Source organism: Rhea pennata, unplaced genomic scaffold (assembly GCF_028389875.1).
Source record: "Rhea pennata isolate bPtePen1 unplaced genomic scaffold, bPtePen1.pri scaffold_44, whole genome shotgun sequence".
Taxonomy (NCBI): Eukaryota; Metazoa; Chordata; class Aves; order Rheiformes; family Rheidae; genus Rhea; species Rhea pennata.
Genome location: NW_026907683.1, coordinates 1,477,699 through 1,548,569, shown reverse-complemented (window position 1 = coordinate 1,548,569; position 70,871 = coordinate 1,477,699). Strand labels below are relative to the sequence as shown.

Below are 70,871 nucleotides of genomic sequence, written 5' to 3'. Positions count from 1 at the left end.
GACATGTTCGTAGCAGACCAGGCAGCTCGTAAGGGGACTGGCTGGCCAAAAGTTAACAACTCGCTAACGAGAGAGACCGCTGCAGGTGCTCCAAGGGGACAGGAAAGGTTCTAGGGGACGTGTAGGGCCAAAGGCCTCAGGATGCCATTTGATCAACTAAATAGGTCTTAAGCAACTTTGAGGGCCAGAACACAGCTCTGCGGCATGAAAAAGGTCTTTCGAAGGGTTTCCGGGGCAGTAGCATGGTGCTGGGGCAGGGGGGTCTAGCTAGACAACACGGGTCTGTGGGTAGAAAACAAAAGGCTGAAAGATGTGGCCAAAGCAGAGCAGCGGGCCGCTGAAGGGACCGGAGCACCAACCGGGGGCCCGAAGGCAAGAAGATGACCTCGAGTGGGAAACTGACGGGACTAGAAAGGTGCTTCAGGGTGAAGAAGGCTAGAAGAGAGCTCTGGGGCAGAAGAAAGGCGGGAAGAGTAGTCCAGAGTGCACGAGGGAGATCGTGAGGCATCCAGAGGGCCAAGAAAGGACTCTTGGGAGCAAGGTAGGAATCTGGAGGAGTTGTAAAAGGGTGTTAAAGGGGCTAGAGGACCGGAAGGTAGGTCTCGGGAACAAAGAATGCTGAAAGAGTAGTCCAGAGCACACTAGAGGAGTGCTAAGGGGTCTAGATGGCCAAAAAAAAAAAAAAAAAAAAAAGAGAGAGACTCTGAGGAACAAGATATCTGGAGGGCTTCTTTGGAGTCCGGAGGGCTCTTAAGGGAGCTGAAGTGGCAGAAGAGAACTCTGTGAAGCAAGAAAGGCTGTAAGAGTCATCCAGCGTGCTCTAGAGCGGTGCTAATGTGTCTAGAGGGCCAACAGAGGTCTGCAGGTGAAAGATAAAATGTCAAAAGAAGAGGCCAAAGCAGAAGAGAGGGCTGCTAAAGGAGCTCCAGGGCAGGAAGGGTAGCTCTAGAGGGGTTCTGTGGTGACTACAGCTGTCCTAATTGGGCTGGAAGACCTGAAGGCAGATCTGGGGCGCAAAGAAGCCTAAAACAGTAGTCAAGAGTGCACTAGAGGGGTGCAACAGTGCCTATGTGGTACAAAAACCTCTAGGGAACAATCTGTGGGAATTCCGATGAGACTGCATGATTCCTAATAGTGCTGGTGGATCACAGGACAGCTCTGGAGCACGACAACCACCCAGGAGGTGTTCTGAGCAGACCAGAAGGCTCCTAAGGGAGCCTGGTTGCAGATAAAGTAAAATAAAAAAACAACTGGGGCATTAACTCACCTTCCATAATCTTCTTCCTTGGACCCTGCCTCTTCCTTCTGAGAAGCCGGCCTTCGCTTTCATTCTGCAGGCAGCCGTCAACTCTTGCGCAGTCTTGGCAGACAAGTTGAGGATCGCTGCCCAGGTAGTTGTGACCTGCAACACCACGTGTAGAGAACAGCTCTCAGGGAATCATGCAGATCGAGAACCTGAAGGGTAAGAAACAAGTATCTCTTGAGGATAGTTTTTATTTCATCATAGGAGCATTTTTCCCTCTTTTCTCCACTGTCCTGCTTCTAACAACACACCTTCATCATCACCATTTTCTGCTGCTACTTCCACTGCTCTCAGTTGCCCCTGCATCTTAGTCCTCTAAAGCAGCTATTTTTCATCTGCCCATACTTTCATGTCTGCGCACTCCCAGTTCCCCCTCTTGTTTGTCCTATAGCAGGCAGCCAAGACACCCTGGCCTAGTTCTTAGCTGCACCCTCCCTTTGGTCTGGCCAGCAACTCTGATAGAGCAGAGGGTAACAAGAGCAGACCTGAACATAGTACACCTGGGTACCGAGCAACACAGAAGCCGCAGCAAGGCATCTGAGAGATCGCATCTTTGTAAAGAAAATATATATAGCTCTAAGTAACTGGGGATTCCTTGTATCTGTGCTCCTGCAGGCTCTTTCTATGCAGTTAAAAGTACCTGAATGTGGCTGTTCCAGGGTCTCTCAGGCTGTTGTAGGGTCCTTGGACAGAAACAGCGCTGGTCACGTTTCCTTGAGGACTTTCCCTTGTGCTGAATAATAGGACAGCTCTGCACTGAGCCTTCCCAGCACCACTGCTGCCTAACAGGCCCCGATTCTGAGCAAAGCTATGACTACCAGGAGTCTGCACTGCCCCTCGCACTCCTGCTCGCCCCCCCCATTGCCAAGAGGGACAGCCCCAGCCCCTGGGACAAGCCTGCCTGGTCCTACAAGAGATGGAAAGCACTTCCTGCCCCACAGCAAGGAAAAACAGGAAAATTCCACTGTCCCCAGTGACCTACAGGGACTCTTGTATGAGTAGCACATGTCCAGTAAGGAGCAGACATAGCAGGCCAGTGCTAAAGGGCTGAGAAGGCAGAGGCACCTGGAGCTACAGCTCCTGGTTGCCACCAAGCACAATGTGGACAGCTGGTGGGAGCACTACCTACAAAGAACTGCACCTCCCAGCTCCTCAAGAGGTGCAAGATGATCTCCTGGAAGCCCAGTATGGGAATGTTGTCCCCAGAGTGGGTTCCGTTACTCGGTGTGCAAGCAACCAATAGACACAGAGGGTTGAGGTGTTTGTTTGCTTCATTTCTGTGCAGAGATGGGTGCTAAGCGGTAGATTCACAAAGCTAGCGCATCTCCTCCTTTTCTCATTCTTTATTTATGGGGAGAGAGAGTACTTTATACAATTTTTTCTATTGGTTACAATTTCATCACATCATGTATTCACTCCATGGTTCCACTTTTAACATTCCTGCTAATTAGCATAAGAAGTGGAGAAGAAGGCGGTAACATCATTATCATATCATCTCATTAGCATCACATTATTGATTTAGGGGAGTATAATTTAACATGTTAATAAGTCTTAATGAACTTATAGGTTACTCTGGGTTATTCTGCTGTTTTTTGTTTTGCTGACTCCTCACATTCTTAAGTGTTGTTGTTTCCTTGAGGTTATTTGGCTGAAACTAGTTTTTCGCATTACTTCTTTACGATATCCTCTCTCCCTTGTCTTTAAGTCTCGTTAGTTATTTGCAGGGTTTCCACAGCAGAGTTCCAACAAGAAGACTACAACTCGCAGCATGCGTGGCGGACTAAAATGGCCTCCCGGAAGCCCGGGGCCAGAAGACTACTGCTCCCGGCATGCCGCGCAGGACAACATGGCCTCCCGGACGCCCGGTGCTGGAAGACTACTGCTCCCGGCATGCCGCGCAAACCAACACGGCCTCCCGGATGCCCGGTGCCGGAAGACTACTGCTCCCGGCATGCCGCGCGAACCAACATGGCCTCCTGGAAGCCCGGTGACGGAAGACTGCTGCTCCCGGCATGCCGCGCAGGAGAACATGGCCTCCCGGACGCCTGGTGCCGGAAGACTACTGCTCCCGGCATGCCGGGGAGTGGCGGAGCTCGGTGAGGTTTGACCCTGCGGCGCATCCGTCCTGTTGTTCCCCCCCCGCCCCAGCCCCGGATCCAGAAGCGGCCGCACAGCCAGGACCGCGGCCCCGCCGTCCCCCGCAGCGGCGTGGCGCGGCTCCGACGCTGCCCCTGCCCTGCCTGTCCCTCCCTATAAATAAATAAATACAGACCTAGCTGGCCTGTAGTTATTGGCAAGGAAATTACAAATTTTAGAAAGATTATTCCATTTAGATGAAAAATGATGGTTCTGTAGCAGGCTTAAGTGCCTTTTTTAATAAGAAGTGTTGATCTGTGAGTGCTCTGCAAAGCATTCTCTACAGAGCTGGGCAGAAGTGGGACAAGGCAGCATATTTTTATAAGAAGGGGAGGTGTGTCTTTCACAATGTGTATGTGGGGGAAATATTAGGAGACGACAAGTGTTCACAGAAGGAAGAAGAGCCGTGGCCGTGAACCCTAACCCTAAGCCCAACCCTAGCTCTCTAATTAAATTAAATAAATTAGTGCCACACTGCCCAGCCGATGGGCAGGCGGGGCGGAGGGGTGGCGAGGAAGCGGCCCCGTGCGAGCCCCTCCCCGGCGGCCCGAGGAGCCCAGGGCAGCGGTATGAAGTGCCCGGGCCGAGCCCTGCCGCGGTGGCTGTGGAGGCTCCGCCGATGCGCCTGGGCGAGCCACTGCTGGCCGCGGCGGGGGCCCTACCAGGCGCCCCCTCATACCCGCATGGACCTCGACAAGGCACCCAAGTTGTTCCTGGCCGCACTGGGCGAGGCGGAGGCGGGTGAGCCGCCCTCCGGCGCCCCAAAGGCCGACGGCTGCAAGGCCCTTCCCCCCCCCCCCCCCCCCCCGCGGCAAGGAGGAGCTGCCACCCGCCACGCTGTGAGCAGCCTTAGCCCTGAGCGCTGCTCCCTGCAGTCTCCCGGGTGCCGGGTGCCGACCTGGGGGGCAGCTGCTCCCTCTTCCCCTCCCCACCGCGGCACAGCATGGCGCCATGCACCAGCCGCCCACCGTGGTGTGCTGCCCCTACGGCTCGGCGCTGCCGCCGGGGGCTTCGCTGGCGCCGTCTGCCCGACCGGCGCCCGGGCGCAGTTTGGCAGCAGCACCAGTACGGGCAGGCGGCGGCCCCCTCTGCGGCCCCTACCCGGCGGCACCCGCAAAGGCAGCCGCATCCTCCCCCATCTTCCTTCGATCACTGCATTTGCCTCCAGCACCTGCCAAACCACAGCACAAGCGGTCACCTCATGCCAGTCAGCTCCTACCTCATCCACAACAACACCCTCTTCCAAAGCACCACAGATGCTCTGCTCACCTGCACTACAGCACTTCCGAACTCCAACACTGGGGCTGGACGGGCCACCCACAGCACCTGGCAGAAACAGAAAAACAAAATTACTTTCCAACCAGACAGGGGTTGCCGACCCCGCGATGCCGGACGCCGAGTCGCTACCCCGCGATCCGCAGGCACGCCTTGGACAGGCCCCCACAGAACCTGCAAAAAAGCAGAGCAAGAGACATCACCGAGGGACAGCCCAACACCGCCCACCACACAATAACGTTCTGACAACAAAAAGCTACCCCCTCGCCCGCTCCGGCTCTTACCAGCACTCAACTTCTCTCCGCAGCTTCCTGCGAAACCTGCAAGCACAGAGCAATCATGCACTGAGGTGACAGGTGCAAGACCACAGCCCACCTGCACCAAGCATTTGCTCCCACACTTTTACCTGCTCCACTGCCATTTTTACCCTGCTGGCTGCCAGGCTACAGTCACAGCGCCGAGGCCCACCTGTAAAACCGGAACAGCGGCGTGCAACGGGGATGGCGCCAACAAGACGACGGCCCTATATAGGCTCCGCTTCATCTCTCAGACCAACATTCACCTTGCCGTGCTCTGCCTGGGCGCAAGTAGTCTGCTCTCTGCATCGCTCCTCATCTACAAGCACAAAGCAGGAATTGATCCAGGAACCACAACACACCACCACCCCGTTTCCAACAACAAAACTCCCAGTTCACCTTCTAAGACCATGTCCCTTTCTTCCTCCGCCTCCCTGCAGCGCACTGGGAATGCTGCTCTGCACCTGACCCTAAGAGTGGATATGCCTCTCGCTTGCTTCATCTCCCTCGGGCACGTGGGCTGCTGCAGCACGTCTGCAAAACAGCACGAAGGGGAGCGCACAGGCTGGCGGATCAATGTTCTGAGCCATCCCTGCCCCACTCTACATCCTACCATTCCTAACAGCCACAGGCGAGGCAGCTCCAGCCCCAAACGGACAGACAGACACAAACACAAAGCAGAGTCCTACACAAAAAGAAACACACACACACACATGACTTTGCTAGCCAGAAAGTCCTACAATGCCACAGCTGTGCAGCTCCGATGCTCTGGACAAGTCCACAAGAGTCAAATACCACCGTCCGTGATGCGAAGGTGCCAACAAAGGCAGGAGAGCTGATGCCAAAGCAGCCGGCCACGGAAGACCCCAAGCTGTGGCTGTACAGGGAAGGGAACCCTGAAAGGGCGCCAGTGAGATGTAAAACAAGAGCGGTCCCAGAAGACGAGGGCCGACGAGGCCTCGATGACGACCGCGGAAACGATCGGCCGCAAACGACCGGAACGCAAAGTCGGAAGACGAGCGGCCGGCGAGGCTGCGACAACGGCCTCCGAGACGATCGGCCGTGACGCGGAGCCGGAGCGACAGACCGCCCCTGTTAGTAAGGTGCACGGAATGAGACGCGATCCCTTGGCAGGATGCTGATGAGTCGCGCCAGGCAAAGGACAACGGATGCCGATCGCTCTACTGCTGCACAGCGTGGGCCGTGCTCCCTGAGCGCAAAGAACAAGATCGACATCAAGACCTGAGAAAAGAGTATCACAGCTACACACAGACTACACAGACACAAGCTGCAGCTGCCCTGCCTAGCGCACCCTCGCTTTCTCCCGTGCACCCTCTGCTGCACTTGCCTCACACAGGAATCGCCAGAAGAACCCTCCGCACTACACTGAATGTCAGTGTGCACGTATACACCCCACACGCACTCTTTGCCCCTCAACTTAGCTTTTGGAGTGCAGCGAGTCGCCATCTGTCCTCAGGAGTCAGCCTCGATAACGGCCGCATCCTCTCCGATCTTCCTTCAGTCGCCACGTTCGCCTTCGTCGCTCGCCGAACCGGAGCGCCAGCGGTCACCCCCGTGCCGGTCGGCTCCGGTCTCTTCTGCGACGGCACCCTCCCTGAAACCGTTATAATTGCTCTGCTCACCTGCACCGCACCGATTCCATGCTCCGTCGTGGCTGTGAGAACACCCACGGCACCTGGAAAAACCGAGACAACAAAAGTACTCTTCTGCTAGGCGGCATCGACTTAGCTGTAGAACTGTCACACCGTTATACTCACCCATTCTACCTCCCCTCAAACACTCAAACGTTCCTGGGAAAAGCCCACACAGTATCTCAAAAAGAAGAGAAAAAAAGAAATTACTGACCAGCAGCCTGGCATTACCCGACCGGACAGGGGAACTCCAGCCTGACAAGTGCCCCCTCTCACCTGCTCAGCCTTCTTGTTGCCGCTCACGTTCTCCTCTCCACAACTTCCTGCAAAACCTGCAAAACCAGAGAAAAGACTAGACCTGGAGGTGATGCCAAAAACCACACCCCATCCACAACCATACCTCACTATAACACTTACCTGCTCCACTCGCCCATCCTGACCGCCAGGCTACGGGTTGCCGTGCTGAGGCATGCCACACACCTGTAAAATCGGAACGGTGGCGGGCAACGGGGACGGCGCCGACAAGACGACGGCTCTATACTACGCGCCGCTTCCTCTCTCGGACTGATGCTCGCCTCGTCACGCTCCTCCTGGGTGAGAGGGACCCTCGCTGCACATTGTTCCGCACCTACATGCGGAACAAAGCAAAAGTTAACAAGGGAACCGTTGACCACACCGCTCTCCTTCCAAAAACAACTCTAGCTCATCTTCTTATAGCACAACCCTTTCTTCCTCCATCTCTCTCCAGCCCGCTGGGAAAGCCACTCCACATCTGCCAAAAAACAAAGCAGAGCGCAAGGAGGCCGATCGATCGCCGCTCTGGTCCATCACCGGCACGCTCTGCACCCTACCGTTGCTAATGCCCACAGGCAAGGCAGCTCCAGCCCCAAACAGCCAGATAAAGAAACACTAGACACAACCACAGAAAAGCCCTACACAAAAAGAACTACTCCGACACATAAGATGCTGTGGGTTAGAAAGCTCTACAACATCACGACCGCACAGCTCTGATGCTCTGCACAAGAGCGGAAAAGAACCAAGTGCCACCACTTCTGATGGCGAGAGCTCCGGCAAAGCCAGAAAGATCGACGCGAGAAAGGTCGGCGAGGAAGATCCAAGGCGGCGGCGACGCAGGGAAGAAAACCCTGAAAGGACGCCACAGAGATGCAAAACGAGAGCATCCAACGACGCCTTGATGACGGCAAAGACGATCGGCCGCAAACGGCCGCGACGCAAAGCCGGAGCGACGGACCGCCCCTTTCGGCCGGCCGCGCGGAGCGAGAGGCAATCCGTCGCCAGGATGCCGACGAGCGACGCCACGCAAAAGATGGCGGATGCCTACAGCGCTACCGCTGCGCGGTCCGGGCCGTGCTCCTCGAGCGCAAAGGAGCGAAGCGACGTCAAGACCTAAGCAAAAGGCAGCAGAGCTAAAACACATGACACAGACGACACAGGAACACAGACACAGGCTGGAGCTGCCCCGCCTAGCTCACTCTCGTGTCCTCCCATCCACCCTCTGCCGCACCTGCCTCACACACCGCGCTCACCAAGAGCCCTCCGCACCGCACCGAACACCAGCGGGCACGTGCACGCACCTGGCCAAGACACCCTAAGTGGCTCTTCGCCCCCCGACTTAGCTTTTGGAGTTCTCGGGGTCACCATCTGTACTGAGGAGACACCCGCCACGGCAGCCGCACGCTCTCCGATCTCCCTTCGGTCACCACAGTCGTCTTCACTGCCTGCCGAATCGGACCGCGAGCGGTCGCCCCCGCGCCGGCTGGCTGCGGCCTCGTCCGCGAGAGCCTCCTCCACCCAAGCGCTGTGCGCGGGCCGCTCGCGCCAATTCCGAGCTGCCGCAAGCTGTGAGCGTCCCGCGAGCGTCGTCTGCGGTGACGTCCACGGCACCTGGAAAACCAACGCAACAAACTTACCGTGCTGCCAGGCAGCGCCGACCGGCCCCAGAACCGCTGAAGCACCGGTACCATCGCCCGTTCTGCCTCGCCGGAAACCCTGAGACGCTTCTCCGAAAGGGCCGCACAGCGCCCGAGAAAACAGAGCGGGTGGCCCCTAAAGCCGGGGTAAGGGTCAGAAGCAGAGCCGCGAAACGGTACGCGGCAGCGCGTTCGGGGGCGCAAATGTAAGAAAGGCGCTGGAAGGCAACGCTGCAAATCGCTTCCCGCTCGCCCGGGAAAGTCCGGCGGTTTCTTCCTGCTCGGCCCTAATGCTCGGGCAGGAAGAGAAGGGAGTTGGTTAGTTATATGTAGGTTGATTTTTGAGCTCTTGAAGCACATGTGCTTACTTATGTGGGGGTTGTGTTTCCAATGAGATGACTACATCTGTCATCATACCGCAGTGGTAGGGAGGGAGGTAGGGAGCTTCCTTCTCTCTTCATATAAAGTCTACACTCCTCTACAAGTCTGCACACCACAAAAACTTCAAACAGATCTCCCTGACAGGGCTGACAATATTTCTGAGGAGCAGCAAAACATCCAGCAAGTAAGCTGTCAGACTAGCTGATGAGAGCAACAGCTCACACGCATCTGAATTACTGGAGATGCTACACACCACACCACCACCTAGGCTGTCAAAGAAGGAGAAAATGCTTTTTGAGAACCTCTGCTGTCTCCTTTCGTTCACAGTCCGAAAGAGGAGCAAATAATTTCTCAGGTCTCATTATCTGGGAAGAACCCAGTGATGAAGTTGGGACCCTTCCACAATAAACACAGAAACGCCAGAACCCAATAATGACACTTAACAGAAGATATACCTGGACACCTGGAAGTCCTTTTCCACCGCTGAACACCCCCATACCGAAACACCGACCGGAGAGAAAAAACGCGGGGTACGAGTGGTTTTCTGTCGTACTTGCGTCTCTGCGTTCGGCTGTCCCGTTGCTCTTATGTTAAGGCATGACCCTTGCTATTCTAAATGCAGCAATAAATTTTGCAGGCAGTCTTATTTCCTCAAAAGCTGCTCTTTACAGCATTTATTATTTTAAGGCAATTCCAGAGCATTACTCTCATGAGAGCACAAAGCCAGAATGATCTCCCCGGGCTGAGGGCCTGCCTTTATGTAACTCTAGTCCTGCCCACTGCCCTACCCACAAGCACTTGGAAGGGGAGGAGCAAAGCAGTGGAAGCTATAAATACATAGGGCTGGGCAGGAGCATGGCTTTCTCTTTTGTTCAGACTGCAAACTACGAAAAGGATCAACAGATCTTTTTGGTGAGTAGCATTATCTACTCTGCTACTGAGACTTCGTCTACTATTTCCACGATACCAGGAGGTATGTTGTTAAACTTCTTTTTACTCTTTACTAGCACGAGCCTTTGCATTCAAAACTACAAACCAGTTCTGCTTATGCTTCGGAAGAAAACAACAGCATTCCACATCATACCCTTTAAAGGGAATATTATACCGCAGTTGATTGGTTCAGACCTGCATACAATTCAGCTCTTCAGGCAGGACACCATTTCCTGTAGGGCAAACTGAGATACCCAAATAAACTCTTGGAACAAGCCTGCTTCTGTAAGGTGACTACTTCCCAAGAGGGGTGTTTCCTGTGTAGTACCTAGAGTAATTAAGAAAATGCAGTTGCTAGGTGGAATAGGTAGGTCTCCAGGGGAATACTAGCTCTGTATCTCAAAGTGGGTGACTCACAGAAGACAAGAAGGGTGCAAAGAGGGCTGCAGAACCAACACAGCACTCTGGAGCACAACAAAGGCTTCAAAAGGGGGGTCTGAAGGGACTGGGGGAGCCCTACAAGGGCTAAAAGGCCAAAACATAGCTTGGGCACAAAAAGAAGGCTGAAATAATAGTCCAGACTAAAATAAAGGGGTTCCTAAGGGCTCTGCAGGGCCAACAGAGGTGCATGTGGCACAGTAAAGCTCTGAAGAGGAGTCCAGAGCGCATTAGACATCTCTTATAGATACTAGAGAACAACTAAAAAAAAAACACCAAAAAAGACCAACCAAGGCCACCTAAAGGGTTCAGACGAAAAAAGGGGCTCAGGCAGCTGAATAGAAAAAAAAAAATAGGGCATAAGAAAAAGCTCAGAAACAGTTTGGAGAACACTGCAGAAATCCTAAAGAAGCTAGAGTGCCAAAAGACAGCTCTAGGGAGGGTGGAAGGCCAAAAGACTCCACAGTGCGCTAGAGAGCTCCTAACAGACCTGCATGGCTAAAAAATGACTCTGGTGCACAGGGAAGATAGCTGGAGGGCTACTGAGGAGACTAGACAGTTCCTAAGGAGGCTGGAGGGCCAGAGAGAATCTCTGGAGCACAATAAGCATCCCAGCACATGTTCACAGCAGACCAGACAGCTTGTAAGGGGACTAGCTAGCCAAAAATTAACAACTAGCTAATGAGAGTTCTCTAGAGGTGCTCCAAGGGGACAGGAAACGTTATGGGATCTGTAGGGCTAAAGACCTCAGGAGGCCATTTTGGGCAACTAGACTGTGCTTAAGCAATTTTGAGGGCCAGAACACAGCTGTGGAGCATGAAAAAGGCCTTTCAAAGGGTTTCCAGGGCAGCAGCATGGTGCTGGTGCAGGGGGGTCTAGGCAGACAACACAGGTCTGTGGGTGGAAAACAAAAGGCCAAAAGAGGAGGCCAAAGCAAAGCAGTGGGCTGCTAAAGGGACTGGACTGCAAAGAAGGCTCCAGGGCAGTACGAGCACTCCAGAGGGATTCTGAAGGGCCTACAGGATCCTAAGGAAGGGGAGGAGGGCCAGACAGCTCTGGCAAATGACAAAGGGAAACAACTAGTCTAAAGTGTACAACAAAAGTTCAAAAGGAGCCTACGTTGGCAAACAAATGACTCTGGGAAATAAAGAAGAAACCTGCAGGGGGTGTCAGAAAATTGAATGCATTACAAGGGGATTCCAGAGGGCCAGAGGACACATAAAGAAGAAGGAAAATGGAGTCATCCAGAGCAAGTTACAGCTGCTAAACAGTCTACATGGCAAAAAGAATGACTCCGGGGAACAAGGAAAACAGCTACAGGACTTCCTAGGAGACTAGAGAGTTCCTAGGTGTCCAGGTGGGGTTGGGGGGGAGAATTCTGGGGCACACAAAAGGCTGAAAGGGTAGTGCAGAGTGCACTAGAGCAGTGCTAAGGGGTCTGGAGGGCCAACAGAGGTCTGAGTGTAGAAAATAAATGGCCAAAAGAGGTTGCTAAAGGGCAGCAGTGGGCTGCTGAAGGGACTGGAGCACCAACCAGGGGGCCCCAAGGCCAGAAGATGACCTCCAGCAAGATTCTGAGCAGAATAGAAGACTAGAAGACAGCTGTGGGGCACAAGGAAGGCTGCAAGGGTAGTGCAGAGTGCACGAGAGGGGTGCTAAGGGGTCTAGAGGGACAACAGAGGTCTTGTTGGATCAATGCTGTGAGAAAAACCTTGCAAATAGTTAACAAGACTCAAGGACAAGGGAGAGAGAAAAACAGTACTGCAAAGGATAACCAGCTCCGGCTAAGTAACCTTGATGAAACCACAGCGCTTTGAAGATTGCGAGGGGTAGGTAAGACAAAAACAGCAGAATAACCCAGAAGTGACCCTAGGTTCATTAAGGCTTATTAGCATATTAAATTTCACACCCCTAAATGAATAATGAGATGGAAATGGCATGATAATGATGTAACCACCTCTTCTTCGCTTCCTATGCTAATTAACAAGAATGTGAAAGCGCAAGCGCAGAGCGATTACCTGATGTAATGAAACTGTAACCATTAGAAAGATTTGTATAAAGTACTTCCTGAAAAGTGTGTATAAATCAAGGATGAGAGGGGGAGAAGGTGTGCTAGCTTTGTGGATTTACCACCTAGCACCCATCTCCGTGCAGAAATGAAATAAACATCTCGACCCTGTGTGTCTATTGGTTGCCTGCACACTGGGTAACAGAACCCACATTTTGGCACAACACCTCTGTGTTAAGCAGAATACAAATAAGTAACTAACAAGGTCCTGGAAATCTGTGAGAAAGAACAGCGGTTGGTTACATAGAGATTCGGAGGCTTCCAGCCAGAGAATAACCATGAGAAACAGTCAGCAAGAAGGTCTGAAGTTGAAGAGTAATGAAATAGCGAACCCCAGATTCAATGTGGCCCCCAAAATAAATTTGTACATGTGCGCAGCGTCATAGCCCAGTTATGCAACTGGGGCGGAGTTGGGCTAAACTCCCTGTGGTGCAGAGCAACCCTTCAAGCCCTGCAAGCCCCACAATAGACCCTGCAGGCAGCAGGGTACCTGTGCTTCCTGACAGCACAGCTGCACGACAAAGCTCTCAGGCCACAGCCACGACTCACACGACACACACAGCAGAGCCAGCAGAGGTTACAAGCATTGCACTTTTATTACATGCAGAGAGAGCTGACAAGCGGCAGCTGCTTCCTAATGCAGCATCAAGCCCGGAGCCTTTGCAAACGTACATTGTTTTGCACAAGGCAGAACAGCCCAAGCATATGTAATGCATGGAAGTGCCTGAGCTTGCCCCAGGGCAGAGAGCAAGAGAGCTGCAGGGCACAGCTGGTGTCTTGGTGCTGCAAGAGCAGGCAATCAGTGGCCTGCAAGGGCTCCGAGGAGCCCTGGGAGTGGGCCGTGCTCAGTGCTGCAGAGGAAGGCGAAAAACCCCCAGGCACTGCTGCCAATCTGTGCTGGGGGAAAATTCCTTCCTGACCCCAAAGGTGGCGATCGGCTGTTCCCTGCGCATGGGAGCAAGGCCTGCCTCCCGGCCAGCCCTGGGATGCTTCTCACGCTCACTGGGGCACACCAGCGCTGCCCAGTTCATTTCCTCTGGAAAAGGTGCTGGAAGAGGTCAAGGACTTGTACCTACTGAATCCTATGAAGAAAAGGAAAATTAATAAGCAAAAAATAAGCATAAAATATACACCCAAATGGATCAGGCCTGATGACATTTTGATCAAATTACCCAAAGCCATTTCAATAGCAACACACATTTTTCTTGCTATCAGCAAAACGTACTCTGTGGCATTTTGAAAGGGATTGGGTTTTCAAAGAGCTAAGATCTTAAGTTTTCTGTGGTTCCAGAAATAAGTTTTAAAAATCTTAAGTTTTACGTGTTGGGAAAAAAACTGAGCAATGAGGTTCACAGGAATTGTCACTGTAGAGATAGAAAAAGTCCAACTGTGAAGCCTCAAAAAAAAAAAAAAAAAAAAAAAAAAAAATTGCCAGACCACTCTTAGAAGCTATCACATCAAGAGTATTACAAAGTTGAAAGAGCTGTTATTTGTAAACCTACAGGTCTTTGAACTAAAGGCATAGCCTATTAGTATGTATTATTAACATAACTGAAAAAAGAAAAACAAAATCACAACAATGATTTTGGACAGTTTCAGAGGCCATTTTTAAACCAGAGTTAATGATTTCTGCTCTCCTGTTAAACAGGGCTCAATAAAACTATAAAGATTTGACAGGTTAAGAGAATAAACATTGCAATGAAGTGAGCTATCCCCAGCTTAGCTATAAACATTCAATATTTCCTCTGAGAAAGGATAATGTAAATTAAAAATAATACAAAACAAACAGGAATGGAGAATTTTTAAGATTTTTGATAATTTTGATCTTTTAACTTATGTTTTCCAGAGATACTATGTAACTCGATGTACTCATTCTCCAAGTCCTCAAGAATTTGAATTTGTCATAATCACTAATAGAAAACTGAGTTGTTTTCACAAACCAAGGTATACACTGACTCTTTCATGCTATTCATCTTTCTACTCCTGTGGTCAAGTACCTTGCAGTGATTATCGCTTATTTGTTCAAGCGGTGAGGAAATATTAACTATCGCAAGTTCTCAGCAGAGACTGGACAATAATTATCAACAGATGGCTGGCAGTACAGTTTGGGGAGAGAGAAAGAAAGTGCCCTTCCTTCCAAAACATCCCCCACTGAGAAGTCCTCAGCAACTCAATGGTCACAGTTTTGGTTAAAATCAGATTTATGTTAACGACCTGTTTTCTCCCCACATTTTTCTTTATTTTAATATTTGCTTATTTAACTATGATGAGGAAGCACAAACCCTGTACATCCCATCTATCTTATAATGATGACATTCATATCTGGAAAAAAAACCAACTTCTGGTAATTTACACTCTTATTAAAATAATACTAGTATTGGGTAATTAGAAAAGGATCCAGTTCAAGAAGTTCATCGGAATACAAACAAGGAAATTCAAAAAAACAGTGTGCTCCTCCTAGTTTATTTACAAGAGCCTTAGCAACGGCCAACACAGAAGAGGCTTGCTTTAGTAGCGGGGGCTGTGCCCAAGGGGCCGCTGACAGAGCACAGCCTGGGCAAAAGGCAGCCGTGCTTCCTACGTGCTCCCAACACCGCCCGAGCACCACGGAAGGACAACGCAATCCGGGCTGCTCAAGCTGGCAGTGCCGGCTCGCAGCTGGCTGGGGCCCAGAAAGAAACTTCCCAGGAGCCTCCCAATTTTCACATTGCATATGCTTAAAACCCCAAACGTATGGTTCGTACAGCCGTGCAGAAAGCGCTTCCTGTGGACTACCTCCACAGCGCAGTTTTCCGATGTCTGAGAGATTTTTTTTAGGGTCCCTGCAGAGCACCTGCCCCTCTTTTCTTCTCTCAGGCAGTGACTCCACAGACTGACCGCAGTGCTGCTTGCTGTTTCACTGCAAGCCAGCCAGCTTCAGCGGCCAGCTCCCTCCCGCGCCCTGAACGGCCGGGCGGCACCTCAGCGAGACGGGGCGGGCCAGGCTCGCCGAGCCCATGCCAGGTCTGCTCTGCGCAGCCCGCCAGGGCTTCAGCCCGCCCCGCCAAAGCGCAGCAAGGACGGAGCTCGCACGCTGCGCCTCGGCCCCCGACGGCTCCCCGCAGCCCGTCCGGCCTCCAGGCAGGAAGACTCGCACGGCCCAAGGAGCCCGGCACGCGCCTCAAGGCCGGCCAGGGCTCCTCGGGGGCGCAGCCGGCTCCCAGCTCCCTCGCAGCCGGAGGGCTACCTGAAGAGGCGGCCAAGATGGCGGCGCCGGTCTGCAACTGCCCCCGCGACGGCGCCGCTTCGGGAGCAGCAACCGCTTCCCGTGCAGCGCTGCCGCCCCACAACGGGCCGCGCCGGGCCAGACTGGGCCGGGCCGGGCCGGGCACCGCCGCGCAGGCGGATGCGCGGCACCGGCAGCCAGGGCGGGGGCACAGCCTGCCCGTGGAGGTGCCGCGAGGGGCGTGGCCAGCGCAGCCGCGGTGCTGCGGGGCAAAAGGCAGGGAAGAGAGCGACCATTGGCTGCGGTGCCGCTCTCTGATTGGTGCTCTCCCTGGGGAGGCGGGGCTGGCAGGCTTCCCGCTCGCGGGAGGTGGGGGCAGCGCGCGGGGCTGCTCCGGCCGCGGCGGGATGGTGCTGCGGGGCGTCGGCGTCGGCGGCGGGCGGTGAGCACCGGGGCCGGGCGGCAGCGGGAGGTGTGTGTTTGTGTGTGTGTGGGGGGGGGTGGGTCACGGCTCGCGGCGGGGACTGGGCGCCTGCAGGGACGATGGCTCCTCGCTGTCCGCCCTCAAGTGCCTGGAGCGCTCGCAGCGCATGGAGCGGCTGGATGCGCTGTTCGGCTTTGAGCGGCCCATGGAGCCTGGCGAGCGCATGGGCTGGCTCATCAACATGCACCCAATAAGACAGGGCTGGGGGGGGATGTCACCGGTGGGGGTGTCACCGACAGGCACCCAGTAGGACTAGGGGGGACAACGATGGAGGGGGTCACCGACATGCACCTTGTAGGACGGGGGGCGAATGTCACCAACAAGAGGGGGAGGTGTCACCGACAGGCACCCGGTAGGACTGGGGTGGGAGGGGGCGGGGGGGTCGTGTGTCATAACAGTAAACTAGTGGCCGAGGTCCCAGAGACAAGGACAGGTTTGACTTGAAGGGTCCCCCAGTAAGCTGAGAGGCCTTGTGACCGGCCATCTTGGGTTGGTAGGAGAAAAATCCAGCTACAGTGCTTCTGTTGGTGGTTTTGTCAGAGCTGTTAGAGAAGACCTGAGATGGGAAGCAGCTGTATCAGTATGGTGGCTCCACTAAGGTTTCTTAGAGGGAGGTTGGTTTGTTATGTGATGAATTATCCCTTCAAGAACCTGTCATATTTTTCCTGTTCTTTTTTTGTCCTAAAATTGATCTCTGGAGCCTATTTCACTTCTTCTAAGCCCAAACAGGGGTAAATTTCCCCTCTCATCTCGTCTTGATCCTCCTTGGGCTGCAAAACTGGGTTTGTTCTGACAGTGCTGTGAATTGACGATCAAAGAGAGCCCCAGTGTGAAGGAACAGATTTCCAGATGGCCAGGATTTCAGGAGAACCTCGTGTCCTCCCCTCACAATTGAGGATGCTAGTGCCAGAACCTCTTGCGAGCTTGTCTTCTCCTCTGGAAAAGTGTCTGGCTTTGTTGCTCGTTCTCCAGTTTCTTTGCAGGGCTGTGAACGAGAAGTGTCATCCTTCCTCTCCAAGAAGTTTCAAGGGAACATTTCAAAGCTGGGAACTGTCCCCAAAGAAGATTTGGATCTGGTCAGTATTCCTCTGCCTGCTGTACTATTGAATAACCCTAATCTTTCTTTCCTTCTTTCTTTCTTTCTTTCTTTCTTTCTTTCTTTCGAGCTCAAGTGGAGTAGAAAGGGGCTAAGCAGTAAAGGGAAGCAGTATGCTTACCTTTAATCTTCAAGCACTGTTTGCATTGCATATCATGAATAGGCTAATTATTGCTTATTGATAGTAATTGCTTATTATAGTAATAGTAAATAAAATATATGTTCTGCTCCGGCACATAGTCTTTTTTCACAGGATGCTCAAGAAACTTCCTGAGCTAGAAATGGTTGGAGATTAAGAGTGTTGTGGCAGAGGGAAGTACTATACATTTACTCTTTCTTGGGTGTGTACTGGTGATTGCGCTTGGAAACAGACAACAAGACAAGATGGCCCTTGGTGTGAACTGGCATAGCTCATACGTTCTTCGCTGGCTTACGTGCTTGCTAGCATCTCTTCTCGCTCCTAGTCTTTCCATCCAATTACTACCTCTTCTTTGGCCAGTTCTTCCATGTGTGTCAGTACAATTTGCCTTCCCAACGCTTTGTTACTGTTAGCAGTCTTCTCCTTTCCCTCATTACTCTTCCACCCTTAGCTGGCATTGTCTTGTTGCTTTGTAGCCAAATCACTTGGTGGGTCTTAAGCGGAACTACATTAAGTTATCCTTCCACGTGGTGGAGGACTTGGTGAAGGTGCGGAAAGAGATCTCTCCGGCTGTGAGGAAAAACAGAGAGCGAGACCAGGCGAGCGATGTCTATACGTCTATGCTGTCAAGGAAAGAGGTCTCCTTAGGACGGTTGTCCCATGGGCTTATTAGGATTCCCCTAGTCACACAGACTAAAAAGTACAAATGAGAATTCCAATCTTCTCTTTGGTTTCCTACACCTGATGTCTGATTTCAGTTGAACCATTTCAAAGGCAGAGGAATCTAGTGAAGTGAGCACTCCCTGCCCAGCTGAGAGGTGTACATTTTTTGTTCCAGGTGATTCCTGGGGTGCCCAACTATTCTTAAACTCGTTGTTATGCTTTATAAATCCAATGCCGTAAGAAACCTTTATTATAAAGGCATAGAGGTAATAAGTGGTTTTTACCTGTGCAACATTTCCTCACGTGCTGTCAATCCTGATGACTCTCTTTCTTGAAGGGGGTTGTTCCATTAAAGAGAAGCTTTTGTTATTCCGTTCTCTCTTGTTAATGAATTTTGCTGTTTGGTTATCAGTGGGTACCACTGTTGCTACATTGTCTCCTACAGTCAAGCTTGCTGGGTCTGAGATGTGCATAAACCTACTTACGTAAATTAGTTGGTAATCTAATGAGAACTGCTCGTTAAATCATAGTCTAAAGCTGATTTGAGTTTAATGTGTTTGGTCATATTCAGGATCTGGTTGTTCTCGCCTTTGACATTGAAACTACCAAACTCCCTTTGAAGTTTCCTGATGCAGAGACAGACTGGATCATGATGATCTCCTACAGGATTGATGGGCAGGTAATGGAACAACAGTTCTTTTCTTCATGCTTGGGAGCAAAATACTAGACAGCGAACGAGCATGTCACCTTTGGCCGTCTCGTCCCTGGCTTGCTTTGTTGCTAGTTGCTTGGTCTATATGTAATGGCTGTGGAAATAAAATTGAAGTCTAGTCTGAATGATGCATAAGGATTTCCTCGTTTTGTATGTTGGAGAACCCAGCTAAGGCTACTGGTGCCCCTTTGAGGGGCAGTAGTAATTCGGAGAGTGTAGTCCTTAAGTTCTCTTCCTTTTGGCATCCTTAGTTGATTGTAAGCAATTGTTCAGAAGGGGACCTCCAAAGAGTCGTTCCCACTTGACAAAAGCTCTACCTATCAAGCTGTGCAAGGATTATCGCATCGATGGAAGACTATTTCATCCTTTAGGCAGTGTGTTCTGGTTGTTCAGGAACGTGTCCCTGGTGTAGCAGGGATCTGAGTCCTCAGTAACTCTTCCTTTGTCAACTTTCTAGGGCTATCTGATCACAAACAAGGAGATTGTCTCTGAGGATATCGAGGGCTTTGAATTTACTCCCAAGCCGGAGTGTGAGGGTCCATTCTGTGTCTAATGAACCAGATGAGGTAAGTAGGTTCTACTTGGGAAATAAAGCTGCTTTTTATCTGGCTTGGTCTCTTGTAGGCCAAAGAGAGCTTATCATGCAATAGACTGTATCTTTGGGGAGCACAGCGGACAGTCGCAGTGCTGGTGATGCTTTCATTTTGTGGTGTGATGATGAGGCAGATCGGGCTCTAGCTAGGTCAAGAGCAGAGGGGAAGGACTGCATCAATTGTATTATATCCAGTGCCTGCCTGCAGGAGGTGAATTTGCTGAGTGTTTGTGTTTGTGGGGGAGATGTTTTTTGTTTTGGATTTTTTTTTAATCCTCTATTGCATACTAGGCTCATTTAATGCAGAGGCGGTTTGAACATGTCCAGGAGACCAAACCTACTATCATTGTCGCATACGATGGAGACTTCTTTGACTGGTAAGATCGGGAATGAAAACTGACCTGGTTTCTGAAAGGAAATGTTGCCTAGGCCATGGGGTGAGATTGGATACCAGCCTGTATGTCCTTTGTCTGGGGGGTCACATAGCGGCCACATGCATTCTTATCTACGCAGACTATCCAACCAGTTTGGGAAGCTGTTTACATCCTGATTATGTGCTCTTTATCCAGAGTGCTGGGCTGAGTCTTGGATCCCCAGCCTGCAGAGGACTGTCGAAGAGGGGGAGGTGGAATTCACAACTTTTTTTTTCCTTTTTTTATCCTGAGCAGAGCTGTGTTTATTGGCTTTGAAATATGAACTTCTATAGAGTCCCATCGGTTGGTCCTGGGATTGCTGAGCTACTTCTAAATCGTTGTTGATTTGGCAATGTTTGTATACTGATGACCTCAGTAACTGGAGAACAGGCAAAGTGTCAAAAGAGAACTACAGAATAATAGGGAGACCAGAGCAGCCAAGCCTTCGGGGAGCAAGGGAAACTCGATCATAATGTTCTGCCTCCTGGTATAGGATGTAAGCAAGCAGCTTCCTTCATGCAGTAGCTCTGCCCTACAGGGAGTTTCCACTATGGCCAGCTCTCATGGGTAAGGTCTGGAGCAAAGGAGACTTCACAAGAAAAATTCCTCATTAAGTAGCTTACAAGAAAGCAATTCTGAAACCCTTGGGGTAGGGATGGGGTAGAGGAAAGGGGGGTAGAGGAAAGGGACTGCTTTGTTTCTTCTCTTCTGCATTGTCTTTCTCCTCAGGCCTTTTGTGGAAGCAAGAGCAGCAGCTCATGGAATTAATATGTATCAGGAGATTAGATTTCTGAAGGACAACCAGGGAGAGTACAAAGCACCGCAGTGCATCCACATGGATTGTCTGAGGTACCGAGTGCTGCCTCTGTACCGTATAGCTGCATCTTTATCTGTTAAATTTGTATAAAATGCCTACAGTTGATGTATTTGAATACTGTCCCTTTTCCGTCTCTGTGCACTGCTATCATGTGTTTCATCTTATTAGGAAAGGGCAACCTCATCTTTGGTTGTGCTGCTTCTACTCGGTACTCTGTTGTGTGCCATTAGCTACAGAAGTTACGTCTCACCCACACTAGCCTGAACGACTACCTCTGTTTATACAGTCTGCTGGTGGCTGTCATTAGTGGTTTGAGAACTGTCCTGGATAGCAGGTAAAAGGACAGGATAAGACCAAACTGTTGTAGTGGGCACAGGACCATATTCTAACCCAACAGCCTGCCTCGCACAGAGAGGAAAAGAAAGGGTGCATATGCGTGTGTGTGTGCAGGAGAGGGCTGTCTGTCTTGGCAGTTGTGACTTGAATGTTTTTTCACATTGGACCAGTGTCCAGACTCTGGAAAACCACTGCCTCACTTTGCAGTCCTGCTGATAGCTCCTCCTGTGTTTAAATGTTTATCTCTGAAGTCTCTGAAGTTTGAGGGTTGAATAAAATCTGAGCAATAGAAATGATTTGAATAGCAGAATTTGTACGAGTCAGGATTTAAGAGCATGGGTAGATATGCAGACTGTCTAAAGCTGTGCAGCTTATTCCACTACACTTGGATGTTCTGCTCTCACCTTTCCCTGTTAGAGTAATCCAGATCTTTTTGTACATAGCAGCCCTTTCTGAAGTGCAGGGCTGTCTCTTCGTAGACTGGCATTTTCGTTATTCTGTCTAGGTGGGTGAAGAGAGAGAGAGTTACCTGCCAGTGGGAAGTCACAACCTGAAAGCAGCAGCAAAAGCAAAACTGGATTATGATGCAGTGGAGCTGGATGCTGAAGAGATGTGCCGGATGGCTACAGAGGAGCCTCAGGTATTCCCACCCTGTGCTGTGTCTCTGGGCATCTGCAATATTAGTGAACCTTTGAGTTAGAGCTTTGTGAAATCCTTTAAGTTAATGCAGTGTCTTTGAGAAGTTGTCAGTTTATCTTGCTGAATTTCAGACACCTGAAAGAACTTAAGCTTAGGGAAGAATAGAATTTCTTTGATGTGTTTCTGGCATTGGCATTGCACTGTATATTTGTGTTATTTACACTCCTGCAAAATGGTAGTACTCATGGCATTGCAATGGAGCAGCACTTTAAGATGTCTCCTGGACACTAGCAATGAGGTTTCTGCCGAAGCCCTGGAGATCTCTGTAGGCCAAAAGTGGCCTCCTGACCTCCCAGGAGTGGCATCTGTGCAGATATGTGGCAGTGAGCTCATCTTCCCCATTTCTGCTAATTCGGAGCTGGCTTATGTAATTCGGGTTAAAACAGAATGTCGTCTTAAGCCAACTGATAACTCTTTACATGCTAGGATGTTTGTATGCAGAAATATACCTTTTGCATCTTCCTGCTGATTTCAGCCTTTCCTTGTTTCCCGTTGTACGTGTTAACTGCTGTATTAAATGTGACTGATTTGTCTTTCTCCTCAACAGACTCTGGCCACCTATTCAGTGTCTGATGTGGCTGCTACCTATTACATGTATATGAAGTATGTGCACCCTTTCATTTTCGCATTGTGCACCATCGTTCCCATGGAGCCTGATGAGGTGAGTGCATGCCTGAAATAATTTCTTTTCTGGGCAAAGAGCTGCATCCTTCCTGCAACAGTGACACATTGGCAATAGAACTAACTTCTACTGTTTGGACAGTTTTTCCCAAGGAAAGGAGGGAAAGTAGTCTCCAAATGCGCTTCCTTTCTGCAGTACAGCAGTCATAGCTGTTTTTCCATAGACCAGTTATGGGTAGCCTAAGTGAAGGAGTTGGTTTTGTTTCCTTACTGTGCTCCTTCTTGCCTTGGGCTTCAATACTGCCTGAACAAACACATCGTGTTGTTGACCAAATCAAAGATTTAAGTTCAATGATGTGGTGATAAGGCCAGCCTAATTCCAGCAGCACCCTTTACAGCGCTTCTTTCTAAGTCCAGTTTTTGACGTCTGTCTTTTACAGGTGTTAAGAAAAGGTTCTGGGACACTGTGTGAGGCATTGCTGATGGTTCAGGCCTATCATGCCAACATCATCTTCTGCAACAAGCAGGAACAGGAGTTCAACAAACTTACAGATGATGGCCATGTGCTGGACTCGGAGACGTATGTAGGAGGCCATGTGGAAGCTCTGGAATCTGTTTTTTTTCGCAGTGACATCCCTTGCCGCTTTAAAATGGTAAGGACACAATCAAGGTGTTGCAATGGAGGCTTTAAAATGGTAATGCAATCATGCTCTTCTTTCTGGAGAACATGGCAGTAGGAAATAACGCTCCAACTGGAATTACCATCCTCTGTTCTTTTGGGGGATACCCAATAGCAATACCTATTACAAAACTTTGATACCTAATTTACGGCTTGAGTGCCTGAACCTGCTTAGAGTTTAGGTGGGAAGGGTTGGAGAAGTTGCTCTTCATGACCTCAGACTGGCTACTGGGTAAAGACAGTGTTACAGCAAGGAGAGTGGTTCATTGCTTTTGTGTGGGTTTGTTTATTTTGTTTATTGGTTGGTTGAGGTTTTTTTTTTTTTTGGTTTTTGGTTTTCTTTGAGCCAGTGGTTGTTGGCAGAGATGACTCTGTTTTTGTCTCATCAGGATTATATCTTTGTCCTTCTCCCACTCAAGCCAAGCTTCTTTTGGCCTCTTTTACCTGTTTCTGGTTGGTGCTACTGTCTAAATTGTAAGTTTTAGAGGCAACTTCTCTCTTTGCTGTGTGATACACCATACCTCAGTGCTGTTTATTTTAGTGGCCCTAATCTCGTAAATGATCTTAAGGGAAAGTGCACTGTGAATTTAGAAGGATCTTAAATCTAAATCCTTGGCCCCTTGGAGCAGTGAGATGTGTGAGCAGCTGACTGCTAGGTCAGCCCTGTAAGTGTTGCACTATGGAACATATATGCAATCTTCTCTTCTTGTTAGCTGCCCTATATAGCCTCCTTTGCAGGAGAACTCCAAGGGCCGGGGAGCAGCCACCATCTCTTCTCTGCTTTGTGTTTTGCCCTAGTGCGAGTGGTGTAGACTTTTGTGAGTTGTAGAGTTCTTAGCAGAAAGCCACCGTCCTTCAGTTCTAGAGAGCTCAAGTTGGCTATGGAGGTCAGGCCAGCTAATTGGCCACCATTATCTGCCTGCTCACATCGGAGCTGATCAGTGAACGAAGGGGCATTTCAAGATGCCATTCAGCTGACCTGTTTCAGCCATCTGCCCTTCAGATGAGATGAACTGCTCTCTACCCATACTGAGACATGCTCTGCTAAGTAGTGAGCCCATTTTCAAATATCCCCGAAGCTATGCTGGAGCATGAATAATCTTGCAGAAGCTGTCACCCCCTGCTCCCCTTCCCTGGGCGGTGTGCGAGGATGGGTGTCGTGCCTAGAAGAGGTCTCAGTATCATTCCTGTATCCTTGCAGAATCCTGCTGCCTTTGACTTCCTGGTGCAGTATGTGGAGAAGATACTCCAGCATGCTGTCGAAGAGGAAGCAAGTTTGCCATTGGATCAAGTCACCAACTTCCAGGAGGTCTGTCGTCCTGCCTCAGTCTGCAGGGCCAGAGGCATGACTGGGCTTTCCAGGGAGAGCAGAACTGTGAGGATGGAGTTGCAGCACGTTTCTTTAGGCAAGCCTGGGTCCTGTGCACATATGTTGGTGTTGTATAACAACTTTCTTCAACTTTGAGTTCTGCTCCATGTACATCTATGCCTGATTTCTCATATTAATGAAGAACTGGTGTAGGCTGGAGGCAAGGCTGATTTTTCTCGTCCTGAATATGTCTGGTGAGACAGCACATGTTAAAGGTGCCTGTTTAGACTCATTTGATGCTCCATGGAGAGAGACAGGAAAAACTTCTCTGTAGACATTTGCAGTGTAGATGAAACCTACCTTGGAGGTCCAGAAGAAAACCTTAAACAGTGGTGGTTAAAGAAGACTTGCCACTGCCACTCTTCTTAATCCTATTCCTTTAGTTCTTCATACTCTTCCTGTGTTCCCCAGAATCAGTGGCAGGTGTCTCTGTGCATGTCGGAAGTAAAGGACCAAATATAGTGCATATGTGACTGCGTCATTAATTCCTTCTTGTTTGAATTTTACTTCTTTACATCTCCCCGCAGGCTTGTGATGAAATCAAAGTCAAGCTGAATTCCCTGAAGGATGTTCCTAACGGAATTGAATGTCCCCTTATCTACCATTTAGATGTAGGGGCCATGTACCCCGACATCATTCTGACCAACAGGTTGCAGGTGGGTAACCTCAGTCCAGTCAGGAAGGAGTCTTCTGTTTTGTCTTGCAGATGGTCTAGGTAGTCCCTCCGATTTGATCCCCTTAGCGGCAAACAATAAACTTTCTGCCCTGGACAGGGGGATAAAATAAGGCTCGGTTTCAAATCCAGTCGGGCTGTTACAGTTGTCAGGTGTACAGAGCCGAAAGGTCTGTCCAAGGTAGAGCAATAGCTTTAGCTGGCTTCTTCCAAAGAATAGTCATTGTTCTTGCTGTAACTTGTGTTCTAAAAAGCTTCTAGAAAGGAGAACTTACTGAACATCACCTCTGTGATGTTCACATTTGTGTTCTTCTACTACCCAACCTCTGTTCATTGTGGCATATGTCACTGGAAAGAGTTCTGTTTTCTCTAACATGGGTGTGCCTGACCTGTGTCCAGCCCTCAGCAATGGTGGATGAGGCCACGTGTGCTGCCTGTGACTTGAACAAGCCAGGTGCTAATCGTCAGCGCCGGATGACTTGGCAGTGGAGAGGAGAATTGAGTAAGTGTAATTCTGCTGTCTGCTTTGTCAAGTTCCCTGTTGCATGGCAGCATGGATAGAGCTTGCAGTGTGAGCTGAAGACACAGAGACCACTTCCTGTTCCTCCCCTGGAAAGCTCCTAGTTGCTGTTCCTTTGCAGTGCCTGCAAGCCGCAGCGAGTATCACCGCATCCAGCAACGACTGGAGCCTGAGAAGTTTCCTCCTCTGTATCCAGATGGAGCACCCCGGGTGTTCCACGAGCTTTCTCGTGAAGAGCAGGCCAAGTATGAGAAGAAGCAACTGGCAGGTGAAAATAAATGGCGTTATCTGGAGCAGGTCTTTGCTGCCTAGACTGTAAACACATCATTAATTACTTCTCTCTCAGGTCTGGGGCTATTTAGTTCATGCTGGCTCAGACTGAATTTGATCTCAGTTTTATGCTGCAACAATTTTCCCCTAGGATCCCAACCAATTCCTGTACGTTTTTTGAGGAGGAGGCAAGTGCTGGTTTTTGTCTCAGTGTTTCTGTTTTCTCACTGAGAGTCATGTATTTGAGCTGAGACCCATGAAAGGTGATATTTTGTTTGTTTTTTGTTGTTGTTGTTGTTCTTTAATGAGCGCTCATTAAGCATGTCAGTGAAACACATGTGTCGATATCCTTTCACTTTTTGCTCCTAAAGTGATACTGCTCAGCAGAAGCATCTAGCTAGTGGGGGCTCTGAGCAGAGCCTGAATTTGTAGATGAGCTATCATGGGCAATTTATTTCCCACACACACCTCTGCATCTCTCTAGAGAGGTGCTGTTTCTCCCCATATTAGTATCTTCCTCCCCTTGCCTGTGTAGCAGGTCTGCTTCCTTGCTTTCCTAGGTATGATATTTATTTGCATTGATGGAATTTTTCTCAGACTGGTGCCTTGAAAGCTTCAGATCTGTGGATCTGTGTGGTTTGCCCGATGCCATTGTGTTCATCCTTCCCGTTCATAGTCAGGCACTGATCTCTGAGAAAGCTTTCTCTATTTATTCGCTTTACTAGATGATTGCCGCAAGACTTATGAGAAGATCCACGTCACCAAGGTGAAGGAGCGTGTCACCACCATCTGCCAGCAAGAGAACTCTTTCTATGTAGACAGTGTACGAGCTTTCAGAGACCGTCGCTCTGAGTTCAAGGGGCTGCATGAGGTGCTGGGTTTGAATTTCTGTTTTATTTGTGCTGCCAAAGCGAGAAGGTCCTCACCTCTCACTGAAAACTTGAACCCTAAAGGATCGTTTTGCTCAATCTGTATGGTCAATAAGAAATATTAGCTTTCCTGACAGCTCTGGCGCAAGTGCAGGTTTTTCCCCTGCTGAATCCTAAACAGCTGCTGCCACAGTGGTTCCTAGCTCTCTGATGCAATCACTTTCAGTGCTAGGAAACAAAACAGCTGGGTTTTTTTGGCTTTTACTGGATCTAGAAAATCCTCAGATCAACTATTTTATGATCTGTTTTGTGTTCAGTGTAGGGTACTTTTCAAACAGATGAGACAAGCAGAAAAAGAATTGATCTTAGGCTAAGAAATGATTGATTCTAGGAGAAAGAAGCAGCATGTTCTAGTTCTCAAATGTTTGGAGTCTTGTGGCAGAGGGAGGAGACTGAAATGTAATTGCTAATATGTTGAAAGAAATGACAAGACCCTGGGACTCTGTCTCTGGAAGAGTTTCATAAAGAGCCATTTGCTTTGCAGTTATTGCTAGTTCTGTCGTGAATCACGGAGGTGGCTGGGAGGCCTTTTCTGCTGAAATGGTTCTGCTGTTAGTCTCGATCTAATCTCTTGCTGCAAGCATTTAGTTCTTGCCAGCACAATACGTGGTGTGGCAGAATTGATGTAGGATGGCAGTTCTGCTGGTATTAGGTAATTCTAACTATGGGTGTGAGTTACAGTTGATGCTGCAAGACTCTTCCCTAATATAGCATAATGCCTATGCCCAACGCTTCCCCCTCAAATGCAAAAGAAAGAGCGGAAAGAAAGAGGAATTATCTTAATAACTGATACTGTTCTAGGATCACAGTGTCATATTAGGATTGAGGTGGGGGGAATATCTGGCTATTGATACTGCCTGTAGTGGAATGTAGGGTTGTCCTGACTCTGCCTCTTGCCGTCAGGTGTGGAAGAAAAAGCTGTCTGCGGCTGTGGAGACAGGCGATGCTTCTGAAGTGAAGCGCTGCAAGAATATGGAAATCCTGTATGACTCCCTGCAGCTGGCACACAAGTGTGTCCTCAGTTCTTTCTAAGGCTATATCATGCATAAAGGGTGAGTCTCACCTGTGGTCATTGCTGGAGTCCTCCAGCAAGGAGCATTGTAAACCAGAGCTGTTCTAGTGAGGCTCTCCCCTTCTTAACCTGCTTCTGAAGCACAAGGGGGATGATAAGTGATCCCTGTAACACTTTTTTTTTGTTCCTACTAATGACTTCTTATTTATTAGTCCCCTTAGCAGGGACTTTTGCTAAACACGGCCCTGCAGCATTGGCAATGAATGGCAGGGTTTGTCTATAGGTGATTCTTCAGGGTGTGCGGTTTCCTGAAGTATCACAGGGAAGGAAAGGAAAATGATCTCCTGAGGGCTGTTGTGATTGTCTTTTTTTCCTCTGAGACTTTATTTTCTGTACAACCTGATGCGCTTCCCCGCAGTTGTGCTTAAGAGGTAGCACTGCAGCCTTTTGACTGTCCCTCCTCCATTCACAGAGCTTGCTGGTACTCCCTGGAAATGGCTGGGACTGTGTGCTTCACTGGAGCAAATATGATCACACAGGCTAGGGAGCTGATTGAACAGATTGAGTGAGTATGTGCTGAGCTGAGGAAGAAAGGTTCTCCTGTATGTAGTGTGAACAGATGGGTAAGGGCAGAATTTGACTGGCAGAGAAGAGGAGCAGTGGGATAGATGTGGGATTCATCAGTGGAAGCTCTGGTGTTCTGGAGATGCAGATTTCTGACATTGCCATGGCTTATTAATGCAACTGGTGTTGTATGACTAGGACTTCCTTTGCAGAAAGGACACTGCCTCTGCCTGACTTGTGGACAGAGAACAGTTCTTTGGCATATTTTCCAATCTCTTCCAGATGGTGATTTTTTTTTCTTCCGTTCTTAGGAGACCTCTAGAACTGGATAGAGATGGGATTTGGTGTGTGCTTCCCAACAGCTTCCCGGAAAACTTTGTCATCAAGTCAACCAATGCAAAGAAGCCGAAGGTGACAATCTGCTACCCAGGTGCCATGCTGAACATCCCCGTGAAGGTGAGTCTGGCATCTGTACCAGCCAGATGTACAGTCTGGTAAAAACAGTGAAAGGGAAGAAAATGTTTTAGCCTTCTGTAGGCCTGCAAGCCAATCAGGCCGTTCTTGTGAGTGGAGTAGCTCTACTGGCAGTGGAGTATGCATCTTTGTTCTCGGAGTTGGCTTCAGCCCAGAGGACAGCCTGTCTTTTGTCTCTGGTCCCCTGTGTAATGAGCAGGACGTTGGGGCTGACAGCTTTGCTTGCTACACAGCTACTCTCTGCCCTGCACAGCCCATAGCTCAAACTGGCGTTTGAGTGGAAGGAGAGCCTCTGATATAGCAGAGAGGGTATAGTGTAAGAGACAAGGGTTGGTGTCTGCTTGCGTACATAGACTGCCAGAAGCAGTAGGAGTCAAGACAGCAAGGTCCCATGCTCTGCTTGCTCAGACATGTATGGCTATAAGGCAAAAGAAGTGACTTTAGAGTCTCCTGCACTTTTCTTCAGGTCCCATGTTTGAGTCCTCCCTGCTAAATTGTTCTGTAGCTTTCCAAGGAGTTGCTTGGTCACAAGGAATCAGGATCCTTTATTCTCTGCTAAGATAGGGTAAGTTATGCTCCCTCAGGGGAGCAGGGATTGATCTTTCCCATCATCCGGAAGGAACAAAGGCCGTCAGTGATCCCTTCAGACAGGATGATGTATCTGGGGGCTATCTGCTTGTATAATCAGCCTAGCTGTTGAGTGAGGCTATTCTGTTGGGGCTGTGCCTGCAGGAGGGCTTCACAAATGATGAGTACCAGGAGCTGGCGGACCCAGCCTCTCTCACCTATGTCACACGCTCAGAGAACAGCATCTTCTTTGAAGTGGATGGACCCTACTTGGCCGTGATCCTCTCAGCATCCAAGGAAGAGGGCAAGAAGCTGAAGAAAAGGTAAGAGTTCAAAGCTTGAAAGATCACCACTTCCCCAAGGGAAGGGCTTGAGGGTCCTTTTCCTTGACTACATTTGAGGCGTGTTAGTCCTTGCCCCGTGTTGCCAGGCCTCTGGAGCTGGCAGCATGTTTGGTTTGCTTGTTGCTGCATACCACCGAGATCATGCTGTCTTTAAACAGCAAGTTCCTTGCATGAGATCAGTCTTCCAGCTATGCCCTGGCCTTAATTGACACACTCTGACAGTAAAGAAGATAACAGTAAAACAGCACTTCTCAAACTTTCTGATTAGTCATGGTCTCCCTGTTTGGTTCTGAGATGCACAGGCAAACTTTGATTTTTCTTTCTATCTTTTCTCTTTAAATTCACTAATCTCTGTCTGTCCCTCTCTCAAGTTTACAGACCTCTAGTAATACTTTTCCCAGAGGTTTCCACTTTAATCCCCATCTAAGGGAAGGAATGGATCTTGCCATTTCCATTGCCATAGAAAGCAATTGCACTTCACTGACTTTCTCATGCAGCCTGCTTAAATACGAGCACCAGCAATCATGAGAGGACTGCCCACAGACCTGGGTCTGGGTTCAGAAAATATTGTCACTGTCCTCCAGCACTCTCTGTTCGTACAAGACTATATTTGTTTCTGCTTGAATGTCTCTGTTGGATGAACTCTAGCATCCACTGTGAGTGCCCTTGCATGCCAAGGGAGTCTGTCGCAGAAGTCAAGATGATGTCAAGCACTGAATGAACTCTGCTCATAGGAGTCTTATCTCAGGGCCCCTTGATTTTTCCTGTGATTTTTGGGATGTCATCAAGTGCACTTATTTCTTGCTCACTCTCACAGTGGAAAGAGCAGTAGTGTGGAGCTGGCTGGCAGGTACCCCTGCCAGCTGAGGAAGAAAAGACTGCCTGGAGGAGGGGTGAGAAAGCAATGTACGCTTGAGTCTCACCTCTGTTCCACTGAAGCTTCCTGTGATGGTTGTATTGAGCCATACAAATAATTGGCAGGCGTGTGAAATCCAAGAAACACGACAGAAAAAAAGAGGGCAGTGTGTTGCCATAGATGTTTCAATAGCGATGTCCGGTTTCCTCTGAGCCCATTTTGCCAGCGTCCCCTCCTATTTTCCAAACAAAGCTTCATTCTCCTGTATAAGGCTTTTCCTGGTATTTCACTCCACTTCTCTACTCCTCTAACCCTGACTCTCACTTCTTGCCCTTTATTTGAGTGCATTTAAGAACATTTTGCCAGTTAGTATTCGTAAACTGGGGGCAGAGGCTGATGTGCTTTTGCAGCTGGAGGTGAAGTAGTTCATGATGTTATTGTCTCTAGCTGTGTAAATATGCCTAGATCCTGCTAGTACAGAGCCCCACAGCTTGGATTAACTTACCTGGTGGCTGCCTAGTTTGGCAATACTAGAAGTACTTTGGCAGGAGGGTAGTAAGCAGCATCCTGGGAGATGTGTTCCTTGGCATAGAGCTTGTGCAAAACCTGGTCTATATCCTAGGTATGCAGTCTTCAATGAAGACGGGCCCTTGGCTGAACTGAAAGGGTTTGAGGTGAAGCGATGGAGAGAGCTGCAGTTGGTGAAGATATTCCAGTCTTCTGTATTTGAGGCCTTTCTGAAAGGCACCACGCTGGAGGAGGTCTCTGCCTCTGTAGCCAAGGTGGCTGATTACTGGTTGGATGTACTGTAGAGCAAGGTGAGTGTAGGGTTTGCAGGATATGCATCCCCTGCATGTTTGTCTTCCCAGGTTGGGGCCAGAGAAGGTCAAAGCTACCCTAACACTGTAGGGAGGATGGACTTTGTTGAGAATGCTTGGTCCATCGTGCCTCTGATGGCTGTTTGTATGTAATTTCTGCCTCTTTGATTCGCTAGGGCTGCTCTTTAGGGTCTTTTAGCACCAGACCTGTTGTTACAGCACTTTTTTTCAGCTGTTACCGCTTAATTGTGGGTAAATGTTGTCCTCCAGTCACCTCTTTCACAGAGGTAGCGTGGTGGCCCTCTTGCACCAAGGACTTTCTCTAGAGCCACTCACTGAGACAGAGGATGGCAGAACCATTTGCCTGCAGAATGTTTTCTGAGGAGCCCAGAAGAGATTAGCTTTAAAATAACCATCAAGAGCAAAGACAATGCCAGAAAACAGAGCCTCAAACCGGGGAGCAGGAGAGATGAAAAGCCGGAGCGACTGCTCTGCTTGGGAGTTTATTGGGAGCACTTCCCCTTTGTATTTTGCATCTGGCACTTCAGAGCTGGGCCCACTAAGAGTTTGCCATACAACATCATTTCAAAGCATTGCATTCACAGCAGGAGTTTTGCTGCAGACCTCATGTCCGTGATCTCTATGTTCCATAGGTCGTGTTGGCAACTGGAGCAGAGATTGCTCACAAACTCCTCATAAAGACAGCCATATCAATCGGTTTAAATGTTCCATGTCTATAATAGCAACGAGATTTGATCATTAAGTTCCTGATAGTGTTTTTTTTCCTTACTCCTTTTTTTCAGGCTGCCAACATGCCTGATTGAGAGCTGTTTGAGCTGATCTCAGAGAACTGTTCCATGTCTCGCAAGCTAGAAGACTCCGGGGAGCAGAAATCCACTTGCGTCAGCACTGCCAAGCATCTGGCAGAATTCTTGGGAGCCCAGATGGTGAAGGATGCAGGGCTAAGCTGCCAGTTTATCATTTCTAAGAAAGCAGAAGGGTCTCCAGTCACAGAAAGGTAAACCTGTCTTGAGGGGCCAGGACTTTTGGCAGGATGTGAAGGGAATGGCAGGGTGAATTGATGTGGAATGACCAAGTAATTGCTAGTGTACTGGCTTGGACCATAAAAGAGACTGTAGTGGTGAGTAATGCTGTGCAATTGCCTGCTGTTTGTTGGCATAGCAGAGGGGTGAGAGGAGAAGCCCAGAGAGGTGTGTGCAGGCTGAGAAGATGGGGTGCTGTGCTGCCAGTGACCTTGCTGCTGGTTGGTGCTTCCCTGTCTTCTCCAGGGCCATCCCACTTGCCATCTTCCAAGCAGAGCCCAGTGTACGGAAGCACTACCTCCGGAAATGGCTGAAGAGCCCCTCACTGCAGGACTTCAGCATGCGGGCGGTGAGTTGAACCCCGCTATGGAGCAGCACAGCCTTTGATTCTCCTGCACTAGGCTGCAGCTCCTCCCTCGGGAGGCACTATGTTGGCAGCAGTTACTTGTTGTCACAAAGTGAAGTGCTGTGGAGAGTACTGCAAGCAAGGAGAAATGCTGGTCCCTGCATCACCCAGCAGAGCCCAGAGCAGCACCTTTCTACTCCATCTCCTTCACTGTCTACTATTGTACGTCTTGCCCAGATTCTGGACTGGGACTACTATATTGAGAGTCTAGGCAGCACCATGCAGAAAATCATCACTCTTGCTGCAGCACTGCAGCAGGTATGGAGGTGGGAAAGGACAGGAGGGCTGCAGGTCCGTGGTGATGGGAGGAAAGACAGAGGGCAATGGCTTTGGGGACTGCTTATGTGTGATTTGACAACATTCCTCAGGTAAAGAACCCTGTCCCATGGGACTGGCATCCCGACTGGCTGCACAAGAAACTCCTAGAGAAGAATGATGTGTACAAACAAAAGAAAATTAATGAGCTCTTCACTTCTGAAGGCAAGAGACAGGTAATAAGAGTGAGAGAAAGGAGCTGGCTGTGCTGATGGGCATCTCTTGCTGATACTGTGACCTCAGCCCCCAAATCTTCCTGCTGTCATTTCTCTCAGGTCCTTTCTAACCAGCACTGGGGGGGAACACCCAGCTCCCAGATTGGAGACATAGAGGATTTGGAGTCTGCTAAGCCCCTTCAGCCGTTGGTTTCAGTTGCAAATAAACGGAAGCGGGTCCCTACAGCAGAGGAAAGCCAGCAGATGTCCCAGTATCTGGAACTGTGCCAGTCCTGGCGAGAGATCCTGGGCCCACCTGCTGCCATGGGCACTACTAAGGTAAGTGAAGTAGACTGGGCAGGAGGAATCCAGGAAACATCCTAGGAGTATGATCATCTGCCTAGCTAGCTAGGGAACAGGGCGTAGCAAGCTGCATGTTTATTGAAACCCTCTGCGCTTCTATGACTGAAAACTACAAAGGAAAATGTTACCGGGAGAGTCCCACTAGCAGAGAAAGTCAGGCCAATGGCAGCTTCACAGCTATGCCAGTAACATGATCAGGATCTGAAGGTGGAAGGGCTTGGCTTTATGGTGCTTGATCCTCATGTATAGGAGATGCGTGCTAATTTCTGTGGTTCCTGTTGTTCATGTACTCTCTCTCTGATTAGGCAGAACAACTGGTCTGGCAGTGCTACCACAAGAAGAAATGGGAGCTGCAGGCTCGGCAGCGCCAGGAGCATCGGAAGAAGCGGTGCCTGGAGGATGGTGGAGTGATGACAGGCGGAGGCATAATCCGTGATGCCCTCTCCAAAGGACTGAGCAGCTACCTGCGCAGGACGGCACACAGCATCCTGGACTTGCTCTGGCAGATTGTGCAGGTACCAGGCAGCAAGGCAGGCCCACTCTTAACCCCTCACAGAGGCCAGTTCAGTGCCCTGTGCCTCATGTTTGCAATACCTATAGTGAAACCTTGAACTTCAGGGACAGCTAACCTCAATCCTACTTTAGTTTTACCTCCTTGAAGGTCGTGTGGGACTGCATAGCCTCAGGCTCAGAGAAGCTTTATAAGGAAATGAGGTCCTCAAATGATTGTGCTTGATTGCAAATCTGGGACTTCTGTGTAGACCCTGTGTGGGTCAAGCTCAGCTGAGGACCTGGGCAACTGTGCCTTGAATCCTAGATTTAGTCAATGCGAGCATGAAGAAGTTGATGGTACAATCCAAGCATTTTCTTAATTTCTTGTTATGCTTATTGCCTCTGCTATCTGAGACCTAGCCTCTTGTTGTGACACTTCCCATCTTCCAGAAAAGTCTTGTTTGCTTTAAGGTCACGTGCAGCCTTTGACTCTGTGTGTAACCATGAGCTGGAGATGGGACACCTAATCCAGCATGTCCAAATGCTTTGGCTAAAGTCAGACAATTGCTCCTTATTTGGAGAACAAAGACATAGGTAGTAGAGCCTTTGAAGATCCCAGAAGTGCTCCATAGCCTGTAGGTAAGAGCTAAGAATGGGCTGCATCTCTCCAGCAAAGCTAACTTAAATCACCCTGTCCTGCAGATTGCTGAGAGCAGCCAGGCTGGCTTGTTGAGGCTGTGGGCAGTGATCGGAAGCGACCTGCAGTGTATCAGACTGAGCATCCCAAGAGTGTTCTATGTCAATCAGCGCGTTGCAAAACCCGAGGAGGGAGCTGTCTACAGGTAGGTGGGGGTCATGTTTTTGACCCTGCTGCTTCTACAAGGGAAAACAGCTGGTTGAATTCATGTAAGTTGCTCTAGCCACTGCGGGCAGATATTACAGGCAGTTTGCCTCACAAGACCTCCCTGTCCAGCCCTGCTAATGCACCTTAATGCAGTCCCTTTTGCCTGCTGCTAATCTCAGCCTGACCAGAAAGCAGGCTGACAGTTACTGCAATGTGGACAAAGCATAAATCCCGCTAACTGCCTTAGGAATGACCAGCACCGGCAGCTGGATTGCTTCCTGAGTCAGCATGTTTCTGGAAACATAAGGCTGGCTCAAACTACAACTCCTTGCTGCCCTTTAAGATTCCCCTGCTGTTGGGAGGAGCATGGCCTGAAGCAAGGTGCCCTGCTGAGTGTGACTGTTTTCCTGGCAGGTGAACCGGATCTTGCCCCGCTCAAACTTGGTTTACAATCTCTACGACTACTCAGTCCCTGAAGACATTTACCCAGAGCACATCAATGAAATCAATGCAGACCTGTCTGCTCCAGATGTTGAGGGAGTATATGAGACTCAGGTAACCCTTCCAGGTGCTCGTTTTCCTTCCTCATCCTTTAAGGAGTGCTGAGTGGTAGCTGACTGGTCTGTGTACTAATGGCACAGGTAGAGGCATGGGAGCTCAAAATGAAACAAGTTAGTAAGATGCTAAAAGGAAAGACACTCCTGAGTAGCTTTCTCAGAAATATGCCCAGTTTTATATGAGCAAAGATACTTGTTTGGTTACAACCCCTTAGGGGAAAGAGGTTTAGATTTATTTGAAATTAGGAGACTCGGGGAAAAGATGGCACTTGAACAGGAAGAGTGGGTTTCCTCTAAACCAAACCAGAACCATCTTGCTAGCAGTTGAACCCCAAAGGTATGGGAGTTCTTTTGAGTAAAGATGAGGAAAACCCCAGCATGTGGCATGTACATAGGCCAGGGTGCAGTGATAAAACCTCTGTATTCCAGAAAGAAGGATAGGATACCACTTTTTAAAGCTCAGAAAGAGCAAGGAAGAACCTAAACTGTATTCAAGAGTAGACATACGAAAGCAGTGAGACCAAGATTAAATGTACTAGTGCTTCTAATGCTGTAAGTCTGAAATGAAGATGGGTGGCTGGGATGCCTGCTTTTAATGAAGATATTGATTCGTTAAGCAGCTCAAAACTTGGTGGCTTGAGGATTATCTGAGTGTCCGTGTCACTACAGGTGCCGTTACTGTTCCGAGCCCTGATCCAGCTGGGTTGCGTGTGCATGGTCAGCAGGCAGCTTGTCAGACACCTCACAGGGCGAGAGGCTGACACTTTTGACACTGAACACCTGGAAATGCGCTCTCTGGCTCAGTTTACTTAGCTGGAGCCAGGTAAGGCACCCTGGGAGAAGTCTTGTCAGTGTACCCGGGACCAAATAGCTTGAAGATACTATTGATGCTGCATGTTAGCTCTGTATCTCTAGGAAGTATTCACCACATTTACCTCTACCAGAGCTCCCAGGGCAGCAAAGCGCTCTTTGGCCTTTTCATCCCCTCTCAGTGCAAAGCTGCAGTGTTTGTGTTGGACACAGTAAGAGTAGGGCTTAAAGGCTTGGGAGGGAACGCAAGGGGATCAGGCAGCGGTTTGGAGCTGAGCGGTTTCTTTGCACAGACACAGATCTCTACTGCTTCGCAGCAGGGATTCTCGGATTTTGAAGTGTACCAAGCAGGTCTGTTCCTCAACTGTCACGTGAAGCATTGTGATGTGTAGAGGAAAGAGCTTCCTTGAAATTTGCAGCCTGGAGCCTGTCTCTTTTGAACCCTGTTCCCTCTGCTCAGGTTTGCATTTGGTACAGGTACGCAGCAACCAGATGCCAAACCTCACCAACATGTACTCATCGGAGCACAGTGCTGTGCTGGAAAAAGTGGGCAAAGAACTACTGCTTCCAGACAAGCACACCTTTGAAGTGCGTGCTGTGACCAACCTCAAGACAGTCTACAGAGCCACTCAGCGGCTCCTGCAGGGCTGCAAGGTATGAGCTGAGGGCATGAGGAAGGTCCCCACTGAGACCTTGTCAGTGCAGGTACATGGGAGGAGGAAAACATTGCATGGAAGGTCTTGGTCCAGCAGCTCAAACAGCCTCTAAGCATAGCTCTCTGCACACAGCTAGTGCTCCAAAGTTCAAGGGTAAAAATGGATGTTGCCTGAGGGCTCTGGCTTGCCTGGGGTGAGCTTACATAGTGCAATGCAAGCAGTGAGGCTAGATCATACCCCCAAACCCCAGCTCTCAACTGTGGATCTGGTTATTCAGTGGGAGGTGCTTCAAGAGACTCCGAGTACACTGTCTCTACTGTTTGGAGGACCAGGGACCATTACAGGAATGGGGCATGTGAGCACTCATTCACACAGCTGTTTTCCTGCTGAGCAGAGATGCCATCTGAAGGGATGTACCAGGGCATGTCCTCTCCTCCTTTGTGTAGGATGAGCGCCGGGGCCCGACACTTCTTGCTGTGCAGTCTAACTGGGACCTGAAACGACTGGCAAGTGGGATTCCCATCATCAAGGAGTTCCCTTTGGTCCCTGTCCGAGTAACAGATGCCATCAGCGATTCAGTCCTGGACTGGCAGCGCCATGCAGCTCGCCGCATGATCCGCCACTGCCTCAACTTGGACACGTGCCTATCCCAGGCTTTTGAGGTGGGCAGGTGCCTGTGGTGGCCACAGTCCCCTAGAGAGGTTACTTTGTTCGTGCTTGGGTGGGAAAGGGAGACTGCAGGAGCCTGAGGCCAGGTGCTGTCACTTTCTGTGCTTTTGCGCTTGTTGGGACAACCAAATATGATGCTGGCACAGTTCTTCTGTTGATGTGTTTACCCCGATGACTGTACCTCTTTCCTTTCCTCAGATATTACCACATCCCCATTGGGAATCTCCCTGATGACATGTCTACCTTTTGGTTCTGACCTGTTTTTCTCCTGCCACCTCTGTCGCCACAACCATTTGCTGTGGCTCTCACCCACGGTCTGCCCAGAGCTGGAGAGTAAAGAGGCTGATGACAACCGTTTAATTATGGAGTTTGACGAGAGAGTCTCAGTGGAGATAAACAACCCTGGCTGCTACTCCACAGGTAGGATAGCACTGAGTGGGAGCAGAGCTAAGTGCTCTTCCATGAGCTCGGGAGAAGGATGGATGCAGTGGCAGAAGAGTATCTGAGCAGTTCTGCAGTTGCTGACAGCTTCAGAAGTTGAGCAATGATGATCTGGACAGGATATATGCAATTGGCATCTCCTGGGGATAGAAGGTCCTGTATGCAATAGAAAAAATGCATGTAGGCATTTAAATACAGATTATTTTCTAGTTTGTGGCCTCTCATAGCAGCATTCAGAAGATCACTTCTAGTGGTCGCTAGGATGAATCTTTCTGTGATGCAAAACAAGCTGACTGATAGTTGTTCTGAGCACCTCTGCTGCAGTTTCCAGAAAAAGCTGGTGGCCCCTGGAGGGGAAGTAGATCCAAGTTTTGTTGGAAGGTACTCTGCTGTTTAACTGTGCAGTGAATGGGGCCATCCATCCATAGCATCACAGCCATAGAGGGGAGAGGTCTGGCCATGTGCCAAAAGTGTCCTTTAAAGCCTGTAACACAAGGTGTGTGGCAATCTGGAGAGCAGCACAGTTTCCCATGCTGCTGCAGTACCATATAGGCTTTCACCATTTCCTGATATGAATATCTTGATGTTGCACTCGGTAGATGCAGCAACACCTGTAAAGAGCTCTTACAACTTGTGGAAAGTCCTGGCAAGTGGGTGCATTCATCATACCTGGAGAGGGGATTGTGTCCTTGCTGGTTCTCTGCCCTGCTTGCCCGTTGACAGGTTGTGTTTGTTCACAGTGTGTCTGGAGCCAGATATTCAGAGCTTGGCTGTAAACACAGTGTTACAGTCCCATCACATCAATGACATGGAAGAAGGTTCCAGCGTGAGTATCAGTTTTGATGTGATCCAGCAGGCATTTCTAGAAGACATGGTGACAGGGAACCAAGGTGCCAACATTCCAGCCAGCTATGATGAGACTGCCCTGTGCTCCAACCCTTTTAGGTATGTCTGTAAGGGTCAGCATGAGATGGAGCATCTGCTCCATCCTTCTTGATGCCCTCAGGGTCCTGCCTCTCCTTCCCAGCTGACTGGCTGGCTTTAGCCTCTCCAGATTCTTAGTAGCATGTGGTTTGTGGGGTGCCTTGAAGCACAACAGGCAGCTGACTTGGCAGAGGGAAGGAGGCGAAGCCCAGCTTTGTCTGTTGACATCCTCCCTTTTAGGCTTGAGGATCAGCTCTACATAGTGGCTCAGCCAGCATATGTGAGGAGCTGCTTTTGAAGAGTTTGCCCTTTCCTGTTTCTCTTCTCTTCACCTCCACAAGGTCACGGAGGCACATAATTGCCCTGTGGCTTATGTGCTGAGAGCTAATGCATCTCTGCTTTGGCAGAGTTGCCACTTGCTCTAGCGTTATCTGAAAACATGTCACTGTGTGAAAGGAGGAAGGGCTCGTGCCTGGTGTGATGCTCGTCTCTGCTCCGTGGTAGGATTCTGAAGAGCATGGTGGTGAGCTGGGTGAAGGAGATCACACAGTATCACAACATGCATGCAGACAACCAGGTGATTCGCTTTTACCGCTGGCTCCGCTCTGCTTCCCCACTGCTTTATGACCCAGCTTTGCATCACCCTCTGCACAACATGATGAAGAAGCTTTTCCTACAGTAAGTGAAAATGGAGCTTGCCATGCCCTGTGCGTGGAGCAGACAGACGTAGCCATGGGTGGGACTCTACTGGCACCCATAGCTGGGTCTTTTTGAGCCCCTGTGGCACAACCTCTGGAAAGGCCCAGTAACTTCCGGATGCATAGCTGGTCCAACTTTTGTTGGAGTGCCTGCCATCCTGTGGTTAGAGCTCCCTTAGATGGCGAGACCAACGCATTTGACTTCTGGCTGTGCTGGAGCAGCATATCCTTGTATGTTGTGCTGTGGTTTGCTGTTCCCTGTTTAATGGCAGCTAAATAGCAGCAGTTCCTCCAGCCTACTGCCTCCAGCTCCTGTGTTCTGCTTGACGGTTAGTGGCCGAGTTCAAGTGTCTTGGCTCTTCAGTGGTTTATGCCAGCTTCAACCAGATCATCTTGTGCACCAAGAAACGGCGAACTGAGGATGCCATCAGCTACATGGAGTACATCATCAACAGGTGGGGCACACTTGGCTGCCAAAGGGTACGCTCAGCAAGCCAGGCCTGGAGAAAATCTTCTGGAGGCTGAGCTAAGACATGGCTCAAGGTGTGGAAGGAGGATGCTGATTGTTTGCCTCTTCTTGGTCCTCAGCACTGCATTTCTTGCAAAGTTAGCTCTGTAAGAAAGGGGACAAGGTCACCTGGTTCTTGCGCCATCATGCCCAGAGTAGGGATCTGTCCCTTAACTGTGCTGTATGGGGCAATATTCCAAAAATATCTGTATGATTCAATCCAAAGAGACCTTTAGGAGAATGCGAGCAGTTGTGCTCTGCCCAGTCTCTTATACTCTGGCAGCTCTCAGCATCCCAGCTATGATGTGTAGGCTCCTAAGAGAGGCCTCTTGACACAAGAGGCAGTTGAAGCGTGGGTACGATTCCTCTGCAGCCCTTAGTTCTGCTAATGACTGCTCTGCAGCCTTTTGTACTGAATCCATTTGCTGAAGCATGGTTGGATGTGAGAAGTGAACTGCTCTCTTGCTAACATCACCTGCTCCTCATTGCCTCCCATGGAGAAGGTTATTAGCTAGGGAAGATGCCAACACTGTGTGTGACTGCAGTCTCTTCCCTCCAGCATCCACTCAAAGGAGATCTTTCACTCTCTGACTATTTCCTTCTGCCGCTGCTGGGAATTCCTGCTCTGGATGGATCCAGCAAATTACGAAGGTATCAAGGGAAGAGTGCGTCCTAGCGTCCACTCTGGGGAGGTAAGAGATGGGAAGTGCTCAGCTCCAGAGACAGGGGTGCAGTGGGTTGAGTTGAGCAGGGAGCTATTGGTTTGGATATAGGGAACTGCTATGACATCACCAACCGAAAGCCTGTGGATGGCTTGTGCTCCATTCCAGCAGGACACTAGCAAGAGTCAAGTATTGGATGAGGACAGTGAGGAAGAAGAGGAGAACAAGGAAGAAGAGGAGGAGGATGGAGAAGCAAATGTGGAGGACTTGCTAGAGAATAGTTGGAACATTGTGCAGTTTCTCCCCCAGGCTGCCTCCTGTCAGAACTGCTTCCTCATGATTGTGTCAGGTGAGTGCAGTCTGCTGCTCACCTGGTCCTACTTTGAATGTTACCTCTGGTGATTAGAGCTATCTACACCCTCCTGCTGCCCAAGCCATATCCACAGCATTCCCCACAGCTTCTTGAAGCTCTCTGTGCTACTGAGAAGGTTCTGATGTTGATCCAAAGAACCCCTTACAATCAAAGACTGCACTGTGCTGGATGTGGTACAGAAGGAACCACCTCCATGTCTGTAAATATCATTGTTTGGGTGGTTTCAGCACCAGTGTGAACTCTCTCAGAGTGGGGAAGAAGGTCACTAGTTCCTGATTAGTCATTGGTGCCCCAGGAGAGTCGACAAGCACAGTAGTGCTTGTGCCACTCTCCCATCGTGGACTGCATCTGGAGCTTTTCTTACGTGTCTCTGCAGCCTACATTGTGGCTGTGTACCACAGCATGAAGGAGGAGCTGCGGCACAATGCCCCTGGGAGCGCTCCCATCAAGAGGAGGGCCACGAGCCAGGTGTCCCAGGAGGCACTGGGAGAGACAGGAGCCATGCCTGGTGAGTACGGTTAGCCACAGTTAGCCATGGGAGAGCTGTGAGCAGCACTGCTGGGCCAGTCCTGCAGCAGGAAGAGAGCTGCCCACCTTGCTGTCCCCATATGCTTCCATATGGCTCAAGAGCTCTCTCTGCTCCTCCTCTCCAGACATGATCACTTTCTCACAGGATTACGTGGCCAACGAGCTCACGCAGAGCTTCTTCACCGTCACTCAGAAGATCCAGAAGAAGATGGCTGGTTTCCGTAATGCTACTGAGCCCTCAGATGTGTTCCCAGTGCTACCTGGCTCCTACTTGCCACTCAACAACCCAGCTCTAGAGTTCATCAAATACGTCTACAAGGTTAGTGGGGTGGGCTGTGTTTTCTTCTTTTTCTTCTTCTTCTTCTTCTTCTTCTTTTTTTTTTTTTTTAAGAATCTGTTGCAATTCTACAATCAGTTTGTTTTGCCCAGCTAGCACTCGCATCAGAGTGAGTCCCCATGAGGACCGTCTTCTCTGCTGGTGGCCTTACCTAATACTTTCTCCTGTAGGTGTTGTCCCTGGATGCCAGTATAACTAACCAAGTAAACAAACTGCGCTGGGACCTGCTGCGCCTCATTGAGGTGGGTGAGTTCTCAAAAGAAGCCCAGTTTCGGGACCCTTGCTGCTCCTATGTGCTCCCTGAAGTCATCTGCAGGAAGTGCAATTTTTGCAAGGACCCTGCCCTCTCGCAGGTACAGCCTTCGTTTCCCAGGAAATCCCCTTTGCCCTGGCTGCATGCATTAAGTCCCTCTTGGGGACACCAGAGGCCCTAGCATGGTTGTGCTCTTGGCCTGTCATTCACTCACATGTTGTCCGTCTTTCTCTCTCTCCCAGTCCTTTTGCTTTGAAGGTCTGCTTGGTTCCATGACAGCGATAAACCTCCCTTTGGGGTTATTTTCTGCTCATCCCCTTTCCTAGCTGCCTGTGACAGTTTGAGGTGTGCTGGTGCTTTGGCTGACGCTTTATCCCCTCCCGAAATTGGTTATGGCTTCCTGGCACTTGGGGCTCTCAGAATGCTCTTGTTAGGCTGCAAGGGCTGAGGCTGCACCATGCTTTCTCTTGGGAAGAGTCACACTTGTATTCATCTCCCTTCTCTCTGCCCCTCAGATGGGTCAGTGCTGCCCAGTTGGGTATGCTCCAACTGCCAGGCCCGGTATGACTCGGATTCCATTGAAATGGCACTGGTGGAAGCGCTGCAGAAGAAGCTAACGTCCTTCCTGCTGCAGGACCTGGTGAGTGCTGGGCTGCCGTGCTGCGGGAGCCTGCCCTTGATGTGGCAGGCTGCAGCAGGAGGGCTGAAGCTGCTCTCTGCTCCTTGGAAACCGAGCAGCCCAACCTTACCTCTCCGACTGATGTGATGCAGTGGGGATATGATGAGGAGAGTTTGGCTCGAGCGCTCTCCACTTCTTCTCAGCACATAGCTGCAGCCTTTTGCTGGCTGGCTGAGGCTTGACCCATTGACCTTGTGTCAGTGGTGTGTCCCCAGAGAGCCCTGTCAAAGGACTGAGCTGCTCAGCCTTGTCTGCTATCCCAGCTAAAACCCTTTGCCTCTACGTGTGCAAGAAGTGTCATGGTGTGAAGAAGACACCTATGCCTGTGTACTGCAGTTGTGCTGGAGATTTTGCCCTCACCATTTCTTCCCAGGTATGTGTGCATCCTGCCACCAGGTCCAGCCTCCTGCCAGCAGCTCCTCTGTAATAGCCAGTGAAAAACCCAGTGATAACTTGTCCTTTTTGGCCCATCTGGCACAAGTTCATCTCTGTGTGCTTTCTGGCTGTTTATTTGTTGCTTTGTGCTCAACCCAGGCAGTCCTGCCTGAGCAGCTTGCAGAACTTCTCCTGGCCTGGCCCTCTCCCTCCTGTCCCCTCCAGCTTCCATCTTCCCTGGCTCGTGCATGAGGTGTGCTGGGCAGCCCTCCCTCGCTGGTATCTTCCCCCTCAGATCTTCATGGAGCACATCAACATCTTCCAGAGCATTGCCTGGAACTACAGTGTGGCCTATCTGCTGGAAACTATTGAGTGGCTGCTCCGTACAAACCACCAGCTCCAGCAGTGATGTGGTGAACTTGTCCTCCTGTCTTTTTTTGTTGCTGTGTCAGCTCTGGGTACTTGCTCTCACCTCTGCTGAAGAGCATTTGTGCTCTGTGATAGATCTCGGAGAAGCCACATATCCAACTTGCACTGTGTGGTGGCGCTAAGCGGTGTTGGGGCAGTCCTGCTCACAGCCTGGTGCTGTGCTGGGGGAATTAAGAAGGTGCCTAGGGGCTGGAACTGCTCTCTATGGGGGAGGGGGGACTACATTTGCCAGAGCCCTGCAGAAGCCCAGTTTGGGTTGGGAGTTTGTGCTGTAGGCAGCATCCTGTGTGCATGAATCTCTGTGGTTTTAATGTGGAGTTTTACACAATTAAATGTGTCACAGACAATGTGTCTGGTTCTTTGGGTGGAGGAGCACGTGCTATGGCCCACAGCAGGGAGCTGTAGGCACCCTGGAAATGAGCATTCTCTGAGCCATGGGGCAGGATTCCTAGAGGGAGGAGAAAGCCAGACTCTTCTTGTTGGGCTGGAAGGAGAGCAAGGGAGCTGTCCCACTTGGGTGCTAAAGCTTCAGGTTGACAGCAGTGAGTCATAGGGTGGGGGTGCTGCTCACTGAAATCCCAGCACAGGTGTGATGAAACCCAGGAGGCCAGTGCTTAGCTGAAGCCTGGTCTCCTGGTCCTTTCCATCTACTCCTGGTTGCAGAAGCCTGAAAAAGCATGAGGGGAGCCAAGATTACTAGATTCCAGTTAATTTTCTGGGCATTTTGAAACCTGTGAAGCTGTGTGTTCAGCTACTTCTGACACTTCCTTTTACATACATACATATACATATATAAACTTTATTCAATGCCCTCCACACATCCCTTTATTGAAAATATTTTTCTGAGCTTTGTTTTTTCACTTCTATAGTATACCTGTTTCTATTAGCATTGGGTTATGGGGCAAGTGGTCCTGTCCTTCACTATGCCCTTCCTACATCTAGTACTGCTGAAAGGGGGTTTGAGGGGGCTGTACCTGTATGTTTGTTTTCTTGATATTAGAACTGGAGGAAATGAGCTGGCCTGGAGGGGCAGAGAAACCTGGCCCTAATGCAGTCACTGCGCTGTGCAATTGAGTTAAGGTTTGGTCCAACGGCGCCTCCAGTGGCTTCAACCTGCGCCAGGCAGCTCCTCTCAGCCCTGCATCATTGCTCCTGCTCTCCTCAGGGCAATGAGCTGCTGGAGGTGGGGGCAGTCACTTGCCTTCATCCTGCTGCTCTGCAGTGAGAGGCTGGCTCCTTCCCCCAAGCCCTTCCCATAAGTTTGCCTGCTCAGAGTTGCTCTTTGGTCATAGAGAAGCCAGGTCCTCTTCTTGGAATGAGGACAAGGTAGACTCCTCTTGCAATGGTATTACCTTGTTCACGTGAGCAATTGCACCCCAAATCAAAGGGGAAGGATGCTCTCCAGCCCAGCAAGGGGAGCAAGAGGAGGTTTTGGTGCACCAGAAGCCCCCTGCCTGTCCCCCTGGCATGTCCTCCATCTGCATCCCCACCCTCCAGCCTGTGGGAGAGTCTTCAAGACATGGCTTGGGGTCTTCCCTTGCCCAGTGTGACAAGACCCCTTTCCCCCAAACTTCTGCCTGGGCTGAGCTATGCTGGGGGAGGATGTGCTGAGCTGAGCTGCTGTAACCTGAGAGCCAGAAAACAGTCAGATTATGCCTGGGTGAGTTACCGCCAGGTACCTGCTGTGAATTGCTTTTGGCATAGGCTCAGAGAGCTGCAGTCTCAGGGCAGGGTTGGTGTTGGCAGAGGTCCATGCCCCACACTGGCAGGGGTTGGGGGGGGACTTGTCCTCCCCTACTGCTGCTCTGCAGGGCAAGCAGGTGCTTGTACTCATGTTCCCTACCACCCGGGCTCCGGGGCAAGAGCATCCGTTCCCTGGCACTGCAGCAGGATGCAGCTTTTGGGGTGGAGGGCGGAACGATGCACATGTCCATCTCTCACCCCGCTAGCCATGAAGCAGCACTGTCACCACAACCCCTCTCCCAGCACATGCTGCAGCAATCAGGCCCCGGGCGTCAAGGCTGAGTGGTTGCAGTTTATTGGGTACTGGCTGCTTGGCTAGTGCAGGACTTGCTCTAGTCCTCAGTATGGCTCCAAGGCCACCACCACTGCTGCAGCTCCAGCTGTGGCAGCTTTGCAGGGGCACAGGGGATGAGCAGGGCAGGCCTACTCGAGATGTCTCCACCCCTGCCCCCAGTACCCTGAGTGCCCGCAGCCAGGAGCTGCTCCAGGATGGGGCTGCCAGTGCTCCAAGCCAGCCAGAAAATGGTAATGCCCATTCCCGGTGTGCTGAAGCAGAGCCAGTAGTCAGGCACTGCCTTCTGCTCCAGAGCAAAAGCTCCCGAAAGCCCCCAAAGGAGCCAGTCAGGGCACCACGGGTCTGCCCTGCCACTGGGGCTTTTCTCAACCCCCAGCCTCTCACAGCAGCTGGCAGCCATGGGGCAGGACCTGCCTGGAGCTGCTTGAAGCATGTCTGAGGGAAGGGAAGGGGCCATGGCTCTTGGTGGCCAGCAGCACCAGCCGGCAAGGTGCCTGGTGCATCCTGGCCAGGCATGGGGAGCATCACGTGGGAAAAGCAGGTAGCTCAGAGTCGGGCAGGGCCCGGATGGAGGAAGTGTTATTGCTGCCTGGCACAGTGGCTCCTTCCAGCTGTGGTTGTACATGGTGGGGGAGGGACAAGCGGTCGGTCCCTGCAGGACAGTCTGTCCGGAGGCTGGAGAGCCCCAAGGTGCTGTACTACATCATGGAGCAGCCTCTGAGGCACCTTCAGCCTGCCACGGGGGTGAGAGATGGCTGGAGGGGCCAGATGCCCTGGCAGCCCCAGCCACATGCTGCTGCCCACCCTTCAGCTGTGCCCAGGCGCCCTGCCCTGCCTTGCTGGCAGCGTGGCCACTGCTCTGTCCCAGAGGACCAAGCCTCCAGGGCCAGGATCTAGGGTGGTGCCTGCTCAAATTTCCTGCTGCTGTACACCTGGTCCTTGTTCATGCAGCTCAGCAGGATCCAGTCCCAGAGGAAGGAGCCCTGGAAGGTGAGAGAGGGAGGTCAATGCTGGGAGTGCGCAGCTGGGCTGAGCCCCCGGCACCAATACTCACCATTCCCAGCGAGGTCAGAGCCATGGCCAGGTTGATGACAATGGGAATCAGGCTAAACTTCCCTGCCGGGCAGAAAGGATGGGATCAGCAATCGCTGCCCAGCCCAGGTTGCCTCCTGCCTAGGCCTGCATTCACTCTGGGCTGGGCACAAGGAATGAGGCTGAGCAAAGACCTCCCTCTTTGTGGACAACCTACCCAAGCAGCAGCGCACACTATGAGGTCTTGCATTTCCTTCAGCGCACTTTGCACACTTTGCGAAAGGTTCTAATTTGAGGCACCTGGGATTCCCCCATTCCTCTGCAAGGCTGAGCAGAAGAGGCCTGGCTGTGCTCATCCCAGCTCTGAGGCAGCAGTGGAGAAGAGCTGCTTTTCCAGGACAGTCCTAGCACCACAGCAGCATATTATGCACATATGCACCCCGGTAGCACATGGACCATGCAAAATCCTAACTGGCCCTGCATGATGACATCAATATGGATCCCACAGGCCTTGATAAACACTCGTGTGTGGGTCCCGCTCCATTTGTAATACTTCGCAAACCTGCTGGGGAGACAGGTAGAAGGGCCTAGTGGTGGGGACCAGCCACAGCAGGACCAGGGAGGGCAGGAGTAGGATGCAGGACTGCAAGTGCCACTGCCTGGGACAGAGCCATCACCTGCAGTTGTAGCCAGAGGAAGCTGAAGTGGTCTTGGGGTCGAGGCAGTGGAAGGAGTAGTGGGGATTGCAGTCGATTTCAGGCAGGCCCAGGTTACAGTTCCAGTTGATGACCACCCCACCCTGCAGCAGAAACCAGCAGGTCTAGCACAGCGCCAGCACACCATGGACACAGTGACCCCAGGGCACAGCACTACTGTGCACACAGCTTGGCCATGGGCATGATAACCCAGCAAGCATGGCACGGCATTTCCCCCCACTCAGTTGTTAGCACAGCTGTCATCCTCATCACCAGCTGGGAAAGGCCGGGAATGCCACCATACTGGGGCGTACGGCCCTGCCAGGGAAGCTAGCAGCACTGCTTGCAAGGCTGCTTACCCAGGGGAGCTCTGCCCCAGCAGTGGGCTTTCCAGCTGAGTTGGGAGCATGGCTAGGCATCAAGGAGCATTCCCAGATGCAGAGTGGGGGGACTCTAGGGTCTGGAGGGTGCTGGGGCTGAGCAAGGGATGCAGAACCTGGAGGGAGGATGGAACAGTGCTGAGTTCCTTCCCTGGATGGGAATTATCTACTCCCAAAAGGGCAGCAGAGGCAGCAGGGCTGGATGGAGCTGGAGACCAAATGCTGGGTACACTGCCCTCCCCTGGCAATGTCATGGTATTTCCCAAAGTGTGTGAATGAGTCCCCACCACTGGGTGAGCAAACCTACCAGTCCTGGCAGTGATACAGGCACACCTGCAGTCTATGCTTTGCTGCCAGCTGGCCTCCTGCTCTCCAGCCTCTGCACAGGGGCCTCGTAAGAGAGACCCAGGGCCTAGGAGCCTTGCAGGGCTCTGCATGTGCAAGGTGGGCAGAAAGGACTGCTCAGGGGTTGCAGTGAATGTGCTGTGCTCTGAGCTGTTGAGGCTGGCTAAGCTGCCACTGCCCTCAGACCATCCCAGGTAGCCCCTGCAGCATACTGGCAGGGCAGCAGGGCCAGGGACCTGCCTCCAGCTGCCTCTGAGTCTCAACAGGGTCAATGTGTGAGTGATGATCCCATGGAGCCAAGCACTAGAGCAGGTGCTGAGGGAACGCCCTGTGCCCAGCCAGCAAGACCTTGGGCCCTCTGGGAGGACCATCCTCCCAGGACATGACACCTTCTCTGCCAGCTCCATTTTCTCTCCTGCCTGCTCCAGGATGAAGCTCCGCTTGAAGATGGGGCAGTAAAGGGCAGAGCTGGTGTTGAAGGTGCAGCTTTTCGAGCAACTGCTCTCAGTGGCTTGAATGTTGCCCCTGGGGAGACAAATCCAGAGCCATGGCATAGAGCAGCACACCAATCCGCCTCAATTTTCCTCAATTACAGTACTTGTGCCTGAACTTAAGAACAAACTTTTTTACAGTGAGGGTGATCAAACACTGCACCAGGTTGCCCAGAGAGGTTAGAGAGTCTCTCTCCTTGGAGATACCAAAAACCTGAGTTGGCTTGATCTTGAGCAACCTGTTCTAGGTGACCCTGCTTTAAGCAGCTGTTGAACTAGGCAATCTCCAGAGGTGCTTCCAACCTCTGTCATTCTGGGAGCAACCCAGGAACAGGGATCCCCTGTGAAAAGCCAGCATCTCCTCCAGCTGCCAAATGACACTACTCCTGCACAGCTCCACTCCTGCCTCTCCATTCTTCAGGCTTGTCCATGTATTTCAACCACATCTTCCTGCTGTCAGTGAACACACTGCTCCGGTACCTAATTCTTATGGGAAGTGGCTGTGCCATCCATCATTGCACTTTCAGGAAGGCGTCTGGCTGCACTCCACACACACACACACACACTCAGACAACACACATGCATGTGCAGGGCCAGGGTGGCCCCCTTGTCTCCCCTCTATGCCAAAGACCTGACTACAAAGCACTGCTGCTGCAGCAAGGCTGTCCTGGTCCCAGCAGCAGGGCCTGACCTGCACTCAGTTGCTTAGCATCACCTACACTGCTCTCCACTTTGTGCTCTACCCTGTACACACCCAGCAGCCTGGGCACCCATTGGCCTACTTGCTCCATCCCTAGGCCCCACATTGATCTCTTGCACACGCACATCCTTGGAGAAGCGAAAGTAGGGGAAGTGGATGTTCTTCCTGATAAGGATGATGAACTGTGGTGCCATCTTTGCCAGGGACTCACTGTGGAGAGAACTGAGCACTGTGGGTTGGAGAGCAGAATGGTCCCTGTTGTGATGGCCTGTGCAAGGGCATCCCTGTGCCATGGCACCCCCTCCCTGTGCTATGGCCTATTGCTGAAGGGGCCGAACCTCTCAAGAGCACCCTCAGCGGTGTTCCACCCACAGCATCCCTTGGACTCTAACAGGACATCGAAGATGGGCCAGCCTTTTGGTACCTGTTCCATCCTAGCAGAGGACTATCGTCCCCAGGGCCACGATCCATCCTTGGGGCCCGCACCCGACACTCACTTCCTCTGCTGGACACCAAGCCAGCATCTCACAGCTCTTCTTGGTGCCACCAGCACTGGGCACTCAGCGCCCTGTCTTCTGCCCTGGGAGGATGAATACACAACACTGAACTTCCTGGCAAATGGGATCCTGCCCACTGCGCAGTGCTGCACAGATCACTTGTCCCTGCACATGCCCAGCTCCCCATGGCCCAACATGTCCATGTCACCAGGGGTGCAGTCATGGTCGCAGTTGCACACAGCACTGCAAACTGTTAGCCCCTGCAGGGTCATGGGGGACATGATGAGAACAGGACATGCACCTGGTAGTCCTACGCTGTGGCTGCAGAGGGGACGGGGCACCCCATGTGCTTCCCCATCTCTGCATAGGTGCCAGCCCTTGCAAGCTGCCTGGGGTAAGCAGCCGTTAAGCGTGCCTGCGGTGGTCCTACTCTAGCATGGCTTTCCTTGGTGTGTCCTCCGGAGTAGACAGTCAACCGTCTTCTCCATTTCCTTGCATGGGAACGGAGCCAGCAGCAACTGTGCTCACTAGGATTCCCCACGTCTCTGCATCCGCCAGCAAGCTCCACTCACTCTCCACACATCTCCCCTCCCGTGATCCCTCACTCAGCAGCCCCCAAACAGTGCCCAAGCCAAGGGAGGCAGGGGGATCTCTGCCACAAAGTGGTAGCGGCAGAGGAGGGCTACAGGCACCAACATCACGTCCATGTGCGTGCAGCGCAGCACTGACTCTGTCCTGGGGTCCCTGCTGGCAGCACCACATGTCTCTGTAACCCACCATCCTCTCCATTCCTCTTCCCAGACCCACCACTCCTCAGGGCAGGTCTCCATTGTCTGGGCAGGGCTGACCTCCACCCACACAAGGATGCCTCGCTGAAGCAAGGCAGGACCTCTGGCGGCCTCTAGCCCAACCTCTGGCTCCCAGCAGGGTCAGCTATGGTGGCAGAGTAGGTTTCCCAGGCCCTGAGGTACTCTTGAAAGCTCTTCTCCAGGCTGAGCAAGCCCCCTTGCCTCACCCAGCAAGCACTTCCGATCCCCAACCATTTTGGGAGCAGTCCATCAAACTCACCCCGAGTTATTGCTTGTCTGGGGGGCAGTGGGGGCAGGGGGAGTGGCAAAGCGGATGCTCAGGAGGGCAGAGGAAAGGCAGAGAAATACTTCATCTCCTCCATGGGCTCCTGTTTCAACAGCGCAGGATGCTGTTGGCCACCTTTGCTGCCAGGCACACTTCTGTCTCTTTCTCTCTCACAGCTCATTCTGGACGCCATCTCCAAGCATATGGAGGAAAACAGGGTGATCAGGAGTTGTCAGCATGGATTCACAAAGGAGAAAACATGCTTAAGGGGAAATCTGATAGCCTTCTATGATGGCATGACTGGCTGGGTAGATGAGAGGAGAGCAGTGGACATGGTGTACCTTGACTTCAGCAAGGCTTTCAACACTGTCTCCCGTAACATCCTCCCAGGCAAGCTCAGGAAGTGTGTGTTGGATGAGTGGACTGTGAGGTGGATTGAGGATTGAGAACTGGCTGAACGGCAGAGCTCAGAGGGTTGTTGTCCGTTGCATGGAGTCTAGTTGGAGGCCTGTGGCTAGTGGAGTTCCCCAGGGCTCAGGACTGGGGCTCCCATCCTGTTCAACTTACTCATCAATGACCTGGTTGAAGGGACAGAGTGCCTCCTCAGCACATTTGCCGATGATACCAAGCTGGGAGGAGTGGCTGATACAGCTGAGTGCTGTGCTGCCATTCAGAGAGACCTGGCCAGGCTGGGGAGTTGGGCAGAGAGGAACCTCCTGAGATTCAACAAGGGCAAGCGTAGAGTGCTGCACCGAGGGAGGAACAATGCTAGGCACCAGTACAAGGAGGGGGCTGACCTGCTAGGAAGCAGCTCTGCAGAGAAGGACCTGGGAGTGCTGGTGGATGACAAGTTGGTTATGAGCCAGCAATGTGCCCCTGTGGCCAAGGCAGCCACAGGTATCCTGGGGTGCATTAGGAAGAGGTTAGAACCTCATGAGGGTCTAGGCAGCAGCAGCAATGTTGTCTGTGATGTTCCTTTTCCCACACTGGCTCTTTCTGCATGCATTCAGATGTGCCCATGTGTAGTAAGAGCACCTGTGGAAGATCTGGTGAAGACTCAGGCAACCGGCAGAGCACGTGAGAGCAGCCCCAAAGGGTGCTCTCTACACACTGACCAATCCAGTCAGGGCCGGACATGCATATTGCCCTTTGTCGACGATGTCTAGCTGCTTTGCAGCCAGTTGCTACTCCAGCTGCATGCAGTCAAGATGAAGAAATAGCTCTAGTCTGACCAAGTGTGTAACTCTCCTCAGTGTGTATAAGGATCTGAAGGGAGGGTGTCAAGGGGATGGGGCCGGACTCTTGTCAGTAGTGCCATGCGGCAGGACGTGAGGCAAAGGGCACAACCCGAAACACAGGCAGTTCTGCCTGAATATGAGGAGGGAGTTCTCTACTGTGAGAGTGACAGAGCACTGGAACATGTTGCCCTCAGAGGTTGTGGAATCTCCTTCTCTGGAACTATTCAAAGCGTGCCCCGATGCACCCCTGTCTAACCTGCTGTAGGTGACTCTGCTTGAGCAGGGAGGTTGGACTAGAAGATCTCCAGAGATCCCTTCCAACCTTACCCATTCTGTGAAAAGGGCCTTTAGGGGACGCGGAGTGACTCCTGGCTGGCCGTCCAACCTGGGTGTCCAGCAGCTTCCCAGCTGTGACCGCTCTGCACGATTCCCAGGGCTCCCCATGCACTTTGGAGCAGAAGTCATTCATTAAAGTGAGATCCCCCTGCATGGCTGCACAACTCTGGTGTATCAACCACTTACGAAAGCCCCATAAACAGCACCCACTGCCCTACTGCCCTTACGCAGTGAGCCCATCCATTCATTGTAGAATTACCTTTCTTATGCCATGCTGAGTATTCCCAGTCCCCTTCTGGGGAAAATATGTGTGGAAAGGGCTCCGGGGAGGATTTTCTCCATCACCTTCTCAGGGATCAAGCTGAGGCTGACACGCAGACAGGCTGGCAGGCCTGCATCCTCCTTCTTGCCGTGCTTGTGGGTAGGAGTGATGTTTGCTTTCTTCCAGAGCTCAGGAACCTCCCCCAGTTTTATATACACTTTTCAGGGAGTACTTCATACCAATTTTCCTTCCAGTTACAATTTCACTATTCACCCTGCGCTTGCACTTTCACCTTCCTGTTAATTAGCATACGAAGTGGAGAAGAGGTGGTGACATCTTTATCATGGCATTTCCACCTCATTATTCATTTAGGGGTGTCTAGGATAATACGTTAATAAACCTTCATGAACCAACAGTCACTTGTAGGTTATTCCACTGTTTTTGAATTGCCTACCTCTCACATTCTTTGAAGTGCTGTGGTTTCAGCAAGGTCATTCTACTGCAGTTGGTTATCCGTTGCAATGCTGTTTTTCTCTCTGCCTTGGCCTTGAGTTGTGTTAACTATTTGCAGGGGTTTCCTCTCAGCATCGCTCCAGCATCACCATGACAACAGCCAGCTCCCTCAGCACGCAGACTGACTCCTGCCCAACCAGTCTACGTCTTCCACAACCTGATCTTCATCCCCTGAGGAGGAGTCTTCCTCGCTGCAAACTTTTTTGCAGGTCTTGGGGGCCTGGTGTTCCAGAGGGCAAATCTCATCAGCAAAGACTGGCGCAAAGAGGCCACGGAGAGCCTTGGCCTTTTGGCATCCTTTGTTACCAGTTCCTGTGCCCCATTCAGTAGCAGGCTCATATTGTGTTGCCCCTGGTCTTTCTTGCATCTCCCACGGCATTCTTGCAAGAAGATCCTTCAAGAGGCCCAAGTCTGCTCCCCTGAAGCCCAGGCTTGTGGTCCTGCTTTCTGCCTTGTTCTCTCCTCTCAGTGCCTTGAACTCCACTATCTCATGCACTTGCTGCTGCCAAGGCTGCTTCTGACCTCCTTCTTCCCGGCCACTTCAGTCTTCTCTGTGAGTGTCAAGCACACCACAGCGCTTCCCCTCCTCAGCCCCTCGGGCACAGGCTTCAGGAAGTTATCATCAATGTACAGCAGCAATGGCCTGGCTTGCTTGTGCCCTGCTGCCTTGAGCTTGCAGCAGATGTCAGGATGGTTCAAGTGCCCCATGAGGACAAGGGCCTGCCAACAGGAGGCTTCTTCCAGGCATCTGAAGAAGGCGTCATCTGCTTCTTTCTCCTGATGAGGGGATTTGTAGCAGACAGCCACCATAATGTTGCCCACATTGCTCTGCCCCCTAATCCTGACCCATGAGCTCTCAGCTGCCTCCTCGTCACTCCCAGGCAGCGCTCCATGCACTCCTGCTGCTCCCTTGTTCTCACATAGAGGGCCATTGCCCCTCCTTCCCTACCCAGCCAGTCCATCCAAAAGAGACCGTGTCCATGCATTGCAGCATTCCAGGCTTGTAAGTTCTCCTGTCATGTGTCTGTCAGCCCAAGGAGATCATAGCCTTGCTGCAGTGCACACACCTCTAATTACTCTTGTTTGCTCCCCCTGGCTACATGTAGCAGTGTACAGGCACCTCAGAGAGGTGCCCAGTTCTTCTGGTTTCCCACAAGAAGTGGGAGAGCTTCCTCCACCATGTTGCCCTCTCAGCACTTTTCTCTGTGTGTGCGGACAGCTGGCATGGGGGCTCCGCATGCATGCGCCTCTCTTGTTTTCAGGGTCTCTCTTGTGCCCTGCACACACTTTGCTCACCCACCCTGTCCACCACTTCTTCCTTTGCCTGTGGCTTGTCATCTCCTGCCCCCTTGTTTCTGCTTTAAAGTTCTCCTCAACAGTGGGGGCTGGCCTTTTGGCAAAGAAGCTTTTGCCCCAAAGGAGTGTGGACGTGCAGTGTCCACAGTGTGCCAGGATACTGGCTGTGTGAAGAGCAGGTGCGTGCTCGAAGGTGAGGTGCATGCCATAGGAAGGATGTATAGTTGGAGGGAGGTGTTTGTGTGCTGCGGTTGTGTGTGTGCATGGTGACAGGGGGTGTGAGAGAAATGTGTTGTGTGCCTCTGCAAGGTGGGGGTGGGGGTGGGGGTATGCAGCATGATGGTTTGCAATGCTGCCTGCATTAGGATCTGTGTGAATGAGACGTCTAAGCTCTGTCTCTGTGTTTGTGTATCTGTGTGTGTGTTTGTGTGTGTGCGCACGCCTACGTAGGCACGCAAATGCATGCTGGCAGACGCAGGTTTGTGAACACAGTGTGTCGCACTGTGTGTGTTTGGCTGCGCAGCTTGGCAACTGTGTGGGCATGGTTCCTTTCTGCTGTGACACCTAATTCCACGATCACCCATGGGGTTTGTATAATCCATGCAGGTAGGTCCGTCACCAGGCACAGGAGGGTCACTCCAGCTGCCAGCAGCAGCATGGCTCTTTATTTATAGGTGGAGTTTGGTAGATGGGAACCCCCTTTGCAAACAGCTCCACTGCTACAACAGAAACACTGACAGCACCAGCTGGAGCTTGCACGCAAAGGCACCTCCGCTCGGCCACGGAGGTGCCATTGATGGGGGCTGGCCAGGGTTTAGGGCCAGGCACCTGCAAAGCAGCAGCTCAGGATCTGTCTTTGGGCTCTCTCAGGTTGCTCCTCTGTCTTGGGGACAGCCGCTGTTTCTACGCCTTCCCCTCCAGTGCCGTGCCAGCATCTTCTCCGAGCACTAGACAGAAAGATGAGCAGTTGAAGGAACAGGGAGCAGGCAGAGAACTGCTGCAGGATGAACTGCAGCTGGATGGCATAGCCTCTTCTTCCAGTGAACTTCCAAGGTGGGCTGGGCTGTGCTATGCTGTGCTAGAGGTCCCTTGTGCCCAAGCCCGTGACAGGGTGCCATGTGCAGCTAGTCAGCATGTGGCTGATTGGGTGGGGCCAAGAGCTTGGCCTGAACAGGGATCCAGCCCTCACCGCAAGGTGTCTCGGTGGCAGCGCTCTGCCAAGGAAGGACAGACTGTGTGGGCTGGAAAAGGGAGAGCCAAAGAGTGGAGGGATTCTTTTGTCACCAGCCAAGACTTTGACATCCTCCACTGAAGAGCTGCTCTGGCAGGCAACAACTCCCCCTTGGATGTCAGGAGCATCCCATTCAAGGCCACACTTAGAAACATGCTTCTGACTCATGAGGGCAGTCAGAGCGAGCGAGCCGCTTTCCCCTGATGCTGCCGTCAGTGGAAGCATGACCACTGCAGCAGGGGAAAGCATCCTCTCTCCCGGGAGATATTTACCAGAGGAGCTGCTTCTGGTCCTCTTGCTTCTGTCTTTTCCTCTCGGCAGCGTACTTGAATGTTTCCCGACGGGCTTTATATGCCTGCAGGCTGTTCAACACCTGAGCTGCTCGAGGGGAAAGGGGGCTGCAACAAGAGGGACAAATTTCTCACACACTGACTGGCATGCTTCCTGCCTCTCCCCTGCTGCAGCCTCTGCACCCAGCCCGTTCCAGGTGTACCCGCTGACTCTTTCAACCCACAATGAGTTTTAGCAGTTAGCTGTGGGCTGCAGAAAGGCCCCTGGGAGGAGGGAGGCAGTACCCCAGCTCCTACTAGGCCTCAGCGTCTTGCCTGCATAATACCTTGGTGGAGTCATGGCCCCTCAACTGCCCTGGGCTGTGCCTGGAGCTGGCACACACTTACTCGGGCTGGCTTCTCTGCAGCTTGGCCGCTGCTCTCTTCTGCTCCGGTGAAGGAGGGCTCTCAGCCTTCTCCCCTCTCAGCTTGTTCTGTTTTCTTCTGGGCTGGGAGGGAGGATGAGGAGCCCAAGTCTGCTCACTGGCCAACTCCTGCCAAGGAGGAGAGAGTGCTTGCAAACCAGAGGGCAAGAAGAGGAGCCGCTTCCCAGGGGACCAACGGCAATGAGCTTGCCACAGCAGCTGCACCCTACATGCTAAGTGCTGAGGAGGGAGGTCACGTCCAACTGTAGTTCACTACTAGCAGGGTGGGCTACATAGGACTAAGCGGTAATTGGTGTTCCTTATAGGCACATGTGCCCTTCAGCTAATCCTGGAATTGTTTTAGTGAAGGCTTCAGAGCATCATGCTAAATCCATAAAGATTGCAGACTCTCCAAGCAGTGATGCCTCCAGCCTGCTGCCTCAGGGGAAGACTCGGAAGCATGAAGTAACAAGTAGCCAGAGTTCAAGGAAGGGGCCATCAATTTCTGCTCTCATCATGGCAGATGGTCCATTGGCTTTGTCCTTTGCTTTTTCTTGGTAGCTTCTGCCTCACAGGGATGAGCAGGCAAACCCCCTGCCTGTCAACTGCACATCGATACTGCCCCCACGGCCTGGAGACCTTCCGCCCTCCTCTCCCAGGCGGGGAGGATCGCTCTTGCCCTGAAGAGTGTCAAATGGTGCCATACCTGGGCTGGCTCTCGCTCCTCCCCTGCAAGGCAGGCTTTCCAGGCGGCCCATTCTGCCTGTGCTTGTTTGTGTCGCTCCCTGTACAAGGAGCCCAGGCTCTGCTTTTGCTCCCACTGCGCAGACAGCTTCCACGTTTCCTGGAGGGACACAGAAACGCCACAGCACACAGCATTAATCTCAGCTCCCAGCAGGGCTTTCTGCAGCTCTTACTGCACTCCTGCACTCCCTCTGCAGCCAGCCTGTTGGCAGGCTTTCACTCCTAAAAGCTTAGGAGGCCCCAGGTTATGCCAGGCTCCTCAGCTGATCACGTAGAACTGAGCGGTCGGTTATGAGCCATGATCTCAACTCTCCATGGTCTAGGAAAGACTTGTACCTTTCCCATGGCCTCACAAGGTAGCAGTTCCTGAGACCAGAGCAAACAACACCCCAGGGGAGTGTCTGTGGGTGTCTCCACAATGTACCAGAGGGAATGATACGCTGCAAAGGTAGACCCTAACCACTGTCCTCTAAGAGGATCTGAAGGCCGTAACGGAAATGTTGAAGGGAGCACCTCTTCAGGCCTCTTTTCAAAAATGCTATGTGCACAGTGGAGCCTCTGTACGGTTTCATACAGCACAGTAATTTCAGCAACTCATGGCACGTACCTGCAAGAGTCTCCTGCAGCCCTCGGGAAGAGCGAGCGCAGCTGTGGACCTGGCTGGAGGCGTTGGTTTCTGCTTGCTGGCCTCCTTCGTCATGTGCACTAGTCTCCTTGAGCCCTCGGGAGCAGTGAGTGCAGCGAGTGCAGCTGTGGACATGCCTGGAGGCATTGGTTTCTTCTTGCTGGCCTCCTTTGTCCTGGGGGAGCTGCCTGGACACGGCGGGAGCAGACTGCAAAGAGATAGCAGGAGGAGTCTGCATGAGTGCAGGGGAACTTTGTTCTCCATGCTGTGCCCTCAAGCTGGGCCCCTGCCTCTGCAGTGGAAGGCAGTTCTGCAAAAGAATTGGCTCTACTTGAGCAGTGGTGTTCACGTCAGCAGAGACAGAGACGAGCCCAAGCTACAGCATTCAGCTGTGGCACAACGTGGCCTCGGGAATGCTCAGGCAGCCCCTGTCTAGGCCCCTCTTCATGGGAGAAGGCGAGGGGCAGGGTCTTGTGCAAGGACAGGCTGGGAGAGCTACTCTTCCAGACTGCCAGGCCATTGCTCTGTGCTCCACTGTTGAGTGTGGTAGTTAAGAAAAGCAGTCCTGCCATTTCTGAATGCCTGGCCCTCTCTCGTGTCTTCCACACAAGACGGGTGGGATTTTGTGGGAAAGTGGAGGCTTAAAGCAACTTCCTCAGGTGGTGTCAAGACTTGCCAGCCTTGCAGAAGAAGCAGGGCAGAAGGGGTAGTCTCCTATGGCAAGGTGGAGGGTGGCCACCCTCAGGGCCTGGGACGTTTGAGGGCCTTTGCCATGCCATGTTGGCTAGATGGACTGGAGAAGCAGCAGAGGACTGCACTACACCCCTGAACATGATGCTGATGCCCACTCGCTCTCCTCCCTGCAACCTTCAGAGGTCATCCGTAAATGCCCCTCCATTGGCTCCAGAGCTCAGCCCAGCCTTTGCTGGGGTCTGTGTCAGGAAGCCTGACGAGTCCCTGCGGCTGGTCTGGCCAAAGGGACGTCTCTGCTGCAGAGGGACAAGTGTTGCCCTTCATCCTTTGCCCTAGGGTCTCACCTGGCAGCAGTCTTCTTCTCTGTCTCTTCCTGCTTCGGGGCTGCCCCTGAGCCTGGCAGCATGGGGAGAGGAAGCTCCTCACGGCTCTGCAGGAGCTTGCCTGGATGCCGCTCTGTAAGGAGGAAAGAAAGGAGGGTGCTCTTCAGAGCAGCAGCTTGGGGAGTGCATTGATACCTGGCTGAAGTCACTAGGTGCAAAGGACAGGCAGTGGTCACACAAGCTGGTCAGCAAGGAGCTTGTCCCTTACCTTTACTGCTCCGCAATTCTCCTTTGGCTGTCTTCTCCTGTGGGGAGCTGCTGGCGGCAGCCTTGGCCGTTGGTTTGCCTTCCACTACCAGCTGAAAGCTGGGAAACAAAGGACAACAGCGGTTGGAGAAAAGGCCACCATGTGTGCGGAGCAGCTTGTTGGCACTAATCCCCCTCATGGTCAACGGTCATCTGAGACCCCACAGTCTCCGTGCACGGTCTTTGTGTCCGTGCACAGGTGTTTCGGCCAGTCTCCCCCGAAAGACAGACAACGTAGCCCAGAGTGCTGGCTGTGTGCAGTCTGTCCTCTCTGATGGGCTTGAGGGCAGGCTGGGCATGAGAAAAGCAGCCGCAGGTCCCACTCACTCCAGCTGACAGGTTGGCAGATGCACGTAGCCCTAACTGGGCATTAGTTCAATGGGAACCAGGTACTGCAGGAGTTGTTCCCAACACAGCGCTGAGCGTTGAGCCCCAGCAGTGTGCGCTCTGGAGCAGGAGCTGGGAAAGCACCTGCTGCACTGGCCAAGGGCTGCAGAGGAAACGTGCTCACCTCGGGAACACTTGCACAAAGCTCGCCTGGATGCCTGCAGTGGTGGTGTCTGCAGCGGAGAGAGCTGGCCCGGCCATCTGCAGTCTCTGCAACGTGACACAGACCCATTGGGAGGTTTCTCAGGCAGTTTTCTCATCGTGCCCCAAAGCAGCCACCTTTTCCCCTGCTCAGGGAGGACCCTGCTTCTCCAGACCCCTCTTCTAAAGCCTCTTGCACAAAGACTAGCCCTCCCACCACGGTTCTGCTGTGCAGAAGATGCACTGCAAAGAATCGTGACTGGGCAATAACACTGCCAGGCTTTCTGCAGGAGCAAGGCTCCAGAAAGTCCACAGGTGCTGTCCTTGCTAAGGACAGTGAGTAGGGGCAAGCCCTGGGGAGGGCATTCCATTAGCCCGCCACATCCAGATGAGCCAACAGAGATCAGCTTGCTTGACCTTTGATAGGATTGCCAAAGAAGTCCAAGGAGCCCAGGATACCGGAGCAACTTACAGTGGCAGCGGCTGCAGGCACGCCTGCCTTCTTCACCAGCCTCTGCATGCACTCGGCAGAAAACTGCATGCACACTTCACCTTCTTCACAGACCAGAACGCCAATGTTCTTGAAGGTGAAGGCCACGGGCTCCTTGTTCGCCACGTGGGAAGAGAACAAGAGGATGGTTTCTTGCACACACTTCTCCACTGTGCACCGTGGCAAGGATGTGGCTAGCGAGACCCGCTGGTAGTTGAGCGGTTTGATCTTGACATGGTCTGCCAGAAAGAGGAACAATGTCATTGTTGCAACCGACCAAAAGTCTGTTGCTGGGCTGGGGAGCAATGGGGGTGGGCTGGAGCCACTTGTTAGGGGAGCTGCGAGCAGGCCCAACTTCACGCACTCTTCAGGAAACAGTGCTACAGGAAAGGTCGTTGAGAGAAAGAGTTCTTGGGGCAGAGGTTTGCCTAGTGGGAGAGGGGAGCTGAAGCTGTCTGCCCGCCTTTGGAAAGAAGTCCCTACTTGTGCCAGCCCCCTCCCAAGAGCAGCACCCACCCCCATCCATGGCAAGGGGACAAGGCGGGTGGTCACTGCCTTCTTACCAGGGAGCGTCACTGAGGGGTGCTTGAGCCCCCGCAGCCAGTCCACATCCCGGGCCAGCTGGAAGATGGGTTTTTCAACGGTCAGTACCGTGCCTCTTTGCCGCCGCAATTGCTCTTGGACCACACAGAAGGTCCCGAGCCCCACTACCAGGACACCCTGCATGCAGAAAAGACAAAGCAGCCCATGAATAACTCCTGGTGAGATGGAAGAAGTGAGGACCATCAGAGTGTGGGGGACACTGCTCTGTGCCCTCCACACTCCTGAGGCACAAGGGGCAGTAGGGCCACATTCTGTGCTGCCACAGCATTGCAGAAAGCATTGTTCCCTGGTGCCCAGGCCTCTCAGGAGGACAAAGCCTGCCAGGCGTGGAGCACCGGGATGCCAGCCCACCTTGTTCAGCATCAGTTGCTTCATGATATAATCAGAAACAGCATTCCAGACAGCAACAATCTCTGGAGAGCAAGGGAAGCACGTGTCAGGCCCCAGAGCAGCCAGCTCACAACCTCTCTGCAAGCTGCTAACCAAGGGAGGGACAGGGAAAGGTGTATGCAAACCCTCCAGAAAGCCACCGCCATGGCTGCAGAGCTGGGCTTTGCCCCAGTTGCAGACAGCTGGCCTTACTCGTAGGCCGAGGAGGTCCCGAGCGGAACAGGGGACATGGAAAGGGTTTGAGGCAAGGGCTGTGGTCATCTGAACATGGCATCCCCGAGCCCAAAACATGCTCCATCAAGCTGGGCGCATAAGAGGATCCCTGGGGAAGGATCTACAGCTCTGCCAAATGAGTAGATGACTTGGGTTATTACAAGGTGAGGGTTGCATTTGCAAGGGGAGGGAGGTGTTTGCAGCAGACTCCGGAGAGCCCCACAGGAGCTGCAGGACAAGCCTGCCTGTGGGACACAGGAACCCTCTGCTCTCCAAGCCCGATCCCAATCCCAGGGAAACCTGGCCATGGCTTTCTGCTGCCACCCCCGTGTGGTCATGGAGCTGGCCCCACAGGAGCCTTGAGGCACAGGGCAGCTCCAGCACCCAGGAGTCCTGGCTGCCACAGTTGTGCCCTCAGCTGCTTGGGACCCTCTTGCAGGCAAAGCTCCTGTGGCAGCCCCCAGCCCTGCCCAGCCACCCACACAGCAGTTCTTGCAGTTAACAGTCTTGTCTCAGGGTGACACCTTGAGAAAGAGCTCCCCAAGCCCTTACCCTCAGCAGAGAGCCGAAGGAGCGTTGGGAACAAGGAACTGCGGTCCGGGCTGATGGCATCGGTCCAGCAGCCCTCCATCTCGCTTGCCCCTTTGCCCTCAGTGCGCCTCTCCAGCCAAGGAGGAAAGACGCTCTTCCCCAAAATGCTACCCAGAACGCCTCTCTGATGTGCCCCTGCTCCTCTGCCTATCGGCGAGGGGCCCTGGCACAGTTCCCGTCGCCCCTCCTTGCCACCGAGTGGCTCCGAAGGGCAGCGGTGGGGAGCGTGTGGGCAGTGCCCAACAGCGCCCAGGCCTCGCAGGGAAGTGAGGGCGCTCCTGACGCACTGCAGAGACCTCCCTGTGATGCGGCACATGCCACTGTGACCTCAGCTCGCGTCACCTGTGTGCTGTGTAGGTCACCATGAGGGAGCTGGCACAGCCAGGGAGAGAGCAGAGAGATTTCCCCTTGTGCCTTGGGAAGCAGTCACCTCCCTTCATGCCAGTAATTTTCAAAACTTGCTGATAAACCCTTCCAGAATGTCTGCAGACAGTGCCAAGGGCTGTGAAGTTTCTAGAACGGGGCACCGGAGAAGTCCTCTCGGCAGCCCTGCACTGAGAGGTCTCTGCTCTGGACAGGCCTGTGTGGGAAGCTGGGCCTTGCGGGTTGGCATTTTTCAAAGCCTTCCTCCTGGAGGATCCAAAGGAGACTGGTGCTGTTTAAAAGGCCCTCGGCAAGGCGTCTCAGTCTGCGGTGCTGAACATAGTGATGACATGCCATAAGAGAGCCAACGTGCCCTTCGCACACATCATCCAGAGGGCTTTGTCTGGGACCCTGGACCCTGTCAGGCTCCAGAGCCATGCGCCAGGCCGGGAAGCAAATACGGGGAAGTTGTCCCATTCCCACAAGGAATGTGGCCAGCTTTCTTTCTGGCTGAGCTTGGGGAAAGGCGGTGCTTCTCTTGCACCTTAGTGGGTCCTGGTGCTTTTCTGGGCCACCTCGGGACACTGCTTCTCCCCTGAGTACAGTCCCTGCTCCCCTGCTCCCCCCAGGCACCCTGGCTCTCCAGTGGGAGTTCCGTGGGGCTCTCCAACCCCGGCACCCAACACCTCCCACATTTGGACCCTGGGCGCCTTGGCACACGGCCACATTCCGCAGGGCTGCTGGCTGGGCTCCAGTGCAGAGCCTCTGAGGTGGTGCCATGCCATAGCACCTGCCTTTTGACTTCTGCAAAGTTTGTGAGATGACCAGCTCCCAGCTCGGCAACTGCTGAAGCTTGAGAGCTTCCTTACAATCAGCCTGCCTGCTCTTCCGAGTCTGCACAGTGCTGCGGCAAATTCTGCACAAGGCAGACTCCACCCGCCTTGACCACTGTCACACAGGTGGCTGTCCGAGAGGCTGCCAAAGGAAGCACTCGTTTACTCCTTTGGGCTGCTTATGCAGCCTGTGGCACCCCATCCATGATGCTGGGAGTGCAGCTCTGCACCCCGGCATCTCTGGCCTTTCCCTCCCCTGCCTCCTGTGTGCCTGGCTAAAGCCGCATGGGATGTCTTGCTTGATTCAGAGTGCTCACTTGAGGCGGCAACACCTTGTGGAGCTGCAGGCCTCATGGAGGCTGCTCTGGGAAACAGCCGTGCCCCCACGTGCCCTCCTGCTCCCAGCCCCAGGCTCCAGGAGGGTCTCCGCGGACAGCACTGGCTTTGGTGTGGCTGGGGTGGGTTTCCCTTGACATCCCTGTGTCCTGCATGACTTGCTTGCAGTGCTCAGGAAAATCGCTCTTCTCTAGGCGCTTGCATCCAGACTTTGTCCCGACATTTTTACAGAAACGCAGCCCAGCAGCCAAGTCATAAATCCTCTTTGTATCTAGCATTTCCTAGCTATCAGAAAGATTTCTAGTTAGGCTACCCATTGTGGCAAGTGGACCTCCTTGGAAGGAGCTTGGACTTTGCATACACTTGAGGAATGTAATTATATAGTATGAAACTATACCGTGCTTTTTCTTTTTTTTTCTTTGTGTGTGTGTGTGTGTGTGTGTGTGTGTGTGTTCGCAATTAAAAACCAAAGCAAAAAGCTTCCATGTCTCTTTGCAGCTAGTTCTCTAAGAGAAGCAGGTGCGAAGGGGGGCATATGGGCTCTAACATTCCATTGCAGACTTCAGGGGGAGAAGGGCAGCTTGTAGCAGGAGCCATGTACATGCCAGCGGCTGCTGAGAGAAATGGTAGAGTTGGGGAGATGGGGAGGAAGACTGTCCATGCAGTGTCTCATCTCCAGGACAGTGCTTTTTGGCATGTCCTGACTTCACGAGGAGACAGCCTGGATCCATACCAACTGGAGAATGTTGCTCTCCCTTATTCTACAAGCTGCAAAAGAAGCAGAAGCAGCTGCAGCAGAAGCTGCAGAAGCAGTAGAAGGAGAAGAAGAGGAAGAAAGCACACTAGAAGCAGAAAGATGGGCATGTTAGGGAAGACTCTGTCTTTCAGCTACACTCCCCAAACCTCTGCAATTAGCCGTACAAGCCTTGAAGAAAGTTATAGGGAGAGCAGTGGTTTGTCAAGGCTTTCTGCATTTAAATGAGCCCTGTGGGGTCCTGGTGCTGAGTGCATGGACTCAGCTTCTGAGAGTAGATTGAACCAAATGGTCAAGAAGTCAAAGTCAGAAGCCCAGCCCAAAGGTTTGCAGAGCATGAATCAGTCCCCCTGAAGACCATTAGCCACAAGGGGGGCTGATGAGAGCAGAACATTGTGATCCCCAATCACAGGCAGGCAGAGGAAATGCGCTGGTGGCTCCGACACCACGTAACCCCTTCCTGTGTTTCATCAAGCAAAATGGCCAGGCACGGACACCCAGCCCCTGGGAAGAGAGATCCTTTCTGTTGCACGTTGCTCAGGGCTCTTCCTGGGGGCAGTGTGAGGGTGGGGGCGTGCAATGGCGAGTGCAGGGCAAGGACGCAACACCTTGCAGGCTGCCCAGTGGGGCGAGAGAACGGCAAGGTCCCGGTGTCTCCTGGTTGGCCCTGGTGGCACACACAACAGCCCTAGCTGAGGGGACCAAGCCCTCAGTTCCGATGGAGGCTTTCAGCCTTGCCAGAGCCCTCTGTTGTCTCCAGCACAGGCTGCCCTATGCTATCCCATGCCTCTTGTGCATGTGTCCCTGCACACCGCCAGCCTGCTTCCCCACCTTGCTCTCACCCTGACATCTCCCTGCCTTCACTGATGTCTCTTACCTCTTACTGGCTGCGCCTTGAAACAAAAAGCCAAGAGATGATGACACACTCACTCCCTCAGGGGGACCTCTTACACCAAAGCACCAGCCTTCAGGTGACGTTTCTTCATCCTCACAAACTACCTAAGCTGCACTTTGTGGCTCTCTTCTTCTCATGCTGTTTCCCACTGCCAAGGAAAGCTCCTGGGAGCCCCCAAATCAGACACACAGTGCTGAGTCAAGGGGCATAGCAACTCCCCTTGTCTGCACGGCCTCCCTCCTCCCAGCACAGACCCGTGCGTATCTGGCCTTATGCACCCTGAGTGGGAGCCACAGGCTTTTAAATCCTCATGAAGGTGCTGCTGGCCGAATCCCCGGGCTTCTCAGGATTCCGCCATACAGAAGCTCCTTGGTGTCAGCTGCTCATGTGTGTGCGCAGACGGCTCACCCACACTTTGTGGTGCCTCTGACAAGATAACAGCGGGCAGAACTAACTGCAGCACAGCACCATTGTTAGCAGGCAGTGCTAGTGTAATGGCATTGCTGGCCAAGGTAGGAATTACCATCTCAAAGGCATCTCAAAAACATCAGAGGAGGGTTCAAGACAAGCAAAACCTTTCCCTGTGGGGAAAGGGCAAACAGAGACGGGCTGTTTGGAGGCAAGGCTATGTGGATGGCAAGAGGGAAGAACTTGGACGGGGGAAAAGAGAGAGAAAGAGACTAAGAGGTGAAGCAAAGCAGGACCCAGGGCAGATCGTGCTTGTGTCTGATGTACTTCCATGGGGAACCTCAGTGCTTTCCCTAACATCAGCAAGAGAAGAGCTGGAGCAGAAGGAATCACAGGCTTGCTGAGGCAAGGCAGGACCTCCGGCGGCCTCTTGCCCAACCTCTGGCTCCCAGCAGGGTCAGCTATGGTGGCAGAGTAGGTTTCCCAGGCCCTGAGGTACTCTTGAAAGCTCTTCTCCAGGCTGAGCAAGCCCCCTTGCCTCACCCAGCAAGCACTTCCGATCCCCAACCATTTTGGGAGCAGTCCATCGAACTCACTCACCCGTTCCAGGTGTACCCGCTGACCCTTTCAACCCGCAATGAGTTTTAGCAGTTAGCTGTGGTCTGCAGAAAGGTCCCAGGGAGGAGGGAGGCAGTACCCCAGCTCATACAAGGCCTCAGTGACTTGTAGACCAGTTGGACAGGCATCAGTCTGCATGCTGAGGGATCTGGCTGTTGTCATGGCGATGCTGGAGCGATGCTGAGAGGGAACCCCTGCAAATAGTTAACACAACTCAAGGCCAAGGCAGAGAGAAAAACAGCATTGCAACGGATAACCAGCTGCAGCGGAATGACCTTGCTGAAACCACAGCAGTTGGAAGAATGTGAGAGATAGGCAATTCAAAAAAAGAGGAATAACCCACAAATGACCGTTGGTTCAGGAAGGCTTATTAACATGTTATCCTAGACACCCCTAAATGAATAATGAGGTGGAAATGCCATGATAAAGATGTCACCACCTCTTCTCCACTTCGTATGCTAATTAACAGGAAGGAAAATTGGTATGAAGTACTCCCTGAAAAGTGTATATAAAACTGGGGGAGGTTCCTGAGCTCTGGAAGAAAGCAAACATCACTCCTACCCACAAGCACGGCAAGAAGGAGGATGCAGGCCTGCCAGCCTGTCTGCGTGTCAGCCTCAGCTTGATCCCTGAGAAGGTGATGGAGAAAATCCTCCCCGGAGCCCTTTCCACACATATTTTCCCCAGAAGGGGACTGGGAATACTCAGCATGGCATAAGAAAGGTAATTCTACAATGAATGGATGGGCTCACTGCGTAAGGGCAGTAGGGCAGTGGGTGCTGTTTATGGGGCTTTCGTAAGTGGTTGATACACCAGAGTTGTGCAGCCATGCAGGGGGATCTCACTTTAATGAATGACTTCTGCTCCAAAGTGCATGGGGAGCCCTGGGAATCGTGCAGAGCAGTCACAGCTGGGAAGCTGCTGGACACCCAGGTTGGACGGCCAGCCAGGAGTCACTCCGCGTCCCCTAAAGGCCCTTTTCACAGAATGGGTAAGGTTGGAAGGGATCTCTGGAGATCTTCTAGTCCAACCTCCCTGCTCAAGCAGAGTCACCTACAGCAGGTTAGACAGGGGTGCATCGGGGCACGCTTTGAATAGTTCCAGAGAAGGAGATTCCACAACCTCTGAGGGCAACATGTTCCAGTGCTCTGTCACTCTCACAGTAGAGAACTCCCTCCTCATATTCAGGCAGAACTGCCTGTGTTTCGGGTTGTGCCCTTTGCCTCACGTCCTGCCGCATGGCACTACTGACAAGAGTCCGGCCCCATCCCCTTGACACCCTCCCTTCAGATCCTTATACACACTGAGGAGAGTTACACACTTGGTCAGACTAGAGCTATTTCTTCATCTTGACTGCATGCAGCTGGAGTAGCAACTGGCTGCAAAGCAGCTAGACATCGTCGACAAAGGGCAATATGCATGTTCGGCCCTGACTGGATTGGTCAGTGTGTAGAGAGCACCCTTTGGGGCTGCTCTCACGTGCTCTGCCGGTTGCCTGAGTCCTCACCAGATCTTCCACAGGTGCTCTTACTACACATGGGCACATCTGAATGCATGCAGAAAGAGCCAGTGTGGGAAAAGGAACATCACAGACAACATTGCTGCTGCTGCCTAGACCCTCATGAGGGTCTTCCCCTAACCTCTTCCTAATGCACCCCAGGATACCTGTGGCTGCCTTGGCCACAGGGGCACATTGCTGGCTCATAACCAACTTGTCGTCCACCAGCACTCCCAGGTCCTTCTCTGCAGAGCTGCTTCCTAGCAGGTCAGCCCCCTCCTTGTACTGGTGCCTAGCATTGTTCCTCCCTCGGTGCAGCACTCTACGCTTGCCCTTGTTGAATCTCAGGAGGTTCCTCTCTGCCCAACTCCCCAGCCTGGCCAGGTCTCTCTGAATGGCAGCACAGCACTCAGCTGTATCAGCCACTCCTCCCAGCTTGGTATTATCGGCAAATGTGCTGAGGAGGCACTCTGTCCCTTCAACCAGGTCATTGATGAGTAAGTTGAACAGGATGGGAGCCCCAGTCCTGAGCCCTGGGGAACTCCACTAGCCACAGGCCTCCAACTAGACTCCATGCAACGGACAACAACCCTCTGAGCTCTGCCGTTCAGCCAGTTCTCAATCCTCAATCCACCTCACAGTCCACTCATCCAACACACACTTCCTGAGCTTGCCTGGGAGGATGTTACAGGAGACAGTGTTGAAAGCCTTGCTGAAGTCAAGGTACACCATGTCCACTGCTCTCCTCTCATCTACCCAGCCAGTCATGCCATCATAGAAGGCTATCAGATTTCCCCTTAAGCATGTTTTCTCCTTTGTGAATCCATGCTGACAACTCCTGATCACCCTGTTTTCCTCCATATGCTTGGAGATGGCATCCAGAATGAGCTGTTCTATCACCTTTTGAGGGATGGAGGTGAGGCTGACTGGCCTGTAGTTACCTGGGACCGCTTTCTTGCCCCTTTTGAAGACTGGAGTGACATTGGCTTTCTTCCAGTCCTCAGGCACCTCTCCTGTTCTCCAGGACCTTTCAAAGATGATGGAGAGTGGTCTGGCAAGAGTATCTGCAGCTCAGTACTCGTGGGTGTATCCCATTAGGACCCATGGGTTTGTGAACATTAAGCTTGCCCAGAAGATCTCTAATCCGATCCTCCTGAAGCAAGGGAAAGTCTTCCTTTCTGCAGACTTTCTCCCTTGTCTACAGGCTCTGGGATTCTTGAGGGCTGCCATTAGCAGTGGAGACTGAAGCAAAGATGGCATTCAGTAATTCTGCCTTCTCTGTAGCCTTTGTCACCAGGGCCTTTGCCCCATCCAGCAGCAGGACCACATTTTCCCCAGCCTTCCTCTTGCTGCTGATGTATTGGAAGAAGCCCTTCTTGTTGTCCTTAACATCCCTCGCTGGACTTAATTCCAGCTGGGCCTTAGGCTTCCTCATCACATCTCTACATACTCTGACAGCATTCCTATAATCCTCCCAAGTAGCCTCTCCCCTCTTTCACATTCTGTGTACTTTCTTCTTCTGTCTAAGTTTTGCCAGTAGCTCTTTGCTTATCCATGCCAGTGTCCTGCCCTGTCTGCTGGATTTCTTTCTCCTTGGGATGCTCCACTTGAGCTTGGAGGAAGTGATGCTTGAATACTAGCCAGCTCTCCTGGACCCCGCTTCCTTCTAGGGCCTTAACCCCATGAGACTCCACCAATTAGGTCTCTGAAGAGCCTGAAGTCTGCTTTCCTGAAGTCCAGGGTTGCAGTCCTGCTTGTTGCCTTAGTTCTTTCCTGCAGGATCCTCAACTCCACCACCTCATGGTCACTGAAGCCAAGGCTGCCCCCAACCTTCATATCTACAACCAGTCCTTCTTTGTTGCTTAAGACAAGGTCCAGCAAGAAAACCTTCCTCATAGGCTCCTCCACCACCTGTGTCAAGAAGTTATCATCAATGTACTGCAGGAGCCTCCTGGACTGTTTGTGCCTAGCTGTGTTGTCCCTCCAGCAGATACCAGGGTGGTTGAAGTCTCCCATGAGAACCAGGGTCTGTGACTGGGAGGCTACTTCCAGCTGTCTGTGCAAGGCCTCATTGACTTCCTCTTCTTGGTCAGGTGGCCTGTCTTAAACACCCACAACGGGGTCCCCCATGTTAGCCTGCCCTTTGATCTTCACCCACAAGCTCTCGACTGCCTCCTCCTCCACTCCTAGGCAGAACTCGAGGCATTCCAATTGCTCTCTCACATAAAGAGGAACTCACCACCTCGCCTTCCTGGCCTGTCTTTCCTAAAACGCACGTAGCCATCCACGACCGCATTCCAGTCATGTGAGCTATCCCACCATGACTCTGTATTATCAGCTCCATTACATTTCGAGCTTTACAAACCTTTCTAGTTTTCCTATACCTCCGGCGTATTCAGTGTTGTCCAGCATCTGTCGTAGGTGTAGAACCACTAAGCTCCAATAAATTCTTCCCCTTAACAAATGATGAGTTCTCGAGTTCAGCGCAACCAGCCGGCACAGCCCAACACTCTTCAGAGCCTCAGGCTGGGAGCAGAGAGGCTGGGGAGCATCTGTGCTGAAAAAGACAAGAGGATTTTGGCACACCAAAGGCAAAGGAAGAATCACAGAATCGTTGAGGTTGGAAGGGACCACTGGAGATCATCTAGTTGAAGCAGCCTGCACAAGCAAGGTCACCTACAGCATGTTAGATGGGATTGAATCTGGGCCAGAGGACCAAGTGCATCCCCTCAGGTGCAGGACAGAGGCTCCCAGAGGTGACCAGCTTTAAAAATGGGCAGAACCCCTCCTCAGTGGTGGCTAGCCTTGGTCCTGGCTCTGCTCTATCTGTGGCGGGAGGCAAGGAACTCCATGTTGGGGAGCACCACTCAACCACTGTCCCAGCCCATGCCATAGGAGATGCTGTCCTGGGCTGTTCCCTGTGCAGGGATGGGGAGCTGTTACAGGTTTCACATGGGTTTGTGCTTCCCAAGGAACACCTTTTTGCTTAAAAAATGCAGTTAGCCAAATTGTAATTAGAGAATACCTTCACCTGCTTTCTTGTTTGGATGCCAGAGGAT

At 52.0% G+C, this 70,871-nt stretch overlaps 1 pseudogene; it reads left to right on the top strand.

Annotated features, from left to right (window-relative positions):
• Nucleotides 1-15,653: 15,653 nt before the first annotated feature.
• LOC134154805 (DNA polymerase epsilon catalytic subunit A-like) lies at nucleotides 15,654-43,759 on the top strand (annotated as a pseudogene).
• The last annotated feature ends 27,112 nt before the right edge of the window (nucleotides 43,760-70,871 follow it).